The sequence below is a fragment of the Gymnoscopelus braueri genome (genome assembly GCF_963280865.1).
Source record: "Gymnoscopelus braueri genome assembly, contig: SCAFFOLD_136, whole genome shotgun sequence".
Taxonomy (NCBI): Eukaryota; Metazoa; Chordata; class Actinopteri; order Myctophiformes; family Myctophidae; genus Gymnoscopelus; species Gymnoscopelus braueri.
In genome coordinates this window covers 29,406-101,494 of record NW_027660718.1, presented here as the reverse complement: position 1 = coordinate 101,494, position 72,089 = coordinate 29,406, and the positions used below count along the sequence as shown (strand labels likewise).

Below are 72,089 nucleotides of genomic sequence, written 5' to 3'. Positions count from 1 at the left end.
TACTCATGTACTTGAGTAAAAGTACAAAAATATTGGTATCAAAATAAAGTACCAAAACTAGAAAGTAGGCTAGGCTACTCATTATGCAGAATGTCCCATTTCACAAGTTATCACATGTATGACATGAATACAAATATTTGAAAATAGCAGATCTACAGGATCTGTGAGCTTATAGATCTACTATTTTTGAATGGCCGAAAAGTATAGGGCTGAAGTGGTTAATGTGGTTTTGTGATAATAATCTATATCTACAAAGTAGTAACTGAAGTTTTCAAATAATTGTAGCGGAGTAAAAGTAGGCTTACAATATTTGCCTCTGAGATGTAGTGGAGTAGAAGTAAAAGTAGCTTACTGAAAATTGGAAATATTCCTGTAAAGTAAAAATACCTCAACATTGTACTTAAGTACAGTACTTGAGTAAATGTACTTGGTTACTTAACACCACTGTGTGTTGCTGTCTGTTACAGGCTGAAATAAATATGTTCATTTGCAGCGCAAAAATATGCATTTTTGTTCATTTGTTTGAACCTCATAAAGCTATTTATATTGTCTTTGTTTGCATATTTTATTTGTGGCGGCTGGAGGGTTTGTTATAATAGAAATTTACCTTCCACGCGGTTAATGACGTGATACAGACTTCAACTGGATAGACCAATCGACAGAGGTGTAAAGTACATTTACTCAAGGACCGCCTGCCACTCCAAGCCGCTCCGGTCTGACGGTCTGACACAAATACATCCAGAAGTGCGCAGCACGTCCCCGATCAAGACTTCATTCAAATGTCTCCGTAATCCACACAAGTATGTTTAGAAATTCCTTGTGACTGTTAAGTTATGCCACCAGCCGATACACGATAATACCATTTGAAACGCGTATGACAGATTTTGGCTGAATTAACCACACTCGCTTTGCAACTCGAGCCCCTCTCTCTCGCAGTGGTGTAAAGTAACTAAGTACATTTACTCCAGTACTGTACTTAAGTACAATTTTGAGGTAATTTTACTTTACTGGAGTATTTCCAATTGTCAATACTTTTACTTCTACTCCACTACATCTCAGGGGAAAATATTGTACGTTTACCCTAGTTACTACTTTGACCTTAAACTGAAACTGTGTTTATCAACCTACTAAAAGATGATGTCATATTATTGTAACCCTGTGCTGGCCAGGTGCCTGGTACAGAAAGATATGGTCAGAGAACAGGCTCTTTTCTCTATAATGATGTACCAAGCTCTCTCTCCCTAGCCTGGTAAACCCTCCCTCCGGAAATCTAATTTGTAAATGAGATTTTCCGGAGGGAGGGGCTTTACCAGGCTACTCTCTCCCTCCCCTGAGGGGAGTGACTTTTTACTGACCGTATGTAAACTGTTGCTTTACTCTGTATGTCTCAGAATGCATTCTCTGAATAAACCAATTTATTGAATTCCGTATTCTCTTCTCATATTTGGTTAATATATCATTGAAGCTATCAATCTGTCAATCCTTTCCATGTCCGGGCCGGGTGAGCTTCCCGCGTTGAGTCAAATGAAGCCGCAGGCTTCACTCCTGTATGTCACGGTAACTTTAACTGAGTATTTCAGACTAAAGATTTTGATCAGGGTCCGCGACCAAATACATATTCATTTGGGGGTCCTTGACATGAAAAAGTTTTAAAACCACTGCAATAAGGGACAAATAAAATAATGTTGAACCTTGGGGTATTGAAGTCAAAATCTGCATAAATCTTACACAATCATGAGGTGATTAATCACAATTCTTAGTTATATATAAAAAATATAAATAATGAACAGATGAGCTTTTCAAAGAGAATGAAACAAGTTGAAGTTTATTGTCATAACCATGTACTGTACATCATTAGCAGTCATGACATTCTTGTCCAACTCAACTTGACATAGTAATACAAATATGAGCATAGTGAGTGATTGCATCAAAACAATATTTAATCAATCAATCATGACATTTTCTACAAGTAAGAAGACGTCCAAAACCAAGACTCTCCCACATGAATGAGGAGAATCAGAGCATCTTTATATCATATATGATGGAGTTCATATGACAGAGTTTAAAAAAAAAAAAAGCCAGATAATAAATGTCTTATTGACTCTATGCATGATTTTTTTTCTTCTACATTTTTATCCCACAAATGTTGTAACCCATTATTTCACCCAGTGCCAATGCCTAAGTTGTAATCCTGGGCGCTACTCTCACTCTGCCAGCCTGAACATGCTTCCTTCAATGCATGAGGAGTGAGCAGGCCGCTTCTTATCACCTGACAGGGGGGAGTTTCCCGGGTAGGACGTAGCGTGTGGAAGGAACACGTTATTCCAACCAGTTTCTTTCCCCTCCATCAGGCACCCCGGCTGACCAGGGGGAGGCAGTATAGAGACCAGGATTACTGCATGTTTTGTGAGTGTGGGTGTTCCTCTAAGACACAGGATGCTACTGTACCTCCTCTCTCTGACACACACTCACTGAGGAGTCAGACCCCCACACTTTGAACCCAGCATAGAGAGTATCAGTGAATGTGGACTGGAAGGTGTGCAGGTGAGTCGGTGTGTCAGAGGATACTGTATAGAAGGACACAGTGCCAGCAGGCGAGTCAACATACACTGCTACTCTACCAGAACAAGAGGAGGGACTGACTGGGAGGTCAATGAACTCCGTATTGTGCCACACAATGTGCGGGTCATCACCATTACATGACAGAGACCAGGACTTGTCATTGTATCCCATCTCACTGTCATCACCCTGTCTGTTGATTCCTTTGTATGTGACTGCTATCTCAACCTGTCCACTCCACTCTACCTCCCAGTAACAGCATGCAGTCAGACTCTCTCTACACATCACCTGTAAATAGTCTTTAAATCTGTCAGGGTTATCAGGATACTTCTGATCCTCTCTCACATGTGTCACCTTTCGGTTGTTCTCAGACAGAGAGAGCTCTCTGTGTGCTGTGTCTGGATCCAGTGTGAGTTCACACACATCTGATGAGAGAACAAGACAGTAAAACATCATTCACTAAATATCATTCACTGAGTGACTCACACACACACACACACACACACACACACACACACACACACACACACACACACACACACACACACACACACACACACACACACACACACACACACACACACACACACCCCCCCCCCCCACCCAGAGGGAGAGAGTGTTGTAATCCAGACAGGAATCATCCTCATTATCATCGTCCTCAACCAAAAAGATGTTGTTGTGAGCTTGTAGATCGGCTATTTATTTCCCCTTTTATATAGTTGATCCACACGTTCACAGTACCCGTTTCACTAACACTACTTTAAATATGAAATAAGCTATGCAGCGCCGCCATTTTGCTTTCATGGTCAATATTGGAGGTCATGGTGCTGTATAATAATCACCTCAGCTTGACCCAGCTGAGGTGGTCATATTTAGCAATTAGGGGTTAAGAACCCCACTCATGGACACCTCTACCCGGAATGGAACCCTTGGCCTTCGGACTCACAGGATGCCACACTTCTAATTGAGCTAGAGCTCTGGCCACCCTTCTGATGTCTGTTGATTAGCATAAACTCTTGCCTTCTGTCATGAACCAAGCCCCTGTTTCAATAACACTACTCGGATCACAAACCATTTACAAATAGAGAAATGTGATGTCTCACCTCTTTGTGGATCCTTCAAGATGCCAGCACCATCCTGTTGAACACAGTCATATTATTTCATTTCAACAACATGCAAAGTATGGTATTGTACAGTATGAGCTCTATTGCACAACATTATGTCTATGTCATTATGCGTGTAGGGGCCCGCACCCGGCACATGTGACACTCGTGCTCCTGGCCATCCGCTTCCACCTAGGGGCTTGTCACCATCCTTATAGCTGATGATTAGTAGTTGTTCAAATTATTGCGAGAACATATAAACAAATTTACCATTGGGGCTTTGTAAACAAAACAGGTCCGCCTGGCGTAAAGCTCCTGGGGCTGGACCTCCAGGTGGTCGATTGTGGGCATGAGCGCCAGGCCCTTGGGCGTGCGCCAAAGGAGGGTCACACCACACAGGTCGATCAGCGAGCCGTCCACCAGTTCCTGAGACTCACTCTCCACCTGGACGGAGAACATAAGATTTGGTTGATGTTTTTGTAGACGAGAATGCATCGTCGCTGCCTGGCAGAAACCCATTTCTCATTTTTTCAGCTATTTAATAATTAATAATTATAATTCTTTTGATGAATCAGTGCTATTGAACACCCTTCATGTCTCAACCCTAACCCATTTCCTGAAATGTTTTCATTTTGTTGTTAACTGGTTTCTGCCCGACAGCAGAGATATATGATGAACATATATTTGTTCATAATTTGTCAAAAGGATCAAACTAAACAGAAGAAGCTTGAGAGCTTATTTCCATATCGTGGTACTTTGAGTGCTTGTGCAAATGTGTTTGGGGGAGGGCAAATACATACATAGAAATAAAAATACATAAATCAATCAATAATATATACATTCATACAATTTCTACGATACAACTAAAATGGCAAAACCCAACATGGGCTACATGGGTTACAACTCAATAAATTCATGGTTAGGCCTAGCTGATAATGACCCCATGAACCCCAGCATTCATATTGGATTTGGTGTAGAGGGAAAAAGGGAGGGGAGAAAGTATAGACCCGTGGAGGAATTCAATATAGGATATAAATTAAATCAACATGCAAATATAAAATGTACCTACAGAGAATGTAATAAGGGTCTCTTGGACCCCCTGACCTAACCCCCTGACCCCCACACAAACAGAAATATGAAATATATGCAAAATATTTACACTACTCTACACCAAAAAGATTATTTTCATGCCAATAAATCTGTTGAAATGTCCCTTTCCGATGTCTTCTAAAGTGTCGTGCACATTATAATAATGATTATAATTATTATTATTATAATTGTAATTATTATTATAATTATAATTATAATTATTACCCTTATCATCATTAATGTTAATATTAATGAGTTAAAAACATCCATCTCTATCGTACAAAACCAGCAGGAATACCAGTCACATTACACACAATTACACACAATTACACACGTTACACACATGTGACAGGCTCTGATCAAATGTGACGCGATTAAGAAAAGCGTTTATATATCTATATATATAATAATATACAAAGGGAGACATGCAGGTGCACTAAATCGTCGTTTGTGTGACTCTCTGATTTCCGTAGCATATTTTACACTTTGATTTCACACAAAATGTGCACTGCCAACTATTATCTAGATTTATTTAGTTTTGATCATGTGTCTGTGCATGTGTACTGTTTGTTGTGAACATGTACTGTATGTATCCTCCTATAATTCGACAAAGCTCTGTGCAGTGAGCCCAAAATCTGTTCTGCCCGGTTCTCCTCAGTGGCTGAAGCAACTGATCTGAATTTGCACACAGCCATTCACCATTACCACGTGCACGGAACAGCGAAGCCCGTTTTTCGCTTGCCCCAAATTTCAGCTGTTTATTAGCATTTTTTCTGTTCGCTGGCTCCTGGGTTGCCAATTCATGTGCGCATATTCCCCCACGGGTATGGTTTAGTACTGTATAATCCTCACCATCTTCCCCTGTTGCTGAGCCGAGGAGGGCTCCCGGGGGATGAAGACGTTGCCGCACACCGAGATCTCCCTCCACAGGCCGGGCTTCATGGAGCCCTGAGTGAAGCCATGGAGCGGGTGCCTCACCAGCACGCCGTTGGTGGTCAGTCCGTCCATCTGTCCATCGGGCGTCTTCCATTTAACTGCCTTCTCCTGCAGGGGGAGGAAGGTGGTGAAAGAATCCAATTTTCTTTTTACTTAAAGGAGAATTTTGGACTAAGATTTTCTTTCTCTTCTTTTCTATGATGTTATGATATCTTAGGATGAATGGTACAGTAGAAATTTTTCATAACTCCATCCTGGGTCCGCCACAGCTTAAAACGTGCGCGGATAGGCCTTGCGTTAGATCACATATATATATATTTTTTTAGATCTGACGTTCATAGTGACAGAACACAATGCAACAAAAAAACAAACAAAAAAAAACCTAAATCTCGCTAGACGAGAATGAAATCTCGAGATTTCAATCTCGTCTAGCGAGACTTCTGTTTTTTTTTTTTTTTTTTTTTGACTGTTCTGTCACTATGAACGTCAGATCTAAAAAAAAATATTTGATCTAACGCAAGGCCTATCCGCGCACGTTTTAAGCTGTGGCGGACCCAGGATGGAGTTATGAAAAATTTCTACTGTACCATTCATCCTAAGATATCATAACATCATAGAAAAGGAAAGAAAAACTTAGTCCAAAATTCTCCTTTAAGTAAAAGCAGCAATATACTCAATACAAGTACAATACTGTATACAAGTTACAAAATACTATGTTACAAGTAAAAGTCCAGTATTTAAAACGTTTTCAAAAGTAGCAAATCTAAAAGCTCACAACACATCGCATTGCAACGCGCTGTGATTGCCTATTTCCCAGGTATTAATTTTGAATGCATATGTTCATAATGGATTCATCACACACAGACACAATTGTGTATGAGACATTTCATCTGACATTTCATAACCTACACCCAGGAAGATGTTCTTGGAGTAGTCGAAGCCGCCGGCGTTGATGCGCGCGGCATAGGGCGGGCTCCTCTGGCAGATGATGCGGCAGGCGAAGCGCGAGATGGTGTCCTGAACCGACTGGCCGTCGGGCACTGTTTCCGTCACCACAAAGTCAATGGGACTCTGCGTGAAACGCCCGATCTGTTATAGACAAACACACAAGGGGTTGCACATTATTTGCTTGTTTACATACACAGTATTAACCACTTTCACCCTAGTGTCCCTATTTTGGGCGTGTCATTATAGTTAAAGGGATAGTTCACCCAAAAATAACTTTGTTTCTATCGATTAGTCACCCCATGGATTGAATTCATGGATGTTTTTTGTTTTTTTTTGGTCGCATTCCTAAGACCAATAATTTGATGACCAGCGGACCGGTAGGCAGTGGTGTCCCCTACTGGAACCGCTGCCGGTTATCAAATTATTGGCTTAGGAATGCGACCAAAATTAAAAAATATCCATGAGTTCAAGTCTCCATGGGGTGACTAATCGATGGGGAAAAACTATCCCTTTAATCATTATAGGATATAGCTGAATGGGTAGAGAGGCCACCTGGGAAACAAAGGTGCCAGGTTTGATTCCTGGCAAGACACTTAACCCCCCTTATATCCTCCAATCAGGAGAGAAGAGCATTCATCAGCAGTTCCAATTATGTCTGCTAATTTTCTGGTGAAAATATATGTTGTTTTTACTAAAGAGTTAGAGAGTCAGGGTTCTTACTGAACAAACACTCTATAACTATCAGAATATATCATGCATGTTCACAGCAGAGCATGTTAATTTGAATGATCAATCAATCGATTGTGTTCCACCTTGAATCAGTGGATATATTTATTGTTATATTTATTGGTTATATTATCGATACAATCTTAGTGGCAATTATTTGGGGGCCCACTTGCAATATCCTCACAGCCAACAGGTTGTGAATCGCTGGTTTATATAGTGCAAAACATAATGTATGCATAATGGATCCTACAGACCTGAAACATGTCCGTATTGCTGTCAGGAGTGTACTCCATCACGACCATGGAGGCTTGGGAGAGTTTGAAGCATATGCTGTGCAGGTTCATGGTGCTGATGGAAGCCTATGGAACACAGAGAAGTTCACTGTTAGAAACATCCACTTCTGGACAAAGGACTCAACCTCAGTGCTTGAGTCAGAGCATAGATTCTCCTCAAATATTACTCAACTACAAGCAGGCTAAGTTGTTCTGTCAAATTTGTACTTGAGTTAAAGTAATGGAACACTTGCTTTTAAAAATTGCTTAAGTATAAAAAAAAAATGAAAAGAAGAACATTGCAATTTAGACTTTTTCCAAACAATTGAAATGTTTTCCATAAATTAAAAAGTCAATATAATAGTGAAAATAGCAGATGTACAAGCTCACAAGTGTGAGCTTGTAGATCAGCTATTTTCAATATATGAAATAGGGCTCTGGTTAATTTATCGTAGGAGTGGAGTGGAGATAAAAGTACAATATTTGTCTTGCAGTGGAGTCAAGTATACTCAAATACAAATAAATACTTGAGTAAGGTACAGGGACAGAAACAAAATACTTAAGTACAGTACTACTCTTGTCAATGTACTTCGGTACTGCTGTCACTGGAGAAACCACATGGTATTTTTGAATGTCACGTGGTACTTTAGCACTTTCCCAGGAGTCCTTGAGGGGGTTCCAGGAATTCCAAATGAACCCTTATGACTCTGAGGGCCATATTGTGTGCGTCATATTTCCAGGTCTTAGGTGGAAATCAAGTAATAACGCCACCATCTTATGCGCAATCGTGCATCGTCGCACTGAACTCAAACACTTAAAGGAGCTAGTTCACCCAAAAAAAATCTATCAATTACACAACCATGAAGCATTGAATTCATGGAAATCTTTTTGATTTTGTCGCATTCCTAAAGACCTCTACACACTGCCCGACATTTGAAATGGTCGGCGAGTGAACAGATCGTTAAGCATTTCACATTGCACGAGTTTCTCTCTTGAAATCGGGCTAAATATATTGTTGGGATTCTCGCACGATTGATTGGTCGGCGACAGGGGTTCACTGATTCCAAGATATTTCGCCATGACGTGATCCCGACCCAATACATACATTTGTTTTTATTCCAAACGTCTCACGAAAACGTGAAAGGCTCCCGTGATATATGCGCGAGACAGGACGCTAATGATTGACATTAAATCATTCTCAATTTCTCTGTATTTCTCTCTCTCTCTCTCTCTCCCTCTCTGAAACGAACGTTTCAAAAGTCAACCAGTGTTGCCGTGTCTGCTTATTATAAGCGAGTTGCTTGTAAAAAATATTGGTGGTTGCGTTTCTTTTTAGCTTATTTCCAAAGTGTAGTTGCTTATTTGGCTTTATTTCTTAATGTTGCTTTTTTTCTTTGAAAATAGTTGCGACACGTTGTGAGCTTGTAGATCGGCTATTTTATTTGTATATAGGTTTAAAGTGCTCATGCAGCCTTGTTTTCATAGACCTGGTTGCTTATTTCTCGCGCAAAACCTGGCAATACTGTTCAGAGATACACACACACACACACACACACACACACACACACACACACACACACACACACACACACACACACACACACACACACACACACACACACACACACAGCTCTCTCTCTCTCTCTGTCTGCAAGCCCCTATTCCTCTATCGTTGAGCAGGCTCGCTCACTCTATCAATTGCTCTGATTGGGTGTAGCACGGCTCTCATCGGATCCGACAAGCCCAAATATCCAACATGGTAGAAAAGTAAAAATTATCGGGAACCGCTCGCCGAGCGCAATTTATCGGGGTGTTTCTTCTCGGAGTACCTTACACACTGCGCGATCAACACCTCGCCGAGGAACGCCCGATCTGAACTGAGATCGGTGGTTTTCTCGGCGATCACCAAAAAATATCCCCGAGAGCCAAATCGGGTCAAATATCGTACAGTGTGTAGAGGCTATAAGCCAATAATTTGATGACCCTTTGAGTCTCCTACCAGAGAGACAACCGGTCATCAAATTATTGGCTTAGGAATGTGACAAAAACAAACAAATCTCCATGAATTCAATGTTTCATAATTGATAGAAAATAAGCAACTTTTTGGGTGAACTACTCCTTTAAGACTTAAGACTCGACAGCATAGTTAAGGCCTGGGGGAGTGTTAATCATGTAAGATCTACTAGCTTGAATGAGCTTGTGAGGCGTTTAATGACCAATAATTATTGTCCTATAACATGGTGTATGATTCTGAAGTAGCCATTTCGCATCTTGATACTAAATACGTATAGTTTTGATGCCAATACCTTTGAACTTTGACTCAAGTTAGAAAGTATGGTTTTGTTACTTTTACTAAAGTCCCAAATCTGAGTACTTCTTCCACCACTGATTGTACCTTATCTGCCTGTGGATTGCGTACAGTGCTTGGTTTCACACCGTTGGCCTTGGGTCTCTGGCACAAAGCAAAGTGGCTTTGCGTCTTGTCCTCGTCCCCGTTGGGCAGGAGGCCATTGTACCTGTGAAGACAAAATGAAACCGTGGTGGGAGCGCTGTGGTTAATAAAGCAAGCTTGTGACACGTTTAGTTTCGGTTCAGATCTTTGGAACGTTCAAAATGTATACAAAATCTTTTGAAAGTAGCCGATTTACAAGCTCATAATTCACACTCAAACTACAATATCGTCACTGTCGGGTGCAAACCTGACATGTCTGAAACACTATTTTCTCAGTAAAACATATCTATAGTTATTATGAAGTCATAAGCACTTGTCAGTAACCAACAGACAAACTTAACCACTTTCAAACATCTTACAAAATAGCTAAAACAGCCGATCAACAAGTTCACAATGCGTCACATTGTGACACCCTGTGAGCTTGTAGATTGGCTATTTTCTTTACTTTTGTGTGACACTTTTGTATGATAACGTAGTAGGGCATTAATGTACAAAAAATAATAAAAATGAAACATGGAAGGTTTCTGCCCGACAGTAATGCATGGAAGTAAGGAGGAGGCCCAATCCCTTTCCAATATGGTTGCTGTGCATAGAGCCTATTCAATGAATATCAACAAATGAATGTTTCATACCCCAGGACACTGAGCTCCCCATATTTGACTGGGACTTTGATAGGGGCCGGTGAGGAGGAGATCTTTTCTTGGTCCTGCGACATCGGTGCTTCCTTCAGTGGGAGGGCGGTGCAGGGCTCTCCGATAGCGAAACACTCCTCTGTCACCTGTTTCAAAGTCTAGTGGTTGTTGCTGTCCTTTTACGCCCCACTTAGCCTGCAGACATCACAAGAAAAACACATGTTAGGTTTCATTCTCCCTTTAACCACTTAAGCCCTCTACTTCAATGTACGGCAAAAATAAGCGATCTTCACGCCCACAACGTTTCAAAACCTGTCTAAATATTTTTAAACATTTTGGAATTTTTTGAAGATAATGAAAATGTTTGAAAATGTCCCTCTACAAATAGGGACGTCACATTTAAAGTGGTTAATACAAGTGTCACTTTTATAACATTCTGATGTACAGTAGGTCGATCTAAAAAAAAACACCTGTAGATAATATTGCAGTTATTGTGGTTGATACTTAAATAATAGCAACAGTTTTTTCAGCAATAATTATTCAGCAATAAGCATTCAGTAATATCTTCACAATATTTTCATATAATTCACCCCCACAAACATAGAACGATTAGAATGAAGTATATAAACCGCAGGCAGACTAAACAAGCAATGCAATGTAGCAGATGCGGACCGATACTTATCTGTTGGTTTCAGTGGAAGTACTCTGATTGTTTAAGTAGCAAAACCACAATGTAGAAATACTCTGTTACAAGTAAAAGTCCTGTTGTCAAAATTGTACTTGGTACAATCTTTCAAAAGTAGCAGATCTACAAGCCCACAATGCGTCACATCAGTTGTAGTGAGCTTGAAGATCTGTAATAATAAATCTAAATCTACAAAGTCACTTTTAAATAAAGTTTTCAAATAAATGAGTAAAAAGTACAATATTGCCAAACCGGCATGACACACAAGAGACATGTCGATTGTGTGAGCTATTATAGCCTATAGACACACTAGCAACAATGTTTAGTTTGTATTTCAGACAAAAAAATCACAAGCAAAGCCTACAGTGATGCTCCACATTTACTCTAAGAAAATAATCACTTAAATGACAAAAGGAAAAACCCAAGACAATTCCACTTACTTGGCTTATCTTGAGTAGGATATCCAACAGCGGCTGGGTAGAAGAAACTAACAGCTTCTCAAAAGTACGTTTTGTAGTAACTATAACAGCTCATCCGTTCCTCAAGCCTCAATGTATGAACTGAGGTTCATGACATGCTATTTAGCCTACTGCTCTCTCTTTCTCTCTGATTCAATCAGTTGCAGTTCTCTGACAATCAGCTTGATCAAAGGGTTATCTCTGTCTCTCAATTCAAATCAATTCAATGGGTCTTCATTGACACAAGTACCAAAGTACAGGGTGCACGGCTCAGGCAGATAAAGTTCATAGAAAGGAATGCCAGCACTCACTTAAGTCCATTTAGGCTCTTATTTATTTAGGTCATAGCTCCCCAGCAACAGCGTCAAACCGGACGTTTCGGCCCAGAGGCCTTCTTCAGCGTATAATGACATCACACTGTTTTTGTGTCACTTATAAAGGGACCTTGGTGCAACGCACAGAGCGGTCCGGGTAACAACAAAATAAGACAGTCATTTTTTAACACAAAGGGTCACCATAAAACAGAAAATACATATATAGAAAAAAAGAAAGAAAGAAAAATAATTATTACCTAGAACACATTTTTTTAGCAGTAAAGCGGCAGTTTTACAACCTTAGTCTGTGCAAGTCCCTCAGTACTCCTTCATAAAGACAAACTCAGATTTCATTCAAGACTTGCACATTTATAAAAAATGTAAAACACATTTTTTAAATACCGAAGTATACACAGTGTCACTTGAAAAAGAGGCATTAATCATTCATTGTCACATCATCAATTCATTGCTCTACAAAATAAACTCATTTCACTCTCAAGTGGTATGCTCTGTCTGTTTTACACACAATAAATACTATAAGAAACAACCTAATAAAAGTTCTTCATTTAGACCTTTAGGGTGTTCTGTTTGGAGAGAGTGTATCCACCATGCCTCTCGTTGCAATAGAAGTTTTTCACGATCCCCACCTCTTTTTCTATGTATGTATTTTCTGTTTTATGGTGACCCTTTGTGTTAAAAAATGACTGTCTTATTTTGTTGTTACCCGGACCACCCGGTTTGACGCTGTTGCTGGGGAGCTATGACCTAAATAAATAAGAGCCTAAATGGACTTAAGTGAGTGCTGGCATTCCTTTCTATGAACTTTATCTGCCTGAGCCGTGCACCCTGTACTTTGGTACTTCGAAAACTCGTCTCATGAGTGCTTGCTTCCTTCCTTTTCAAGTTACCCTGTCTACGGAGCGACGCACCTCCCCCAGTACACAGCATCATGTCATACCAGGAAATCGACAAACTCACCGAAGCGAGGGCTTCCACCTTCGCTTTCTCCGACTCAGATTCGGAGAACATCCTATTTCCACTCGATGAGACCCATCTCGTCGTGGATTCAGCCGCATCGGCGTCCAGGCGCCTTGAACAACTCTTACAAAAGGAGACCCGGATGAAACTGCATGGTTCCACGTTATCGCAATACTGGCGAAACAAACGAATCCCGAGGGGTCTCAGGATCAACAAAGAGCCGACGCTGGGAAGACAAAGCGACACCCTCTGCAAAAAGTGGTGTGAGGTACTAAACAAATGCTCATTAGACCTAATGCTACTGCTAATCGAGTTTTCCAATGATGAACTTTTAAAGACTCGCTCTGAATTAACTGAACTAAGAAGTAATATGAAAGGAATGTTGAGCATGCAACAGTTAAAAGAAATTGACGAACAGTGCAAGACAATGATTGAGACATACGAGCAAGAGATTGCCGAGATAAAACTGTATAAATACCGCAGAGATACCCTAGACTACAAAAAATATTTGGTCTATCTGTGGCTGTCGGGGGTGAAAACGCCGCGCTACACGCAGCAGAGAGAAGACTATGGATCTTCGAGTGATCAATCTGCCGACGAGATGTCGACTGACAACCAGAGACGGCCTTACACCAACAGGAGCCAGCCAGCACCTGTCCCTTTTCGAGGGGCACCCCAAAGGTGGATCCAAACCAGATCATGGACCGCCGGAAAAGACACCGGCCAACCCGTAGAGGGGGAAAAAGACAACGTCCAAGGCAGAGGAGCCCTGAGAGGAGGCAGGGTGGGAACGTGATCAACTTGTCGAATAGAACTTTGACCGAGCATGAGACCGCCATCCTTTCTAAAGGTTTGTCCTTCGTTCCATTCAAAAAAGCTGACTCGTTTCAAACGAGAGTAGAACTCTTTAAATTTTTCAGGTTTGTCAAGTTGAAAGCTTTCTTTGCTAAAGAGGCTCCGAATACGACACATGGACTACAAATTAACCGAGTGCAAGAACCTGTTCGTTCTGAAAATATACGAACTCTGAGACCGAAAAGTACTTTTATCCCTCCGACTTTTAATCACTCTGTAGCCACTTTTTGCAGACTTGTTGAACAAAATGTTTTTTCTGTTTTTCATGCTAACAAACAGTCGAAGGTTAACTCTAATGTAACTCCTCAAGAGACGCTGGCTTTGGCTAATTTAGCTAAAGATGAGACAATTGTTATACGTAATGCTGACAAAGGTGGTGCGATAGTGTTGTTGAATAAAACGTCTTACAGAGCTGAAATTACAAGACAGTTGAGTAATAGTGACTTTTATACACCTTTAAGCAGTGACCCTACTGCAAAGTTTGCACAAGAAATAGAGTTTTTTCTTAAGAGGGCACTGGACGACCAATTCATCTCAAAAAATGAATATGACTTCATGTTTCAAATACATTCTGTGCGACCTATTTTTTACTCTCTTCCTAAAATACATAAGAGTTTGGTTGAACCGATTCCGGGCCGTCCTATAGTAGCAGGAACTCAGTCTTTGACTGAACCTATGTCCAAATATATAGATCTACATATTAAACAGTTGGTAGCCAAGCTTCCTTCTTTTGTTAAAGATACTACAGACTTTCTAAACAAATTAGATTCGGTTCAGAACACTCTTAACTCAGATCTCCTGTGTACTATGGATGTGGCTAGCCTGTACACTAATGTCCCTCATAAAGAAGGGCTCGAGGCCCTGACTTATTTTTTGAACCAGAGAGAGGCTAAAACTCCCCCTACTGATTTTCTCACTGATCTGACTCGACTTGTGTTAAACAAAAATTATTTCAAATTTGAGAACTCTTATTATTTACAGTGTCAAGGGGTGAGCATGGGAAGTCCCTGCTCCCCAAATTATGCCAATTTATTTATGGGAAAATTTGAGGGTGACTTTGTGTACAATAACAATCCTTTTTCTCCTTGGTTAAGATGTTGGTTTAGATATATTGATGACGTTTTTTTTCATTTTTTCTGGGTCAGTGGAACAGTTGGAGGAGTTTAAGGTTTATATTAATTCTAGAATGCCATCGATATCCTTCACTTTAGAGTCTAGTAGAGAATCTGTGTCATTCTTGGATGTATTAGTACAGAGAGAGGGAGATAAGATTTCTACTTGTGTCTACAGAAAACAAACTGATAGAAACAATTATTTACATTTTTCTAGCTATCACCCGTCAGGGTTAAAGATAAGCTTACCTTACAGTCAACTATTGAGGACGAAAAGAATCTGTAGTACTGACAGTGCTTTCGAAAGACAAGCTAAGGACTTGTACGATCGTTTCAAAACTAAAGGTTATAGTGATAAAGTGCTGAGTGTTAATGTACAGAGAGCTCGAGAGAAAGAGAGGTCTAGCTTGTTAACTCCAAAACCTGCTCGTGCAGGGGAGTCAAAGATAGTTTTGTCCACTACCTATTCCCCTTTGTGCATTGATATTAAGAATTCTGTGAAAAAATACTGGTAGCCTATGTGTTATCGAGTGATCCTAATGTGGGTCATGTTTTCAAGGAGCCCCCCATCTTTGCACACAAACGTGTCAAAAATGTGAGGGACTCTTTAGTGAGGGCAGACTGTTACGTTCCACCACAGCATTTTATGTCAGATTTGCCTACGGGCAACTTTCAGTGTTACAACTGTGTTCATTGCAATGCAATGATCAGAGGGAATCATGTATTGCATCCACATTCAGGAAAAAAGATTGATGTTAAAAGCATCATCACCTGTAAAACTAAGTTTGTGGTCTATCTGCTAAAATGCCCTTGTGGCCTTTGTTATGTGGGTAAAACCAAAAGAGAACTTAAAGTTAGAATTTCAGAACATAAAAGTAATATTAGAAACAAGGATGAAAAATCACCTGTTGCTAGACATTTTAATGCGGTGGGACATGAAGTCTGTGCTTTAAGGTTTCAGGGTATTGAGGCAATATTGCCCTTAAAAAGAGGTGGGGATCGTGAAAAACTTCTATTGCAACGAGAGGCATGGTGGATACACTCTCTCCAAACAGAACACCCTAAAGGTCTAAATGAAGAACTTTTATTAGGTTGTGAGCTTGTAGATCTGCTATTTTCAAATAATTGTAGTGGAGTAAAAAGTACAATATTTGCCTCTTAGATGTAGTGGAGTAGAAGTAAAAGTACTGAAAATTGGAAATACTCCAGTAAAGTAAAAGTAGGCTACCTCAAAATTGTACTTAAGTACAGTACTTGAGTAAATGTACTTAGTTACTTTACACCACTGGTTCCTGAGATATCGTGTTCACAAGGCTGGGACAGACGGATGGATGGTCAGATGGACAATCAGGAAACATAATGCCTCTGACCACAGCTGTCACTGACAGGGACGTAAAAAAAAATCAAGTGAGCTCTGGAGGTAGAGTCAAACAGGAGTCAAACAGGGGCGTCAATTGGGTATGGCAAGGTATATGGTGCCATACCATGGCTGCAGGAAGAAAAAAAAATCATGAATAGTAGCCTAATGCGTAAGACCATTATGTTTGTATTGTGTTATAGGTATAATGCATAGTTTTCTATGCATTTTGGGGGGTTTGACACCCAAAACAAATTTCGCTAAGCCGGGCGCCCAGGATAGGTGTCCCTTATTTTAATCTCTGGGAGTTGCCAACCCTCACCTTGCCATACCTTAACTTTTGCTGAACTGACGCCACTGGAGTCAAAAGAGAATCGCTGCCTTGAAACGCTGCCTTGAATCGCTGCCTTGTTCAAAGGCAGAATTGCTGCCTTTGAACATGCTAATCCAATCAAACAAAAACAATCCTTTGTTTTAAAGAGTAGAGTCAGGCAGTCCTCTTAAAATCAGCCCACAGCAAACAAAAACACTTTGTTTTTTATGTTGAATAGGATACCTTTAACCCCAACACAGAGATGTGTCATAGTCTTGCAGAACAACAATACAGCTGGCAACACTTCAAACAACGATGACATAATAATCATATAAGTATTCAGAGCACAAACGCTCAGTTCAAGATTGTATTGCATGTAGCCTATTATAATGTATTACTGATGAATTGAGTACAATGGACCACAACGGAAACAAGCCCCCGGGCCTTCTGTGTTATCCTTTTAGCATAACCTTTGACTGTGCTACCTGTACTGTTAATAATCATGTTAATACTCAATATATAGTATTCAATCAATCAATCAATCAATCAATCAATCAATCAATCAAAGAGATTGTTATACAGTGGTTTGACCATGGACCCCCATCTGGAAATATTTTGTGCCTGGGACCCCCATACAAGGTTTGTAAATGTTTAAAAAACACTATTCCAACCCGGGGTTGGCAACCCCCCTAAAGACCCCTGGGGGGTCCCTGGCAACTTTGAGAACCACTGCAGCTGTAGTCAACATGCACAATTAACAAACAGACGTTTTTGTCCACACTTCCCCATTTCAAACTAAGAAACGATGTGAGCCTCTTTGCCAAAAAATAGCCGGTCTACAAGCTCTCAACGCCTCGCAGCGCGAGGCGTTGAGAGCTTGTAGATCTGCTATTTTTGGCTAAAATTCTCCTCAGAAAAGGGGATGCTAGGGTTCAAGTGGTTAAGGTAAAAAAAAAAGAAATATCACACAAAGATTTGGCGGACCCCCTGTAGTAGCTCTGAGGACCCCCTAGGGGTCCCGGACCCCCTGTTGAAGACCCCTGCTCTAGTACATTTGAAGTTTCAGGTTATGGAAGTGGAAAAGAGCCTCTTTGTTTACCTGTCACACAACTTGGTACCTTTCCAAGGTTATTAGATTTGACACAGTAGGTCGTATAATAATTATATCAATTAAGTCTAATTGACCGAGGGAGGGGACATGGAGAGAACAAACAAGAACGTTTGCTCGGTGCGACAAGCCTCCTTCCTCAAGAACAAATATTGTACAAATATTGTAGACATTGTTTACAGAGTGTGCGGAACGTGTTCTCATATCCTGGATGTGGTCTTTTTCAGGATATTGTATCTTATCGGTTGGAAACCTCGTGTGTCCGAAACTGTTACTTTTCGGGATTCAGAAACAGCGAAAGTAGCAGATCTATACAAGCTGGAAACGTGTCGCTTCGCGCTGCGTTTCCAGCGTGTAGATCTGCTGCTTTTGATGCTTTTTGTGTGACCCTTTAGTGATCAAGTATAGGGCATGAATTTATGAAAAAACACAAAAACTTTAAATATGGAGATAAGAGGTTTCTGCCCGACAGCAACGATATGCTCTTTCTATGTACCTTTATTAAGTTACTACAAGCTCTTTCTATATGTACCTTTATTGACCAGTACTTATATGCCATCAACAGATACAGTAGTATACTGTGTTGTAAAAATACAAAGCATACACTGTTACTGTACCATGTTGCCAAAGACAAAGCCTTGTGTATCCTCACTTCAAGCTCCTAAGACTCGTCTCTCCTCCATCCAGGATATTGATTATCTTCTTAGCTATTATTCAATCGATTACTTTTCCATTTAATATAATAACCGAGAAGAGGTTTTTTAAAGATATTTATTTATGTGTATATATATATGTATATACACATCGTGTTCTAATCTAATTGATTATTTTATTAAAGGAACTGGTTGTAATAACGTGTTCCTTCCACGCGCTACGTCCAACCGGGGAAACTCCCCCCTGTCGGGTGATAAGAAGGCTTGTTAGCTCTCATGCATTGAAGGAGACATGAGCTCGGCTCTGACTGGGCTCTCCCTAGGATGGCAGAGGGAGAGTAGCGCCCAGGATCACTTAGGCAATTGGCACTGGGTGGAAAAAAATGGGGTTGCAAAATCGTGGGATAAAAATGTCTAAAAGATGATTTCATTAAAAGCAATTGTTTTTTTTTTTTACTCGATGTTCAGAAAGTCCAGTGTCAAGTGGCCTCAACATTATGGGCATGTTACGTCTGTGACGTAACGTGACGTAACGTAAACCTACGAATGGAGGGAAGAAATGTCACGGATGTCACATTCTTGCGCCCGTTAACATTACGAACCCAATGTCCAACCACCTCTACCCACATGGTAATTGCAGGCCCATAGGATAATCGATTCAGTCGATTACTTCAATGACAAACTGTGACTGCACATGTCAGCAAATCTCCTGGCATCCCATATAGAAAGGGTCTTATTCGAGGTTTCCACCCAGAAATACGCCACACAACACCTTTAGCACAACAAGAAGACCATTCCAAACCATGTCTGTCAGGGTGGCTGTGGTAACGGGCAGTAACAAAGGGATAGGCCTGGCCATAGTCAGAGCCCTCTGTCAGCAGTTCCAAGGACATGTTTATGTCACTGCCAGAGACGGTGGACGGGGCCGGGCGGCAGTCGAGTCTCTGGCCTCAGAGGGACTCAAACCAATGTTTCACCAGCTGGACATCAATGACCCGAACAGCATTGCCGCCGCGGCTAATTACTTCACGGAAAAATACGGCGGCGTGGACGTCCTCGTCAACAACGCCGGGATAGCGTTTAAAGTCGCGGACACCGCTCCGTTCGACGTCCAGGCCGAGGTGACTCTGAAGACCAACTTCTTTGCCACCCGAGACGTGTTGACTCACTTCATGCCTCTCGTCAAACCTGGAGGTCGCGTGGTGAACGTCTCCAGCCTCCAGGGCTCTCTCGCCCTGAATCGGTGTAGCCCCGCCCTCCAGGAGCGCTTCCGCAGCGAGGACCTGGCGGAGGACGAGCTGGTGGGACTGATGCGCCGGTTCGTCGGCCTGACCAAGGCGGGCGAGCACAAGGCCGGAGGCTGGCCTCAGACCGCGTATGGAGTGTCTAAGGCCGGGCTAACGGCTCTGTCGGTGGTCCTGGCCCGTCGGCTGTCTGAGGAGAGACCGGACGACCGGATACTCTTGAACGCCTGTTGTCCGGGCTGGGTGCGAACGGACATGGCCGGTCCTAAAGCTCCAAAGTCACCAGACGAGGGCGCTGTGACTCCGGTCTACCTGGCCCTTCTGCCCCCGGGAGCCACACAGCCTCATGGGAAATTTGTCTCTGACAAAAAAGTACAACCATGGTGATAGGATAGAGAGGGATGAGCATGTACACGAACATGTTTTACCTTTAGCATGGATGAACCAAAATGTTATTCCATTCAAAGAAACACAATTGGGCTAGACTCTCTAGAGTATAATACATGAAACAGACTTTTACTGTCTTATGTTATGACGATCCATACATGACAAAAATGCAGCGTTGCCACCAAGTGCAATTGTATGTTCTGCCTGGCTTTACCTTTAATAACCTGAAATGTTTTTAGTTTTTTCAAAGGGTAAAAGATTTGTATTAAATATGGAACACTGGCAAAACAATTGAAAACCTTGTTGATCAAAAATAAAAACATACAGTATATAAAAGAAAAGGTCTTATTCAGGTCAGAGGTCCTATACCCTGTCTGCAGAGCGTGGCAACACCATGCCACCACCATGCCAACACTTGAAACAAGCACAGCAAGTTGGTCAAGTTTGCCACCTCACCAGTCCTGACTTTGAATCAACAAGCAAGACTTTAAAAGACCAGGGACGGTCCCTGAAAAGCATCATTCACTCACTCTGAACCACCACACTTGAAGTGTTTGAAGAACGTCGTATGGGTTCAGCGGAACACCAGCCGAAATCAACATGAATGTTTATGTGTTTGTACTGGTTCTGCTCGGTTGGTGTGGGTTCGCCTTCAGTCAAGGTCTGTTGTTTTTTTCCCCCATATTATATAATCTTTAATGTGCCATACTGTGTAGGTGCCTGTGTGTGTAGGCTAGGAATATGGTTAAAGTTGTGAGGGCCAAATGTCCCCCACAACAATTAGCCTATAGTAGGATTTGAGAAATAGACATTTTGAGGACAATTTTCCTGCTCCTCGCAAGATAAATTGTAATTTTATGTTAGGAAGATATTCAGGTTGGTATTACATTACATTACAGTCATTTAGCAGATGCTTTTATCCAAAGCGACACCATACATAGCCGATCTACAATTAAGGCACAAGCTCACTACCCAACACATTTGTGAGCAAGTAATTGGCAAGGCAAAACAAAACAAAAAAGCAAAAAGGGTATTCATAAAATCGCCGTCCTAAAAGTGTTGCTGTCCCCAAAAGTATAGTAATCAGTGGTGTAAAGTAACTAAGTATGTACTTGAGTACAATTTTGAGGAATTTTTATATTTGTATTTCCAATTTTCAGTACTTTTTCGACTCCACTACATCTCAGAGGCAAATATTGTACTTTTTAACTTCACTACAATTATTTGAAAAGTTTAGTTACTAGTTACTTTGTAGATTTTGATTATAATTACAAAACATACATTAACCGCTTCAGCCCTATATACATTTTGGTCATTTGAAAATAGCCGATCTACAAGCTCACAATGCGTCGCACTGCGACGCATTGTGAGCTTGTAAATCTGCTACTTTCAAAAGAGTTTTATACATTTGAAAACTTGTGAAATGGGACAGTCATATAGGGGACATAAGGAGTATTTCTACATTGCAGTATTGATACTTTTACTTATGTAAAACATTTTTTCCTCCACTGCGTTTCCACAGAGTGTATAGAGAGCGTGCTGGAGAACATTGACTTCACGGGAGACAATGTGACGTGGGTTTCGTCTCCTGATGTGGAACACTGTCAGCTAATGTGCACCGAGCATCCGTCCTGCCTGTTCTTCTCCTTCATGCATTACTCCTGCTCCCTGAAGTCCACTGCGTCGGGAAAGCCCAGGAGACAGCTTCCGCTAGTGGGTTCCACCTCTGGCTACTCTCTGAAACCCTGTCGTCTACCGCCGGGTAGGAACATGACAACTAACCAGTGCTACGTTCAGCTTATTGAATACGATTCACCAGATCGTTGCTGTGTCGTGAATTAACATCCAACTTGATCGTACTACAGCGTCGCACAAAAGAATCAAAAGAAGCAGATCTGCTACTTTTGCTATATTTGAATTTAAATCCTGAAAAGTAAAGATTTTGGACATTTCCACCCCGACAGAGGCGATATTTGAAATTACCGCTTTGACTGGACCTGTGTGGTCCTTTAAGTCGTGGGTGCAACAGTTATTTGAACTAACCAATTTAATCTATTATTTAAGATAAATATTTTAATAAAATAATCATTTGTGGGGGTGTTCCTTTTCTTTGAACACTTTTAACCTTTCACATAATTTAAAAAATACACTGGGGTCAATGTGTGTGGGGTATATGTGTGAAATTGAAAAATTACCAGATAGGTATATACAGTATACCTCTATAATGGATATGAGCACAGTACAAAGGGAACCATATGGACCCATATGTCCCATTGTTCCAATTATACAATTACTGAAATGCAAGGGTCTATTCGGTTCCTAACAATCAATTATTTAGCCGAGGACCCCCAGGAACCCCCCCCCCCAGACCCAGAGTTGATTCCTCGAGTGTTTCACACATGTAAAAATAAAGTGTCTTTCCAACACAATATGCATCCCATTCCCTTGTCTGTCTGTCTGTCTGTCTGTCTGTCTGTCTGTCTGTCTGTCTGTGTCAGACGCCTGTCTATCTAAGGTGTATCATGACATGGAGTTTCACGGAACAGACTATCGAACGCTGTTCACAGGCGACTATGAGGAGTGTCAGAGAATCTGCAGCCACGACTCGACCTGCCACTTCTTCACCTTCATCACGGAATCCTTCTCCATCCAAACCATCAGGTGAACAAGGGACACCATGTCAGTGAGTTATGAACAAGATTCAAGATTCGAGAAGTTTTCATTTGTCACTGACAAGCAGCGAAATGTTGTTGGGTCACCGCGGATTGTGCTACATACGTATAACGGAAATATATTAAAGCATGCAAGAAAAAAAATGAATAGAATGACACAAATATAAAAAATAATATACAAAAATTACAGTGATGGGCTATATGCTAATACCTAGGGACTTGTTTTAGACAGGCACAGTAACTTAAGCGGGGGGGGGGGGGGCACATATTGCCTTATGTTTTACTTTTTTGTTTTAGTTTTATGGCCATGTCCACATTTAGTGCTCTAACAGCGGCCGTACAAAAAAGAAAGACACCTCTGTGAAGCCTTGGCTATCTTGGGCGTTTACCGTTACGCATCATCACAAACAGTTTGTTGCTTGGATGATGTTTGTCCTTCATAATGCCAAAGTTCCTACTCTCATAAATGTTCCGCAGAGACAGACGAGAGCATCCTTTAACATGCATAAGAACAGGGTTAGTGTTCATTTCTTGTATGGGAGAATGAGACACTGAAGCATTAGAGACAGTTCCAATAAAACCAGTACTTATCTCAGATCCTGTACATGTATTATCTGTAGGGTGTGGGGGGGACACAAAACATGTGAAAATAACAAAATAACATAAAATAAAATAACAGATCTACTATAGCTCACAATTGCAAGGTGTTGTGAACTTGTACATTTTTATCTGTGGAACCGAGTAAAACCAAATTTAATGCCTCAACTCCTACATTCCAAGTGCTTGTCAGGGTGGGGGTGTCCCCAGTTCAAATATGATTATTTTGGGGGGTCGCGGCATGTAAAGGTTGAGAACCACTGCTCTAAGAGATGTGTCTTATTACTGACATAACTGTTTACACTGTGGTTGTAGATATAAGTGTGTTCTGAAGTACAGCTGGGCAGAACCCAGGACTCCTGTTGTAGAAAACGCCTCCGATCTGGTGTCTGGATTCTCCTACAATCTGCTGCAGACACACACGCACCTTGAGACTGGTAGGTACAGAGAGGACTAATAGAAAAAGAGCGGATTTGTACTTATTGTGACATAAATGATATTGAGAATGTGTTCCATTTTATTTTCTTCTGCCCCTTATATCATGAGCTACGTCAAAAAAATATTTAATAGGTATAAAAAGCTACATTTGATATGGTTAAGTGAGACTTGTATGGATTTTTAAACATAAGATATTAATATTTATAATAATAATGATTAGAAAAAGCATGGGACAAACGGACAAAGAAAACATGTGGTGTATATCTATTTTTAGTTTTTGGGAACCAAATATTTTCTTTTTTACTTGTGCAGTTTCTGTTACCAGGAAGTGAATGTGATATTGTTTATTTATGTTTTTGATGTCTTATAATCCCGTAAGTGATGGGTCTTATGACAAGACACGAAAATAAAAATGCATTCATTCATTCATTCATGCATTCACATGACTAAACCGTGTGTGTGTGTGTGTGTGTGTGTGTGTGTGTGTGTGTGTGTGTGTGTGTGTGTGTGTGTGTGTGTGTGTGTGTGTGTGTGTGCGTGTGCGTGCGTGCTGGGAACCACCCATGGTCCTCAACTTGCTACAATGACCTTTGAAGAGGTTACAGGGGTTCCCCAGCTAAATGACTGATAGTTAATCTTCGTAACGTACAAGAAAGTCTGCTTGGATCAGAGTTAAACTGCTATTATCTTTATACCTATACAGTAGATTGACACTAAAGGAATTCTGGGACCAAATGACAGATCATATCAGACCAAATAATGTCTATCAAAAACATCTTATGAGATGGATGGGGTCCTTGACATAAAAAAGGTTATGAATTGCACTACACAAAGTGGGTATTGGCTAGCCTGGGACCAGACAAATCTGCCAGTGCAAAAAAAAAAATTGCCCTCTGCGATTTGGGTCTGACACCGCTCTGTTTTGAATCCATTTCCTGCTCCCGAAGTCTGGGGTTGACCAATCAGGGCCCAGTATTCAAATATGGGAGACTGTAATTGGTAGTTGGTTGTAGGTCTAACCAATTGCGTCCAGAGCCATCGTTTTGATCCCGCCCCCTTGGGAAAAAAACTTCCTCATAGAAGCACCACCAGACTCATATCCACGCAGTGATATAGTCTGGCTACGCGAGGCTAGGTATTGGCTTCACTATATAATTAAGCAATTAAAAGGATCGTGTCGGTCAAAATGCATACTTTCACACAGAACGGTGTGTGTGTGTGTGTGTGTGTGTGTGTGTGTGTGTGTGTGTGTGTGTGTGTGTGTGAGTGTGTGTGTGCGTGCGTGCAGCTTGTAAGGCTAAGATCCTACAAAACATCAACATTCCAGGACACGACATCGAGACGCTGTCTGCTGTCTCAGCTGAACACTGTCTGAGCCTGTGCTCTGCTCATCCACGCTGCACCTACTTCACCTTCTCCAGGTGTGTATGATGTAGGCCTACCACACAGAGTGTGTATGATGTAGGCCTACCACACAGAGTGTGTATGATGTAGGCCTACCACACAGAGTGGAGTGGACACGTTTCATGTTTACCAGAGCCTTCTATTGGAGAGTTACGTCAATGAGGGGGCAGCAACAGCGCCGGTCACGCGGTTCATGTAAACCAGTGTTAATTTTGTTGACTAAGACTAAAAGACTAAAAGACCAAAAGACTAAAATATTTTGATATGTAGTCGACTAAGACTAGACTAAGACTAAACAATTTGAGAAGACTAAAATAGGACTAACATAGGACTGGTGTGTTATTCAAAAGACTACGACTAAATCGGAATTTGCTGTCAAAATTAACTCTGACGTAAACTCAAAATAGTGACAAACGCTCATAGACTCCGTGTGCATTCTGTGAACTTCCGGTTCAGGCAATAGAAGGCTCTGTAGAAGACTGAAGTGAACAGAGGTGATCGCAACTCTCCTTATATGGCTCTGATGTTTATACTATACATTCTACATCACCTGCTCCAGGTGTGTATGATGCCCCATAGGGAGTGGACACATTACATGTGTACTCATCATTTATTCATTTATTCCAGGAGTTACCAAACTATTTCCTTGCCATGGACCCCCAAACAGCCATAGCCTCACGTGTCGCAGCTTGTGGATCGGCTATTTTTGACTTTTTCTCTTGACAATTTTGACAGCAATGACAATGGCCAAAATAATACAATAATACAACATTTTATATATATATATATATATCATTGCTGTCGGGCAGAAACCTCCATATTTTCTAACTTTTTGTGTTTTCTCGTAAATTAACGTCCTACTTGATCACACTACAGCGTCACACAAAAGCATCAAAAGTAGCATATCTACCAGCTCGAAACGCGGCGTGAAACGACACGCTTTGAGCTTGTAGATCGGCTACTTTTGCTACTTTTGAATTTGAATCCTGAAAATTAACAGTTTTGGACGTGTGAGGTATATATATATACTTATATATAACTTTAGTTCTACTTGCTTGTCATGTTTACTCATACAGTGAACACCTCCATTGCTACCTGAAGAACAATGAACACGAAATGGAGACGGATGCTTATCAAGGAGCCATCTCTGGAATGCCTGCACGCTTCTGTCAACCTGACGACGGTATGGACTCTACTGTACACTGTGTAACTGTACTGTACCCCCAGGGGGGTCCCCTAAATTATTAGCTTAATGTGCAACGTTTCCTAAGTTTCAAATATTACTTCAGAAAGAGCCAAACATTGTGAAAATAGCCAATCAATTAATACTAATCCAATTCCAAGTGCTTGTCAGGGTGGGGGTCCACAGTTAAAATATCATTATTTTGGGGGGTCTTGGCCTGAAAGGTTTGGGAACCCTTTCTCTGCTGTACACAGGATACTGTACACAGGAGAAAGGGGCTCTCAGAGTTATGTTTTTATTGTCTCCGCCAGGCCGAAAGGCATGGCGAGAGAGTATGTTTTACCCCTTGTTTTAATTTGTTTTACAATGGTTACATAACACTGAGCACACGTCATCAAAACCCTTCACATGTTTAGAACAACAGCAGCCTGCAGTACGTGGACAAAACTGCGAATTATATATTTGATATGGCTCAAAAACACATTGCTCAAAAACATTCAATGAATGCCGCTTTCAATTCTAGTCTCCCTCAAACTGAACCACCAGCCAAACTGAATGCAGGTACAGTTCACTCTGTAAATGTTTACAGAGTGGCGTCCACTCATGCACAGGACAACTAAGCAGAGCAATTAACACATTATTTTATGATTGTTTAACAATCACGCTTCACGGCAGTCTCGCCCATGTTGATAGTACGACAGTATACTCTATACTCTTTTAAGAATGTGTTGGCTTGGAGATCAGTTCTTCTCGGCAACCAACATGTAATAATAATAATACAACAAGCAATTTATATAGAGATTTTCTAGATACTCTGTTGCTTTACAAAACAAATAAAAACAACTTTATTAAGAAAATAACACTGTCGTATGATGTGCTGTATAAATAAAGCTTAGGCTTAATTGTTTTGTCAAGATGCATGTGGCTACAGAGAATAATGTGAGGAGCTTTGAAAAGCACAAGACAACTAAGCAGGGCAATTAACTAATTATTTTATGATTGTTTAGCAATCATGTTTCACGGCAGTCTCGCCCATGTTGATATTACTGTATGTTCTCCCTTCTGAGGGAAGGTTTTACTCTAATCCTTCACATGCAGCCTTTGCAGGGTGATGTTACATTTTGTGCGACAAAATATGCTTTCTAGCTCTTCTAACACAACATGCAGTGGCGTCGTTACGCGGGGGCTTCGGTGGATATAGCCACCAATGTTTTATCCAAAGCCACCAAAAATAATAATAATATATATATATATATATATATATATATATATATATATATATATATATATATATATATATATATATATATATATATAACCCTAACCTAACCCTACCCCTAACCCTAAAACCGAAATAAAGTAACAAAAAACGGGGGAAAAAGTACCCAAACCCGCCAAAATCCGATCGCGGGGGAGGGGACACATGTCCGTTGCCTGGGGGGCTAAGCCCCCAACCTAGTAGAGACCTAGCGACACCTCTGACAACATGAAAAAAAAAAACAGGCATTCAATCAAAACTGTTACTTTTCAGGATTCAAATAAGAAAGTAGCAGAACACCTTTTGATGCTTTTGTGTGACGCTGTAATAGTATGTTCAGGGCATTCATTTACGAAAAAACACAAACAGTTAAAATATGGAGATCAGAGGTTTCTGCCCGACAGCAACGAGAACGAAATGAGATAAGAATGAAAACAGAGGTCAATAAAATAAAGCTGCAGCACAACAAGGTGCTGTGATGAGGCTGTGAATAGCATACTGTATATATACCTCTGTACAATAGATTCTGGACATGTGTCAATAGAATCTGTGCCTAACTTTAGTCCCAGGTTTTCAGAAGGGTTGACATACCCGTTTTCCTGTTGCGGTTCATTTTCCCATAGCTTCGTTTTGATTGGCTCGGGTTTCCATTTCAAATGAAACCCATGCTGCCGAGATGGAAACATGAACCGGAACAGGGAATCTTCTAAAAAAGACTACATCAGACTCCTGAACAAGGTGTGAACACCGCCTTCTATTTAAGGCACGAACATGATGAGGTGGTTTTTTTTAAAATAATTTTTATCCCTCGATTTTTGTAACCCTTTTTTCACCCGGTGCCAATTTGCTAAGTGATCCTGGGCACTACACTCCCCCCACCAACCTAGGGAGGCCAGGGCCGAGCTCATGCCTCCTTCAATGCATGAGAGCCAACTGACCTTCTTGTCACCTGACAGGGGAGAGTTTCCCTGGTAGGACGTAGCGCGTGGAAGGAACACGTTATTCCAACCAGTTCCCTTCCCCTCCATCAGGCGCCCCGGCTGACCAGGGGGAGGCAGTATAGTGACCAGGATTACTACATGTTTTTGTGAGGGTATTAACTACCCTAGAAGACACGGGGAGAACATGCAAACTCCACACAGAGTAGGCCCTTTTGCCAACCCCACCTAGGGTATGGGCGCTGATGACGCGGAGGAGAAGACACGCCCCCAGCGCCCACAGCGTCCCCGGCAGGAATCGAACCCAGGACCTTTTAGCTGTGAGGCGACAGCGCTACCGACTGCGCCACCGTGCCCGTGATGAGGTGGTTTTTAACCATGTGAACGTTTTTTTTTTTACTTTCCATGCTCAAACTGGTCTTTGAAACGGCACGTTAAGCCTTAAGGAACATTGCACCTACTGCTACTTTAGTTTTTTCACCGGCATATGATGCTAATGTTTTAAAAAAAAACATAATTGTACACACCTGTATATGATGCTAACTTTCTAAACATCATTTCAGTTTCTTAGATTTTTTTTATGGTGTGATGATTATTTTTTATGCAATTGCCTATTGTAGCACTTTGAGATTTTCACAAATGTAAAGTGCATTATAAATAAAGTCCATTATTATTATTATTATTATTATCATCATCTTGTTTTCAGTATACTGTTTGTAGGCTATATATCTCTATTTGTCCTACCAGTTTTCTAGCAATTTTCCCTTTGCTCTCACTTCACCTCTATCCTCTCTCTTCTCTACTGCAAAAAATGATGGAGCATATCTGTAAAACCTGCAAACCTGTGATGTGACAAAATACAACACGTTGTGATTCTTCCTCTTCCAGGCTGGGTGAGGCAGGTCCATGAAGGGGTCCATTTCAGAGGTTCTGACATCCGCTCTGTGGTGCTGAAAGACCCGGAGAGCTGCCAGAAAGCCTGCTCTGATGATCCCAACTGTCAGTTCTACACCTACTTCTACAGTGTCTTCCATGACCCTGTACAACGGTATGCTTTCACAGACACAGTGGTGCAAAGTAACTACGTACATTACTGTGCTTAAAGCTGCACTATGTAACATTCCTCTTCTACCCCAGATATGAACCCAGTTTCTGTGCTGACATTTATACCATTGAGCTAATGGAGCCTTTCTGCTTGTTCAGGGATAAATTGCCTGGCTTTAACACCTATCCTGGCTTAATTTAGCCAGGACTAGGGATGAATCGGTTTCATGAAAGCTGAATTATCTTGCCAAATTAGTTTAGCCAGTTCACCCTGGCTAAGTGTATTCATGACTAGATTTCACGAAAGAGAATTGAAGCAATCCTACCTTAGTTACCATGGCAATTTAGCTGTGAAGTTAGCCAGGTCAAAATGCTTGTCAGATCCTGAGACATGACCTTTGACACGATCTAAATGTCTCAATAGACGAGCAGGGAGACAAAATACAACCACCCCAATTGTAAGAGTATTAAAATCCTCTACGATACAAATTGGACAAAATTAGATTGTATTCATTTAAAAAAAGTTACATAGTGCCGCTTTAAGTACTAAGTTTGAAGTACTCTTACTTTACTTTTCATTGTTTTATGATTTTATGCAATATTGTACTTTTTTACTCCACTACCATTATTTGAAAATAAAAGATATGTTGCAGAGTTAGATTATTATATATAAAAACATTGAATCGTTTTTTTAAAAAGTGCTTTTACTTTATTACTGTAAATATGTTGATGGCTATGCTTTTGTACTTTTACTCAAGTAAAATCTTGAATAAAGGACTTTTACTTGTAACGGACAAAGGGAAAGAGACGACAACATACTGCACACATTATGCACACGCACGCACGCACGCACATGTGCACGCACGCACATGCGCACGCACACACGCACACACGCATTTGTAGGCTATTAGCCTACTATACTTTCTTGAATGCCATTTTGGCATTCAAGACGAGTACAGTAAACACACACACACACACACACACACACACACACACACACACACACACACACACACACACACACACACACACACACACACACACACACACACACACACACACACACACACACACAATTGTACTAATAAATATTGAGTAATTCCTGTTGAGCTGTACATGTTGTTCTGTCATGTGATTTTGTTTTCGTCCAGCAGGTGTCGCTGCTACCTGAAACGTTGCATCTCTTCTCCTGCTCCTTCCAAAGTGACCCAGCTGCATCACGTGCTGTCTGGCTTCAGCCTGCACAGCTGTCTCTTTTGATTGATTGAATACTTTTTTAGTCAGAAATGTAAAACTGCCGGTACAGTTAGGACATAAAGGCTAAAAGGATAACAAAAAATAAAAATTCATTCATCAACATCAACAGCATAAGAAATCTACACAATAATACAACAAATACAAAACACTATAGGCCTATGTACAAAGGAGAGACAGGAAAAACGATCAGGATGCATTATGTCAATTTTATTTATATTTTATCCATTTATAAGAACAGACTTCCAGTCCTCCTTTGACACACACACACACACACACGCGCACACGTCACGCACACACACGCACACGCACACACACACACACACACACACACACACACACACACACACACACACACACACACACACACACACGTGCACGAGGGTGTAGGATTATGTGGTCAGACTTAGTTATTAAAGGTTTGCTGTATGGGTTTAATCAGGCAAAGATGTCAATATTAAATATGTGTTCCTCTTAAATTATTTGCGTGTGATTATATGTGAGATTTGCCTGTGCCAGGGGTTGGATGTGAGAACAATGACAAATGCTGGGTCATAATTTGTTTATATCACTGGCAGGATAACTTTAGGATAACCCTGTTGGTGTCCTAACTGCCATCTTCCACCTTCATCCACATTCAAAGGGAAAATAACATTGACAAGATAACTTTGGCTGGTTACTTAGCATAGTGGTTGCATTTCTATTCGTTTTTAGAAAACAACAAAGACGTCAGTAGTTAGTCCCTTAGTTGTTGAAAGGCTCTACAGCATCATGGCATATGAGACAACTTTGAAAACATCGAACACAAAGAAATAACACATCTTGGATGTCCATGCTTTTGTAGGACTTGTGATTACACTTTACTTCCACTAGATGGAGACACAAGAATGATTAAACCTTTGCACAGCAGGGGCACTTCAGGCTGTGTTTGGAATACTTGTCAACAAAATCCAATTAAATCGTTTTTGTTGTTTTTGTTGGGGGGTATGACTTTTACAAGCCAATATTTGTTCTTAGATTTTTCAACAAAATTCTATAACACAGGGGTGTTCTGTGGCATAATGCATAATATGAAACTGGATATCCTTGAAACATTTATTTGTTTGTTTTTCCTCACCACATATCTGGAACAAACTGCCAGCAACTCTGTTCTTTAAATTACAGCAAAAAAAACGTTACGTTTGTCGCTGCTTTTCATTAAGACTTTTGAATTATTCTTCTGCTCTGTAATTTCAATTAATTTAATTTCTCTCTTCAAAGAATCTTGTTTCTTCTGTTTTATTTTGTACTTCTTTTGTTTTGTATTGTACTCTAATGTCCTCTAATGTGTTTCCGTTGCTTAATGTATTTATGTAAAGCACATTGAATGGCCTGAACATAAACTTGCCTTTCCTGCGTTGGTGAAGCAGAGGGACCTGACCCTGTAGAAGAGGCCCCTCTCTCTCTCTCTCTCACGACGACTAAAGAGCAGAACAGGAAGCAATAAACTTCCTGTCATATTTCACACATTTTGTTTTAGAAAGAACATGAGAGTTAGTGCAGAGTTTCCCAAACGATGGGTCGCGGACCCATTTTTTATGGGTCACGAGTAAATATGCCTTTTTTAACAACAAAAATTATAATCCCCCCCCCCCATTGGGACAAATTTCAGAAAACAAATCAATAAATAAAAAATAAAAAATGTTTTAGAAATTGTGAAAATAGCAGATGTACAAGCTCACAACTGAGCGTATACGTCAGCGTCCCACTAATAGGGCTTTAGGTGGTTCATTCATCATTTATTTTTGCAAGATTGGGTCCAAAATATTTTGGATCTCGAGATAAAAATGTAAACACTGAGATCTCACCGAGACAGAAGAGAATGGAAGGATGATGTAGGCCTACGGTACACGTATATCTGGGTTTAGCCCATCTGTAGTTTGATGATAAATGCAACAAACTTGAAGCCTTCACCCACTTTCTCAAAACTTTAAACAGAACTTTAAATTGCACTCACAAAACCCCAGAGAGTTCAGTCAAAGTCAAACAATCACCCCAAAACCATTTAATCTGTGTTCAAGATGAAACAATGCTTAGAGATTATACACACAGCCAGTCAATATACAAACACTGCAGAGCATGACTAGATAGACACTACAGCAAGAAAACTGAAAACACATTGTTCAGGGCATGCAGTTACAGATTTGTATTTATTATATGTATAGTAGCCTACTATAAATGTGGTCATGTGGTTACATTATTTTATTCTGCTGTTTATGTTATGAGTACGTACTGTACAGATAGAACGCAAATATTACGTGGCGATAAAGTGATGTAATATTTTTTCTTTACAAGGTTGATTATTCTTTTTCAAATAAAAGCATCATCCTGGATGATGCTTCATCCAGCATGAATGCAACATCACCAAATTAATAGTTTGATGTGAAATATTCACGATGCATTTTCATTATTCGTCACACTCCCGGTGGTTACGGACATTAAAACTAGAAACCTGCGAGATTATAGAGATTATAGACACAAGCCATAACAAAGTCAACTGGGTGACCCGTTCCTTTTGTCATAGAGCAAAGCTTCGTGTGCATGAGAAAGCATTGTCACAAAACCAACTGGTTGTCTGGAGCCTTTTTGTATTGGGCGGCCCAAGGGTCACCCAGAACCCTCAAATGGTGTGGTGGACTCCACATGGGTGATGAGTTTCTGGACCCAGTCCCCAGTTGGGTCAGCACAGATCTTGCGGCCGTTCACCATTGTGAACCTAGAACAGACGGAGATAGAGAGAACAGTTTCATCATTGAGGTGTTTCATTTGGTCAACTAGAAAAGTGTGCTCCTCGGAGTGCAGATCTCTGCCAGGCCCGGGTTGTTTCGATCAACAGATCTTCATCAGGAACTTTACCTGACTATTTTAATTTTATATATAATGATATAATTTTTTAGTCTGATGTCATGACGATATTTTTTTTTGTTGGGGTCTGATATCACGCTGTCACAGTCAGCATGACATACACTATATTTGGTTTAGCTGCAGTGTAAAATCTATATAATTATGTCTGAGTCATAATTTTAATATAGGATGAAGATCTGTTGATCAAAACGTTGAGAATGCTATGAAACACAGCAGAGCATTTCTAACCAGTGTGCAGACTTTATTTCTAAATCATCTACAAACTGTGCAAAACAACCCCATTGCTATGATACACTCACAAAATATATACGGTCACTGTTGTGAGTTATTTGCTTATATTTATTTGTGTGTGTGTGTGTGTGTGTGTGTGTGTGTGTGTGTGTGTGTGTGTGTGTGTGTGTGTGTGTGTGTGTGTGTGTGTGTGTGTGTGTGTGTGTGTGTGTGTGTGAGAGACATATTGGCTATTTGTCAATGCACTTTTAACAGTTGAGGAGCCTGGGAGCATAATTTTCCTTATTTACTGTAGCTTTAATGAAAATAAATCAATAATAATAATCCATGGCCAATATAATCCATCTGCATCATTTTTAATCCATATCTCTAAAAGCCCCCTATCATCTACATTAACTCGTAGCTGAGTTTGACAGTGTTTGACATCTTGGTATCTTGACTCTTGTGTGTAAACAGTGCTCTGAGTGTGAGTCTTTGTTAACTGCACCTTTACAATGTGTTCAATATATAAATATAGGTAGAATATAATAGTCAGAAAAGCTTAACACTCACACAACGCCATCCTTAACACAGTGAACGTGCGTGCGCTGGAATGTCACCACGTTGTTCTTAGGCAGGCGATGGGGGTAATACTGGAAGCAGCACTCAGCTGGACCAGCAGCGTTGTCTGGAAGAGAGAAACAGAGTGAGACAGAGACACAGAGACAGGCAGGTTTAACAGGCAGTTTTTTGGAATACCAAGAAAAACAAATAACAACAAAAAGATCATCGTATCATCATTAAAACCGGACGAGCCAATAGTCTTACTGTCTAATGCCAGGACATCCAGAGCTGAGAACAGCAGCATGCAGACCACTAGAATAACTGGTACCTTCTTCATCCTCATGGTCATCATTAATATTATGAATGTTATGAATATGGTTGTAGTCTGTCAGTCTGAACTTGTAAAGTTATCTGCTTCACTCTATCTCTGACGGTCTCTCTCTTCTATTGGCCCTCATTTGCGTAGATGGGTGGAAACGTGCGTGTGTGTGTGTGTGCACGCGCGTGTGTGTGTGTGTGTGTGTGTGTGTGTGTGTGTGTGTGTGTGGGTGTGTGTGTGTGTGTGTGTGTGTGTGTGTGTGTGTGTGTGTGTGTGTGTGTGTGTGTGTGTGTGTGTGTGTGTGTGTGGTTGTGTTCGTGTGTGTGAAGGAAACAAACTGTGGTCAATGTTCATATCAAGAACGGAAGGCTCAGAGGTCTAGATGTTAGTACCCACGTCATAACATTGTGTGTGCTTTCAGCGCCGAGCTGATGCATAGACGTGCACTTTATCAAATATCTACTTATAGCTATTACTACACATGCTGCTTGCACAATGCACATGCTGTAATGTTTCAATGCTATATAGTCATTCTTATGTGTATCGTTATATTTGATTAATTATTGGAATATAATAGGAAATAAGTGTGCAGCATTTTATGCCGTGCACGTTCGTGCACGAGCCCTGCAACACAAGCAGAAATGAAAGCAGAGAGACTGCAACACCTATTACTTGTACGCATGTGCGCGTGCATGGGACGGAGATGCCCTCTGTAAAAGCACATTGGGCTCTAATGTGCTTTGAGCGCATTGGTGCCCTGATTACACTAATGTGCCCCAAGCACTAATGTGTTTGGGTAGCCTATTGGTAGCCTATATGTTTAGCTCTCAAGCTATACTCGAACTCCTCAAAAGGCCTTTAAATCAAAACCATTCAACATAAAGTCTGTCTTTTCCCCCCTCCCTCATAATATTTTCTTTGCTTTCATTTTCTGTTTGTTTGCACAACCACAGGTTGGATCTTTAGAGCCCCAAAGAGTGAATTGAAAATATTAAACACCTTTAAATTAACGGAATACTTAAATGTTAGAGTGCCAAAAGGCTAGATAATATTGTTAAAGCATGTTAAAATAGCAGTTGCCCTCAGCTACTTGCTCCATCTACTGCCACAGTATTTCAATTTTGTTTCTAGTCTTAGCAAAAATAGACCAATGCAATCACCTTCTAATAATGATGGTGGCCATGTCGTCGTCTTCTTGTTGTTGTTGTTGTTTTGTTATATTTTTGGCTTTTTGTGCCTTCCAGAGGCTGTTTATAAGGTGTTTCTGGCCTTGCTGAGACGACTTGTGATTGATTGTCTTTGCCTGAACATAATGTTATATGTGTGATAGAGTTATAAAGCAGATCTAAAGTGTGTGTGTGTGTGTGTGTGTGTGTGTGTGTGTGTGTGTGTGTGTGTGTGTGTGTGTGTGTGTGTGTGTGTGTGTGTGTGTGTGTGTGTGTGTGTGTGTGTGTGTGTGTGTGTGTGTGAATGCCATAGGAGGATGCACAATCCTGAAGTCTCTCACTTTGCTGTCATAGTCAGTGAACTCCAACGGCCAGCAGATGGCGTCTTTGCTCTTGGGGTTGAGTTAAATGTCATTAGATGGAAACACTCCTTCTTCATAGACTTACAGTGGGAGCAGCCGTGTGGAAACACAATCAGGGGTCATCATTTGGGGTCCCATGAATTGCCACCGACTTTATTTTGTCACGCTCCGCCGCCCCACAGCCCTTGGACCTTGAATGCCCATATGGTGTTGGACTCTTAAGGGCTGTTCTTTAGGCCTGTTTAGGCCGTTGTTCATTATGTTCTGTATTTGTCTTGCATTGTTGTTACTCTGTTGCCTTTTTGTCTTGGTTTTCTGTACTCTTATTATGTATTATCGTTCCAATTGTTTCCTGTCTGTCCCTGTAATTCTGTACCTGCCTTGTCTAACCAGTCTTGTGATTTGTCTGTGGTTCCACCTGTGTCCTCTTAGTCCCCCAGCCTATCCTAGTGTTGATTGTCTGTTGAGTTCACCTGCGTCCTGTTATTCCCCTGTCTATTTAAACCCTGTGTTTACAATGTTTTTTTGCTAGACCATAGACCTGTGACACTTGAGTTTATGTTTAGTCCTTGATGCCTACTGTTACCTGCTTTTGGAAACCTCAATTTATTTAACAAATCCTTTGATTTGAACACTTCTGCCTACCTCTGCTTTTTGGCCCTACCTGCTACTCATTCCTGACATACAGATATTCTGCACCTCTGAGCATTTATTTTTTTCTTCCAGATTTCACATCAGTGCTAAGTGCATCTCAATCCACAGCTGTCCATCTACATGTGACACACATAGACGCATGTTTTCTTCTCTGCAACCATACATACATTCATTAACCACTTTGAACCCGCTGTCAGTGGTGGAAAAAGTACTCACATTTTGTACTTAAGTAAAAGTATCAATACTGCAATATAGAAATACTCTGTTACAAGTAAAAGTCCGGAATTCTAAATGTACTTGAGTGAAAGTACAAAAGTATTGGCATCAAAATGGCTTGTAGATTCTGTTTTCAAATGGCCGAAATGTATATAGGGCTGAAGTGGTTAATGTATGTTTTGTAATAATAATCTACAAAGTAACTAGTAGGCTAACTAAAGTTTTCTAATAATTGTAGTGGAGTAAAAGTACAATATTTGCCTCTGAGATGTAGTGGAGTAGAAGTAAAAGTACAGACAATTGAAAATACTCCAGTAAAGTAAAAGTACCTCAAATTGTACTTTGCCTAAGTACGGTACTTGAGTAAATGTACTTAGTTACTTTACACCACCGGCCCGCTGTCCCTGTTTTTTGGCATGTCGTGGAGAAGCAGCATTGAGGTTTTATGCACCACCATGTCTGGAACAAATTCCCAGAAAACTGCAGGTCTTCTGCCAATATTAGTTCCTCTAAATCACAGCTAAAAACCTTTCTTTTTGCCACTGCCTTTCATTGAGTTTCTTATTTTATTTCATTCTTCTGCACTGTCATTTTAGCTTTATGTAAAAGCACATTGAATTGCCTTGTTGTTGAATTTTTTTAAAGCGAAAATAGCAGTAAAAAACTAAAAATACTTAAATACCAATAGCTTATGTGCAAACGTATATTAAAAATACAGACAAATGTATTAAAAAAAACTAAAATAAATAAAGATATGGTCAAATATACTTTTAGACAAATGGACTCATTGGACATGCAAGATGAGGTTAAAACTGTCCGCTGTTCAATAGTGGGGCCTGTTTCTTATTGCATTGGTTGTAGCACAGTTGCATAAATAAATCAAGCAGCACACACCTCCCCAGTGGTGGAAAAAGTACTCAAATATTGTACTTAAGTAAATGTATGAATGCTGCAATGTAGAAATACTGTTACAAGTAAAAGTCCGGAATTCAAAATTTGCTTGAGTAAAAGTACAAAAGTATTGGCATACAAATTTACTTAAAGTACCAAAAGTAAAAGTAATCACTATGCAGAATGTCCCATTTCACAAGTTTTCCTAAATACAAATATTTTGAAAATAGCAGATCTACAAGCTCATGCGTCGCATCGCAACGCATTGTGAGCTTGTAGATCGGCTATTTTCAAATGGCCAAAATGTATATAGGGCTGAAGTGGTTAATGTGTGTTTTGTAATAATCATCAAAATCTACAAAGTAATCAGTAACTAAAGTTTTCAAGTGATTGTAGTGGAGTAAAAGTACAATATTTGCCTCTGAGATGTAGTGGAGTAGAAGTAAAAGTACTGAAAATTGGAAATACTCCAATAAAGTAAAAAATACCTCAATATTGAAGTACAGTAGGCTACTTGAGTAAATGTACTTAGTTACTTTACACCACTCCACCTCCCCCCTACAAAGGTTAGAAGCCATTTCACCGACGATAACCAGGCAATGAACGTACATTTATTATCCTCATTTTATATTTTATCAAGACATTAAACAAATTCAATAGATCATATTTCCATCATACAAAATGACTTTAATGTGTTATTCATTGCATATGAAGAATAATATAGACCATGGAACAATCCACTGTGACTGTACATTGTTATTTGTACTCAGCTGCTCTTGTAGGTGTAAAAAGTGACAGAAACAGAGCTTGACATATCTACAGTGTGTAAAAGCTTATAAATAGCCATAAAATAAAGCAAATAATTTACTTCTGGGAGCATAATCAAGGTTTTGTTTATATTTGGTCTTTTCTCACACAATTATGCACTACACTACACTACACACACTACTGATTTACTGTTTGTACATTTTATTACGTTTATATAAACTAGACCATACCTGTCGGGGGATATGAGCATCCAACCGCTTGTTTCACCCGGGCCCACTGGCATAAGTGTGAGGGAGAGGATTCTTCTTTAAAAACATAGATATAAATTAAATGAAATCAATTAAAGTAAGTCCCCTCACATCTTTTTGTATTTATGTGTTATATGTTATTCAGCATAGATAGTACTGTAGTAGGGTAGTTGTAGCAAATGCAGATACAGTAAGACTCATGCCCTTTTCTTTTTCTTACATACAGGGACAAACAGTACAATACGAAACAATTCACACCCAACATAACGTTTAACACACAACTAAGGTACAAGGCTGGTTCAGTTTTAACCCATTAAGACCTGGAACTGTGTCATTTTTTGATTTGAGCTAAAAAAGCATTATTTTACACTTTGGGCTATTCAAAAATAGCAGATATACAAGCTCATAGCGCGGCACCGAGTGCCGCGCTACGAGCTTGTAGATCTGCTATTTTTGAAAAATCGTGAAAATGTGTGCAAATCTTTGAATATATTTTTAAAGCGAACATTTTTAACTCAAATCTTTGCTTCTGGGGGTCCCTGGAACAAAATATTTTGATGGGGGTAGGCGGCCAAATACACATCATTTTGGGGGTCCTTGACATGAAAAAGATTGAGCACCACTGATATAGAAACATACGTTTTTCAGAAAACTGTTGGGATTTAGGAGACATGTAGAATCGGCTTCAGATCTCCCTCATGGGTCTTTAGTTACCGTTCATTTCACCACATGGACAAAAGAAAATGATCGTAAAAAAGGAAAAACATTACGTTACGTCAGCAATATCCACCTCACATCTGTATGTAAATTACATCCTGCACATAATTCTACATTTATTCAAACTCTGGCTGGAGAGGGAGTCTGGGAGGTACGGTTGTAGCTCTGAGTCTAATAAAAGAAGAAGAAAAGAGTATGTATATGGGGAAATCTAAATCTTTTGGAAATATTTTCTTTTGATAGGAGTCATACTTGTAATTACATTTTATGTTGATATCTCAAGAAAATAAAAACATGGCACTTCATGTCAAAAGGCCCCTACTTTGATCTGGCAACCTTTTTTAACATAGAGAGGATGAATGCTGCTGACATTAATGACCCATAAAACTGCGACGCGTTGTGAGCTTGTAGATCTGCTATTTTCCGCTATTTTCAAACATTTTAGTACATTTTGATTCCATTACTTTTGTACTTTTACGTTTTAAGTTTTGAATTCCGGACTTTTACTTGTAACAGAGTACTACATTGCAGTATTGATACTTTTACTTAAGTAAAACATTTGAGTACTTTTTCCACCACTGCCTGTATGTGAGAATATAAATTAAAGAAACCTTGAACGAAAAAAAAAAGGCCCCAACTTTAGAACATAGAGGGCTTTTTAGAGCCATTTGACTGCCGATAACCCAGCCATGGAGGGACATGTTACTGTCTACGTGACACACGTGGACGGATGATGTTTAAACCACATGAACTCTCTGTACACACAGACACACAGTCTGGCTTCCATGAAAGGATCACTGAGGTCCTTCGTGTTCGTGTACAGTAAGATTTGTACTTGTTTTTTTCTTTGAGTGGCTAAAGGTCTGTTTGTCTTTTCCTTTCATAATCTTTTGCAAACAGTTATGTTTGCAAAAAAGGGGAAAAAAGTGCTGATCAAAAAAGACCCTACAGCACCATTTCAAGGTTCAAGGAGTTTATTAACACAAACATATAACTGCATTATACTGTAAGCAGTGAAATTATTGAGCTTCAACCTTCATCGACAGTGTAAAATAAACGATCAGAGAAAATATGATAAAAAAAAATTATTAGTACTACTACTAATAATATTATGTAATACAAGAAAGGAATAATCTAAAGCAAAGTATAGCCATACCAATAGTCAACCATCCTGAGAGAGAGACAGATAGACAGAGAGAGAGAGAGAGAGAGAGAGAGAGAGAGAGAGAGAGGGAGAGGGAGAGGGAAGAGGGAGAGGGAGAGGGAGAGGGAGAGAGAGAGAGAGAGAGAGAGAGAGAGAGAGAGAGAGAGAGAGAGAGAGAGAGAGAGAGAGAGAGAGAGAGAGAGAGAGAGAGAGAGAGAGAGAGAGAGAGAGAGAGAGAGAGAGAGAGAGAGAGAGAGAGAGAGAGAGAGACAGACAGACAGACAGACAGACAGACAGACAGACAGACAGACAGACAGACAGACAGACAGACAGACAGACAGACAGACAGACAGACAGACAGACAGACAGACAGACAGACAGACAGACAGACAGACAGACAGACAGACAGACAGACAGACAGACAGACAGACAGACAGCGCCTAACTACTTGGTGCGTAGCATGTAGGTCATGCATGCAAATAGTGCAGAACTGGTTAGAATCAGGGTAACTGTCTAGTGGGATATCTCCAGTTATATCAGTCATGAAAGGAGGAGGAGTTGGAATTTGATTAAAATGACTGGTGTTGTATGTTCTTAATAACTGCTGCTATAGCCTATGTATGGTTTATTGTGGGCTCGCTGATGCTAACACAGTAATGCTGACTTTATATTATTTTCCCCACGGTTTTGAATGTGAGAGCTTAATAGGCCTATTGCATATTATTGTTATGTTTTTTTATTTGATTAAATCTTTAATGCTGCAATAAATACACTCTGTTGTCTTTTTTAAGACAACACATTGGAGGTGTGTCAACTAGGGTGTATTTATTCTGCTTTTATCGTAACCTTAATCTTAAAACTCGGCATGATAATAAATGTGAATAGTGGTTCTCAAACTTGGCTCCAAGGACTGATTCAGGATGTTCACATACGAACAACCATCTGAACAAATTTCGGTCTTTCAAATTTCTCTGTAATCCACAATGTCTGATTGTTAATTCCTTTTCTTCGTTCACTCCATCGGGCCAATTATTTCAAAGCAATGGTGGATCATCAAAGAATATTCATATAATATTCAATAATCAGTCATGTATTACCAGAACAGAATTGCAGGTGATTTGGAATCTGTTACTGTGTGCTTAGACTGCACAACAAGAACAAGAAGTAACGCTTGCCACCAGGTGAGCAATATTTCCAAACACTACAGTAGGCTATAGTTCAAAACACTACTGTATAGTTCCAATTGCCAAACACTACAGTATAGTTCAAAACACTACTGTATAACTGTAAAAAACTAAATCTAACTAAACTAAAACTACTAAAAACTTAACTAAAACAATACCTTTTATAAAAAACAAATAACTTGATGAAACACATGAACTGTGGTGTTTCTGAGCCCTCATTGATGCACCTCTGTCTATCTCATTGGCTCTGGGCAGGGGGGGCTCAAAGTTGAGCTTTGATTGGGGACCCGTAATAACCAAGACTTCTGTAGTGGGAAAAGGTCAGTTTGCTCATTTCACAACATCATTATAGAACCGTTTTTCCTCATATCACCGCCCATGGGCGGGACAGAGCCTGAGCAGTTTAAAAGGAAGCGAGACAGATACAGGATCATTAGCTTCTAGCTCGCTAATCGTTGCAGGTTCATCATGAGGAGCCTGTGTGTGTCCGTAAGCCTGCTGCTTTTAGTAGGGTCCGGCTTATGCCAGTTCCCCCGGCCATGTGCCAACTCAGAGGGGCTGCGGACCAAAGAGTGCTGCCCAGTGTGGGAAGGCGACGGCTCGGTCTGTGGTATTAAATCCGGCCGTGGCAAATGTGCCGACGTGAGGGTATCAGAGTCGCCCGTTTCGAAACAGTACCCTTACAGCGGCAAAGATGACAGAGAGAAATGGCCACTAGGGTTCTTCAACAGGACCTGCAGCTGTTTTGGACGCTTTGGCGGCTTCGACTGCGGAGAGTGCAGATTCGGCTACTATGGCCCTACCTGCTCCACTTACAATAACCACATGCGCAAGAACGTCATGAAGCTGGATGCCGACGAGAAAAAGAAGTTGGTCGACTACTTTGACCTGGCGAAGAACACCGTCAACGCCGACTATGTCATCGCCACAGGAACAAGGGAGGAGATGGGCGTGAACGGCGAGAACCCCATGTTTGCCGACGTCACCACCATCGACCTGTTCGCCTGGATCCATTACTACGTGACCCACCCCACCTTCCTCGAGGGAGGGGAGATATGGGAGAAGATTGACTTTGCCCACATGGCTTCAGCCTTCCCAATCTGGCATCGCGTGGAGCTGCTGTTCTTCGAGAATGAGATGAAGAAGTTGACCAACGATACCGACTTCGCCATCCCCTACTGGGACTGGAGAGGCAAGACCGAATGTGACGTGTGCACCGATGATCTCATGGGCGGACAGGACCCCGAGGACCCCAACCTCATCAGTCCCGCTTCTCCCTTCTCCAAATGGAAGGTAAGACAACTAGCAGTAGTGTACTAATAGTGTACTTTCCATTCTTAATAGAACTACGTGACGTGTTGTGAGCTCGTAGATCTGCTATTTTCAAACATTTTAGTACTTTTACTTTTGGTACCTTAAGTACATTTTGATGCCAATACAACTCTGTATCCTGTAGTGCTTTTCTTTATCTGCTGTATGAGCTCCTAAGCCCTGTATATCTGTGTGTGTGCGTGTGCGTGTGCGTGTGCGTGTGCGTGTGCGTGTGCGTGTGTGTGTGTGTGTGTGTGTGTGTGTGTGTGTGTGTGTGTGTGTGTGTGTGTGTGTACAGGGAGTCTGCACCCTCCCAGAAACCTACATCAAAGATCGGAGGTTGTGCGACGGCAAAAGGGAGGGCCTCCTGCTGCGTAACCCGGGCAACGATGACAAGTACCAGCGGATGCCGTCGGAGGCCGAGGTGGAGCTCATGATGGCGTTCACCAAGTACGACACGGCTCCCTTCAACCGCACCTCTGAGCTGAGCTTCAGGAACATGCTGGAGGGTACGGTCAACCTGTGGGCTGGGGCCCCCCTGTGGGCCGTGAGGGTATTGCAAGTGGGCCCACAAATAGTTGGAAAAACACTAAGATTTGAATTATAATATGACATTCATGTCTTTTTTTAAATGTATTATGTACTTGGTATCATGGTATCTTTTTCTTTAAAGCGAGTTTTCATTGCGATACTGGCAGAAAATAAACTATATAATATATTACGTAAGTTCCATTGAACGCGCTCTCTATCTCTCCCCTTGACATCTCCTCTAACTCTGTTTGTTGCATTCTGCTGCAGGTTTTACCAGTCCAAAGACAGGCAAGGTGGCCGACGGTCAAGGCTACATGCACAACCTCGTGCACAACTTCTTGAACGGCACCATGTCGATCATCGAAGCCACAGCCAACGACCCGTTATTCTTCCTGCACCACGCCTTCATAGACAGGTGCCGTATAGCACACACACACACACACACACACACACACACACACACACACACACACACACACACACACACACACACACACACACACATTTGCACACCACAGCAACATGAATACTTACAGTAAGCACTTACTACATGTGTGTACACACTCACATAAGCATGGCATCTTGAGTATTTCACACAAACACATGGCTCTGCACACATTCACATATACAGTAGCACACGCATTAAACACACTCATGCCCCAACGTGCTGACTCTCTTCCACAAAATTAATTCACTTCACATTGATACACACACGTACACAATATATATACAAACATATACAATATATATACATATATACATTCATAGAAATGCACACACACACACACACACACACACACACACACACACACACACACACACACACACACACACACACACACACACACACACACACACGCGCAATGCTATAGACCATATTCACACGGCGGCCATATTGGAATTTAACATTGAAAGTGCCAACCCGTTGCCGTGGAAACGGGGTGGCACTTCATTGACTTAATAGGAACATGGCCGCCGTGTGAATATGGTTTATTGATATTGCTTTAGGCTCTATGCCCAGCAGCCATATTATCACTTCCTTCACAGGTGTTACCAATGATACTAATGAAGGCTCTGTTCCATTTAGTGTAGCACAGTGGTTCTCAGACTTTTTAATTTCCACGACCACCATAACTCTGAGAGTGTACAAATGGATCCATTTGTACACTCTCAGAGTTACACAACCCCCTCAAGGAACTATGAGGGTCCCTGAACCCCAATTTTAGACCCACTGGTGTTGCAGAATGTTTCCAGTGAGCCAACGTGCACAACATCAGCACCCTGACTCTGTTTGACCAGAAGGGAACGGAGCCTTCATTAGTATCATTGGCAACACCTGTGAATTTCTTCACAATATGGCTGCTGTGCATAGAGCCTATTCTGACAAACTGTCTGTCTTTCTCGCTCTCTCTCTCCGTCTATCCCTCCTCCTCCTGCTCCAGTCTCATGGAACGTTGGCTGAGGAAGCATCTGCCAATCTACGAAGACTACCCCGAGTCCAACGCGCCCATTGGCCACAACTACGGCTACCACATGGTTCCCTTCCTGCCCATCTACAGGAACATCGAGTACTTGCTGTCCAAGAATCTGGGATACGAATACGACTACCTGCAGGACCTCACCGGTCAGTACAACAAAACTAAACAAAACAGTTTAATACCCTGAGATATTGTAGTGATTAACCAACCTATTAAAAAAAAACCTAATAATAAAAATAGTCCATACGTTTTTCCCAACCCAAATTAAATGTACCAAACGTAGTCTATAAAACACACTTTTTGCTACTCCAGAAGTTGAGTCATTATGTTGCAGAAACATTACTCTGTCTTGGACCAATCTGTGACAATGAATGCCTTTTCTAGTGTTTATTATATTACAATGAACAACACTAAAGTTTACGTTTTGTCTCTCTACTTCTCTGTCTATCCACCTGTCCAGCCACTGAGATTGATGTCGCTGTGTGGTCAGACTGGTCGGAATGGTCAGAATGCCTGCTCCCAGGACTGGACATCACGTGCAAACCAATTCCAGGAACTCAGAGTCGCGATCGCCGCTGTATCCGCAACGGGGATGATGGATCCTGTGTGGGAGACACCACCGAAACACGAGCCTGTTACAATATTAAGAACTGTTGTAATTGTAAGACACAGAAACACACACACGCACGCACGCACACACACACACACACACACACACACACACACACACACGCACACGCACACGCACACGCACACACACACACCCTTTTCCCTGTTTACTCATGGCTGTGTGGACATAAACTGCTCAAACTCCATAAAGTTTCTGATTACATCATCACCTACAGAGAGGAAGTGAGAGCCCCGACAGTGACAAAGCCCCTTAATTATGATTTGTATTAATCAATCATTTTATTAATGTTGAGTACGCTCCAAATACAATAATTCCACTGTCTGCAACGATATGGCTGAGCTGTACAGCTATGCAACAGCTCTTATGTGGACATTGACAATAGTTAACTTCACCACTTAAACCCTTAGTTGACCGGATTCCCAAGGGCTCTTTGCTAGGCTCCCTCCTGTTCGCACTTCAGTATCTATACCGAATCTGAAAGCTCACAAAGCATAGCGTATGTAGATCTGCTCTTTGTCTTTTCACCACATGTTAGCCCCACAATAGGGATGCAAGTGTTTCAAGTGGTTAAACTCTATATACGTCATTGGCAGGGGTCCACCAGGGCTCTATACTTGATCCGCTCCTTTTCCCCTCTTGCGTCAAATCTCTTCGCCATGCTACATGCTCACAACGTGTCACGTTGCAACGCGTTGCAAGCTCGTAGTTTGGCAATTTTTTGGCCAAATGTTTGCATATAAGTTTGCTGAATGTTCACCATGTTATGGTATGTCCCACACTAGAATTCATGCGGTTAATAAAGTCATGTTATTCATAGTTGCATCTGTGTGTCTGCAGTGAAAGGTAAATGGGGCTCTTGGTCAGACTGGTCCAAGTGTAGACCTTCATGTGGAAGCCTCAACTCCAAACGATTCAGGGAGAGAGTCTGTGAAGCTGACTACGTAGCATCTGGCTACAGGTAAAGAAACTCACTCACTCACTAACTAACTAAACTGACTCACAATCAACAAAATAGAACTTAACTTGGACTCACTTAATAGCCCTATATCCACTTTTTCTATGTGTTAACCCATTAAGACCTGGAACTGTGTAACTTTTTTATTTGAGCTAAAAAGCATTATTTTACACTTTGGGCTATTCAAAAATCGCAGATATACAAGCTCATAGCGCGGCACCGAGTGCCGCGCTACGAGCTTGTAGATCTACTATTTTTGAAAAATCGTGAAAATGTGTGCAAATCTTTGAATATATATATTTTTAAAGCGAACATTTTTAACTCAAATCCTTGCTTCTGGGGGGTCCCTGGAACAAAATATTTTGATGGGGGTCCGCGGCCAAATACATATAATTTTGGGGGTCCTTGACGTGAAAAGGTTTGAGCACCACTGATATAGAAACATACGTTTTTCAGAATACTGTTGAGATTTAGGAGACATGTAGAATCGGCTTCAGGTCTCAATGGGTTTTAGTAGCCCTATATCCACTTTTTCTATGTGTTAAGGGGACACTGTTTGTTTGTTTGTTTGTGTGTGCGCGTGCTTATGTGTGCGTTTCTGTTTCCAGTGACAGCTTAACTTTCTACGGAAAGCCTGACGTTAACTGTGGCGAGCTCCCAGAGTTCCAAACCAAGAGCCAATCCGAGCCTTGTGATGTTCCCGACTGTCTGGAGGGCCGGCGCTTCGTTTAAGTGGCATGGACGGCCACGTAGGACGTTGGATATTGATGACTATTTTCTGCAACAACAACAACAACGACAAAATTCTCGACAAATGTCCAAAATCACGAAAATAGCAGATCTTTTGAGGCTGTTTTCTGTGATTGTATTGTGATTGGGTGTGTAATTTCCATTGTTGTAGACTTTGGCTAACTTAAAAGGCGTCTATATTGCATTTTTGTATCTTTATATTATGCCTAGGATTAGCCAAGGAAGTCGCATGGTTGATTTGATCCATATTCTGAATGTTTGATAAATAAATAAAGAGCAAAGCAAAGAAAAAGACCTGTCTGACTGTCTGTCTGTCAGTCTGTTTGTACCACCTGAACCCTAGTGTCCCTAATCTTAGGGTGAACATTCGGAGAATAAGAGCTATACAATGAGGTTTTACTTGTTTACATTCATACTCAGCAGTCTTGGAACTACACCTTGATGTGTAGAAGTAATTTCACTTTAAGAGGACACTGCATCTGAATTCCTGTAGCTCAAGCATGAGCCTATAGGTATTTACATTCCTTCCACTGTCTCATTAATTATGAATTGCATCCTTTTCTCAAATACTTTCTTTAACTTTATAACTAGCTAAACCCATCTACTATTTGTTCTTCAGTTGACACTCACTACACTGCATCTCCTGATGGTCCTACACAAAATGATCCAGCAAGCCGTATCACTGAGTTATCACAAATTGAGCCCACATGTTAATAAAAAATAAAGTAAAATATTCTGATGTCGGGGTAGATGTAGAGTGGTGAAATTCATAATTGTATAGTCAAAATGGAATCATGTGTGTTATGGCCCGGCTCTAGGCAACGACGAAACACAGAGGTTAACGCAGAAGAAACTAGAAAAAGTGCTCCTCGGAGCACAAGTCTCCGCCAGGTTAGGTAGGTTATTATGGCCTCCTGGTGGCGCTATAATAGGCCAATGTGAAAAGGGTTCCCATTTGTTCTTAGGCTTTTCACAGCAATCAGACACTGCATTCATGATTTTGTTCCAAAAATGTGGTTTGCTAAATTAGACCTGCTGGTGGCGCTATAACAGGCCAATGTGAAAAGGGGGGCATTTCTTCCTTGGCTTAGTGGGAATGTGCGTACAAAATTTCACGGAAATCGCACGCTGCGTTCATGATTTGAGGAATTTTGTTCAAAACTGACCTATCCTGCAAACTTTGTAAGGCAATGTTAGGCAAGTAGGATGGAATATGAAATATCTGACACATCCATCTTGATCACATGACTATAGAGATACTGTGTACCGATATGCGTGTTTTTTGGACAGAATCTGAAGGAGTAAGAGTAAAAGTCAGCCTCCTGGTGACGCTCTAACGAAACAATCCTGCAAACTTTGGATGCCAATCTTAGCCAATCAGGATGGAATATGGAAAATCGGACAGATCCGTGTTGATCACATGACTATAGAGATACTGTGTACCGATTCGTTTGTTTGGACCAAATCTGTAGAAGTAATATCCAAAAATGTGTTTTGCAAAGGTCGGCCTCTTGGTGGCGCTATGACAGGCTGATCTGAAAAATGTGGAGCAGAGGTTCTGCAGTGGCATCCAGGGAGTGTGTGTGCACATTTTCACAGCGACCGGGCAAACGGTGGCGGAGATTATTTGGTCACAGACAGAAGGACGGACGGACGGACGGACGGACGGACGGACGGACGGACGGACACACGGACGGACGGACGCACGGACACACGGACGGACGGACGGACAGACACACGGACGGACACAGACGGACGGACAGGGGGCAAAACATACTCTCTCGCCATGCCTTTCGGCCTGGCGGAGACAATGAGTGACTTTATTAATCAAGAAAAACAAATTAAACAAGAAAGGCTGTTTCCAACATATTTTGGCATGGCTAACAAACGGCCAACTCAACAAAGGATTACTGTTACAGAAAATAAACTAAACAACATAAATGCTCTTCTGTGGCCGCTCCTATGGCCCAGGGAGGAATGAAGAGACTGGAGTATTGAGTTTCCAGTGTCCCATGAGGCCTTGAGTGAATTATGGACATCATTTCCTGTTGTCATTCAATTCAATTCATTTGAGTGAGCCATCAATAATAATGTGGGAACACAACCTGACAGAATTCATAAAGGGTCACATCACATTAGTCTGCCTACTTACCCTGCAATATCTGTCTCTCCACAAAGCTGATTCAAATTAATAATCAATGGCTCTTGACACTTTCTCTTAGCAGTAGCCAAACTCCTGTCCCGTGTTTCATTCTGACTGGCTGCTGTTGCTGCTGTGACGCCTGAATCTCTGGCTCTGCATGGGGATTACATCGTAAAGTGATTTCAGCGCTTGATAATAACGCATTGATCATTAATCAGCAGTGTGGAGGGAGATCTTGTAGGGCATTGGTTCTCAAAGTGGGGTCCGGGGGACCCCGGACAATCTTTTCAACCCCTTTTATCCATATTTTAAACTTTGGCTATTCAAAAAATAGCAGATATAACAACATTTGAGATGGGGGCCCGCGGCCAAATACATATCATTGTGGGGGTCCTTGACATGAAAAAGTTTGAGAACCAGTGTTGTAGGGTAAGTAGGCAGACTAATATGACCCTTTTTTTATTTCTGTCAGGTTGTGTCCCCACGTTATTGTTTACTGACATGGATCACTCAAATTAATTGAATGACTGACAACAGGAAGTGTTGCCCATAATCCACACACCCCCTCTTCCCCAGTAAACACCCTCGGAAATTTGTGGATTATAGTGCCTACAATTTCACACCCACAATTGAGACAGCACAACTACTCAGAGTAGGGGAGAACGTGTACTGCAGGCCAGCCCATAAAAGCCACTGTAATCAACTTTAGTTTAGCCTACTTTTGAAATAATCCTACATGAACTGGAGACGATATTGATTTGAATGACAATATGTATCCAAATGTATGGGGTGTCTTTGTCAACATATTGTCTTGTTTTCTCAATAGATGATGTGTTTCACATTGAATTTGCCACTTGAATGGGTTACCCATAATGTTAACAGAGCAGAGGGGAGACGGCAGACAGACAAGTAGTCGCATTTCAGTGACATCACTGTCTTTACAAAGCGCCGACTTTGAAGAGGGGAATTGTCAAGTCTACATCCCGACCATCCCGACTGACTTTGTTCATGTCTATATTTTGAACATGTCACAGGCTTATATTAATTACCTAACCTGCCGCGGAGCTCCGACAGTACATGAGAAATTAATACGTGTGGGTTTTATTAACTTGCCTGAATGTAGTTGAAAATAACCCAGCTAAAATGTAATGGCCAAGAGTGACATATCATTTTCAACTACCTAGTGAATTCGCCAGGTTTTTAATCCAAAATAAGACTTGTAAGACGCCGTTTGGAAGAAGAAAGATGTGATAATTTTCCAAAATAATTATCCTATAAAAACGATGAGAGACACACATGTATTCCATTTTTTTTATTTTTTTTTACTTCTTTATTTTATTTCACAGATACAAATGTAATGTACATTTGACCGCAGACCCCCATTTTATGAAGAGTTTTGGTCCAGAATTCCATCACCAAACCAAACATTACAGCAAATCAAACTGTCACTTTATTAGAACACAAATTACGGTATTTTAGGATGCCTCTCATATGGATTGCATTGACAGCTGCAGTACACCGTTCTCCCTTACACCGAGTGGTGTCACTGTCTCAACTGTGGGCATGAAATTGTAGGCGCCCTTGTGTCTCTATCTGTGGGGAGGCAGTAAAAAACACCCAATTACTTAAATTTGTGCACTTATAAATTAAACATTAAAATATAAGTTAGTTGGTAAAGTAAGCTAAAACCAATAATGATCAAACAAAGCCGACTACGTCACCTTTAGGAGGTCTGGTCCTCACAGTTAAAACGTTAAAAGGCAACACATGGGTTCGTATGACAACTTTGGATTAAAGGCAAAAACTTAAAACAGAGGCAACATTTAAAGGTGAGCACATGTACTTTTATTTAAATTAACCCTGACACAGTGGCATCTAAAATTGCCAAAATACAATAATAAAATGCCTACCTAACTGACTAACTAGAAAACACAAGCCATGCACAAAAATAATTAACGCAAAGAATATCAAAACACACCAAATATCACAGCAAATAATAATCACAGAAAAAAAGGAAAATAAAGGAAATAACGTTTTTTTCTGCCCACTGACACGTGCAGCATGCGTCCGCCACCGCCGCATACTGTACACACCCATTCATTTCCCCCTCTCCCCCTCCCCCTCCCCCTCATGGGTGTGGAGGGGCGTGCAGCACAGTCGCATGCTGCACGCGACTGTGTGAGTCCGGCCTTACACAGCAGAGCCATGGCAAAGGCCCCAGGGGCTGTCACATTATGTAAGACTGTTTATTATGCATTGTCATAGTCATTTGTATTGTATCTGCAAATATAGTGCTGCTAGAGAGTGTTAAACAGCATGATAGATGTTTCTAGTGGTTGGTATAAATGGAATAACCATTTTGTAGAAATTACATAACAGCCGGAATATCCATGGTAGATGACATCACAGGCCCACGATGATATTGAGGTATTTTTGTTATTGCGGTATCACGACAACATTGTTACATCCCTAACAGATAGATAGATATGTGGACCTGTTATGCGCTCTAGACCCATTGTTGACCTGTCTGTCCAGTATAAAATGCTGGATGAGTGAGAACTTTCTTAAGCTAAATGAGGATAAAACAGAAGTTCTCATAATTGGCTCCAGTGAGCAGAGAGAATCAATAACAAGTAGACTTGGTAACCTGGCTGTAGAAAGTAACACCACAGTAAAGAACCTGGGGGTGATTATCGATTCTGAATTGAATTTCAATACACACATTAATCATGTCACCAAGATTGCTTTCTTTCATCTTAGAAATATTGCGCGAATTAGAGACTATCTGTCGTTAGACGATGCAAAGACGCTGATCCACGCTTTTGTTTTCTCTCGGCTTGATTACTGCAACGCACTGTACTCTGGCCTGCCAAAGAAAATAACTGACAGATTACAACTTGTTCAAAATGCGGCAGCCAGAATTTTAACTAAAACCAGGATGAGAGAACATATCACTCCAGTTCTTGCTTCACTACACTGGCTCCCGGTTGTTTTTAGGATTGATTTTAAAATTCTTTTAATAGTTTATAAAGCTCTAAATGGTCTGGCACCTACCTACCTCTCTGACTGCCTAGAGAGATATGTTCCAAACCGGGCCCTCAGGTCTTCAAGTGCTGACCTGCTCGAGGTGCCTACAATGACATATAAAAAATACGGTGAAGCAGCATTCTGCTTTTACGGACCGACAGTGTGGAATAAACTCCCATTACACCTAAGACAGGCAGCCTCTGTCGATAGCTTTAAAGCACAGCTCAAGACCTATTACTTCACTCTTGCTTTTAGCTGATTCTTTGGTTGATTTTTAATTCCTCACTGTATTCCCTATTTTAATGTTGTTTTATGCCTTTGCTTTTGCCTTTGCTTTTATTTTATTTTATTTTATTTTTGTTTGCTTTATTGTTAAATTGGTTCTAACTGTAATTGTATTCTTGCTCTGTAAAGCACTTTGAGCTGCATTTCATGTCATGAAAGGTGCTATACAAATAAAGTTTATTATTATTATTATTATTATTATTATTAGAGCAGTATCAGCCAGGTGTTCCTTGATTTTAACTAAGGGTGGGGTGTATTGAAAGAGCAGAAGTGGCATTCATCCAGATGGAGACAGTGCATTTAAGGCAGCAACAGGGATCCCCTTGCAGGGCTGGCGTACCCCAGGAGGACAAGAGTTCAAAGGCATGACTTCTTGAGACTGATCGGCATAACAAAGTATGCCCATATTCTATGCTGGTGTGCTCCTTCTCCTCCTGTTACGCCATCCTAACTCATGGTATTATGTCATTGTACTCATGGTACAATGACATAAAGAACACGGTGAAGCAGCATTCTGCTTCTACGGGCCGACAGCGTGGAATAAACTCCCATTACACCTAAGACAGGCAGCCGTGTGGATAGCTTTAAAGCACAGCTCAAGACCTACTTCTTCTGCTTTTAGTAGATTTTTTGGTTGATTTTTTAAATCTCTGTGTTGTTATTCATGTCCTCACTGTTTTGCCTGATTCACTGCCTTTTGCTATTATTTTCATGTTGTTTTATGCTTTTGCTTTTCTTGTTTTGCTTTTTTGTTAAACTAGCTGTACTTGTAATTGTATTCTTGCTCTGTAAAGCACTTTGAGCTGCATTTCATGTCATGAATGGTGCTATACAAATAAAGTTTATTATTATTATTATTATTATTACCCTTATTATTATTATTATTATTATTATTATTATTATTATTATTATTATTACCCTTATTATTATTATTATTATTATTATTATTATTATTACCCTTATTATTATTATTATTATTATTATTATTATTATTATTATTATTATTATTATTATTATTATTATTATTATTACCCTTATTATATGTTTTATATGCTGGTTGGTTTAGTGTATTTTGGTTTAAAAAAAACTTGTATTTAAATCTGTGTGCAGAAGTAAAAAGAACAAAGAGCCCTTTCTATTCGGTTTATTTTCATGACTCATCCTTGATTAAAATGACCTGGGCACTGTTAAAGAGGACCTTCCCTCGGGAAAAAGGTAGCGTAGTAAAGTATTCAGTGCCATTTAATGACATGTATACACTGTTTTCAGACAGACAGAAAGAAAGGTTTGCACACGTGTATTTTTCTTTGCTTTGCTCTTTATTAAATCTATCAAACATTCAGAACAGGGATCAAATCAACCACGCAACTTCTCCTTGGCTAATTCTAGGTATAAGACCCCCCCCCAAAAGACTCAATATATCACAAAATATACAAAATGTAATACAGACGCCTTTTAAAGTTTAGCCAATCCTACAATCAATACAATCAAATAAAATAGTAAAAAAAAAAACATTGTCATGTCACACGCTGTGAGCTGATTGATCTGCTGCTTTCGTAGCATCATCGATTAGCCCTCAAATCCATCGCCCTATGCATCCGTCTATGCCGTTTATACGAAGCGACGACCCTGCAGACATTCCGGAACCGTACAAGGCAGGGATTCAATCATGGCTTCTCCCTCTGGCAGGACACCGCAGTCGGCACATGGACGTCCATGGAAGGTTATCTTCTCACTGGAAACATAAACACACACACACACAAGCACGCACACACACACAAACATCAGTGGTGGAAAAATAACTCAAATGTAGAAGTACTCTGTTACAAGTAAAAGTCCAGAAGTCAAAATTCACTTGAGTAAAAGTACAAAAGTATTGGTATCAAAATGTACTTAAAGTACCAAAAGTAAAAGTACTAAAATGTTTGAAAATAGCAGATCTACAAGCTCACATCGTGTCACCTCGCGACGCGTTGTGAGCTTGTAGATCGGCTATTTTCAAATAGCCCAGGTATAAAATATGGATAAAGTGGTTAATGTATGTTTTATAGTGTAATAATTTATATCTGCAAAGTAACTAGTAACTCAAGTTTTCAAATACTTGTTGTGGAGTAAAAGTACAATATTTGCCTCTGAGGAGTAGAAGTGAAAGTATAGACAATTGGAAATACTCCAGTACTTAAGTACTCGAGTAAATGTACTTAGTTACTTTACACCACTGCACAACATCCCTTTAACAAAAACAAAAACACGCTATGGACTATTGAGTAATAGGTTTCATCAGTTACTTAGTTACCTGTAGGTTGAGTAGTCAGGGGTACAGATCTTCTCTCTGAATTTCTTTGAGTTGCTGCTGCCACATGCAGGGAAACACTTGGACCACTCGCTCCAGTCGCCCCAGTTACCCTTCACTGCAGACACAAAGATACAACTGTTAATACAATTACTTATTAGCCACACAAAGTCAAGTTTGGGCACGTCATAATAGATCCAGCAAAAATAGGCGAACATTTGTTAAAAAATTGCCAATCTATAAGCTTGCATTATGTGTGTGTGCGCGTCAGTGGTGGAAAAAGTACTCAAATTCTTTACTTAAGTAAAAGTACCAATACTGCAATATAAAAATACTCTGTTACAAGTAAAAGTCCAGAATAAAAAATTTACTTGAGTAAAAGTACAAAAGTATTGGCATCAAAATGTACTTAAAGTACCAAAAGTAAAAGTACTAAATATTTGAAAATAGCAGATCTACAAGCCCACAACGCGTCGCGATGCGACGCGTTGTGAGCTTGTAGATCGGCTATTTTCAAATAGCCTAGGTATAAAATAGGGCTGAAGTGGTTAATGTATGTTTTATAATGCAATCATTTATATCTGCAAAGTAACTAGTAACTAAAGTTTTCAAATAATTGTAGTGGAGTAAAAGTACAATATTTGCCTCTGAGATGTAGTGGAGTAGAAGTAAAAGTACTGAAAATTGGAAATACTCCAGTAAAGTAAAAATACCTAAAAATGTTACTTAAGTACAGTACTTGAGTAAATGTACTTAGTTACTTTACACCACTGGTCATAATAGATCCAGCAAAAATAGGCGAACATTTGCCAAAAAGCTTGCATTATGTGTGTGTGCGCGTGACTTACAATTACAACAATCCCTTATATTGTAACAGGCTCGTTCTTCCTTCGCCGCTCCTACACAGCCTGCCTCAGCCGCAGCGTTGCGAATGCAACGACGGGTGCGGGTCTGAGTTCCTGAAATCTTTTTACATCTGATGTCAATGCCTGGAAGCGAGCAGTCTGACCACGCCGTAAAGTCCGACCACACTGCATCAACCGTGTGGTCATTCACTGGACAGAAAGACAGAGAGACAGGCAGAGAGACAGGTAGAGACAAAACATAGGGTTTAGTGCTATAATACAATAAACACAAGAACATTCTGAGAAATTGCTAAATGTGGTTGACACACTGTACACACTGAGTGTGATATCGTTGCAATGCATTGATTTGATGTCTATTCGAAAAGGCAAATATTGAACACAATTCAAACATGGCTTCTTAACTGCTCATGCTTCAATGCTGAACATAGTTATGTACAGTACAAGAAATATGGTTTAAGTGATTAAGACTACAATATCTCAGGGTATTAAACAGTTTTTTCTTAGACTGACTGGTGAGGTCCTGCAGGTAGTCGTATTCGTAGCCCAGATTCTTGGACAGCAAGTACTCGATGTTCCTGTAGATGGGCATGAAGGGAACCATGTGGTAGCCGTAGTTGTGGCCAATAGGAGCGTTGGACTCTGGGTAGTCCTCGTATGTTGGCAGGTGCTTCCTCAGCCAACGTTCCATAAGACTAGAGGAGGAGAGACAGGCAGACAGACAGACAGACAGACAGACAGACAGAGAGTCACATTTAAATCGTAATGTCTCAAGGAACATCACTGCTAATCAGTGGTGGAAAAAGTACTGAAATTCTTTACTTAAGTAAAAGTACCAATACTGCAATATAAAAATACTCTGTTACAAGTAAAAGTCCAAAATTAAAAATGGACTTGAGTAAAAGTACAAAAGTATTGGCATCAAAATGTACTTAAAGTACCAAAAGTAAAAGTACTAAATATTTGAAAATAGCCGATCTACAAGCTCACAACGCGTCGCGGTGCGACGCGTTGTGAGCTTGTAGATCTGCTATTTTCAAATAGCCTATGTATAAAATAGGGCTAAAGTGGTTAATGTATGTTTCATTATATCATAGCTTATATCTGAAAAGTAACTAGTAACTAAAGTTTTCAAATAATTGTAGTGGAGTAAAAGTACAATATTTGCCTCTGAGATGTAGTGGTAAAAGTAAAAGTATTGGAAATTGGAAATACTCAAGTAAAGTACAAATACCTCAAAATTGTACTTAAGTACAGTACTTAAGTAAATGTACTCAGTTACTTTCCACCACTGCTGCTAATCAAAAGCTAATAAAGGAGACATAGGAGGCGTTGGAGCAGATGGAGACTTAGGAAGAGGGGTAATACTCGAGATACCATGCTTGTGTTGTGTGTGGTTACACATGCAAAAGTATGTGCATTCAGCATGTATGCAGGTTGCTGTGGTGTGCAAATGTGTGTGCTGCGGCAGGTGTGTGTGTGTGTGTGTGCGTGTGCGTGTGCGTGTGCGTGCGTGTGCGTGCGTGTGCGTGTGCGTGTGTGTGTGCTATACTGCACCTGTCAATCATGCAGTGGTGCAGGAAGAATAAGGGGTCGTTGGCCGTGGCTTCGATGATCGACATGCTGCCGTTCAAGAAGTTGTGCACGAGGTTGTGCATGTAGCCTTCACCGCTGACCTTCTTGCCTGTTTGTGGACTGACCCAACCTGTTAAAGAAAAAGATAAGGAGAGAGTGAAAGAGAGAGAGAGATAAATAGAGAGAGAGAGAGAGAGAGAGAGAGAGAGAGAGAGAGAGAGAGAGAGAGAGAGAGAGAGAGAGAGAGGATAAGAATATAGTGTTAAACAAGAGAGATGTGAGAAAAACGGCAGTATGTAGATGGGTATGCACTAGGGGGGTACGACACCTTTTTAAAGTGCTGATACGGTACATTATTGCGGTATTCAAGCGTATTCAAATAAGTTATTCCAACTGTTTTGTATGTAACAACGCTCTGCTTTACATGCACTTTGTAACTGGCTGTTTTCCCTTCATCTGACTGCACTGGCAGTGTTTATGTCCTTTGTACATCCTGTACTTCTGTTTATGTGGCCATAAATAAATATGTTTGTGTGTGTGTGTGTGTGTGTGTGTGTGTGTGTGTGTGTGTGTGTGTGTGTGTGTGCGTGTGTGTGTGTGTGTGTGTGTGTGCGTCGTACCCTCCAGCATGTTCCTGAAGCTCGACTCAGAGGCGCGGCTGAAGGGAGCCGTGTCGTACTTCGTCACCGCCATCATGAGCTCCACCTCGGCCTCGGTTGGCAGACGCTGGTAGTTGGCGTTGCCGCCGGGGTAACGCAGGATCGGCCCCTCCTGTGTGCCATCGCACAACTTGCGCGCCTTGATGTAGTCTTCTGGCATGGTGCAGACTCCCTATGGACACACATGCACACACACACACACACACACACACGCACACACGCGCACACACACGTGCGTTCGTTCGTTTGAGATGAAGGAATAAAAGCGAATTAAGTGAGTTATGTTAGTGGTGTTATTCAGTGGTGTAAAGAATCTAAGCAAGTGTACTCAAGCACTGTACTTACGTACAATTTATGGTACTTTTACTTTACTGGAGTATTTCCAATTTTCAGTACTTTTACTTCTACTCCACTACGTCTCAGAGGCAAATATTGTACTTTTACTCCACTACAATTATTTTAGAACTTTAGTTACTAGTTACTTTGTTGATTATTAATACAAAACATACATTAACCACTTCAGCCCTATTTAAACTTTGGCTATTTTCAAAGGATTTTGCATAATGAGTACTTAATACTTTTGGTACTTTAAGTACATTTTCATACCAATACTTTTGTACTTTTACTTAAGTAAATATAGAATTTCGGACATATACTTGTAACAGAGTACGTCTACATTGCAGTATTGATACTTTTACTTAAGTAAAACATTTGAGTACTTTTTCCACCACCGATGTTTGGTATTATTTATCAAAATGAGTTGAAGAAAATGTATCATTTCTAGCAACACACACACACACACACACACACACACACCGTTGCTAGTACTCTATTGCTAGTTTTCTATACCTTCCATTTGGAGAAGGGAGAAGCGGGACTGATGAGGTTGGGGTTCTCGGGGTCGGAGCCGCCCATCAGGTCATCGGTGCACACGTCACATTCGGTCTTGCCTCTCCAGTCCCAGTAGGGCAGGGTGAAGCTGTTGTCTTTGCTCAACTTCTTGATCTCGTTCTCGAAGAACAGCAGCTCCACGCGATGCCAGATTGGGAAGGCTGAAGCCTGGTGGGCAAAGTCAATGGTGGGGAACACTGTCCCGTCGGGGAGGTAGGTGGGGTGGGTGACGTAGTAATGGATCCAGGAGAACAGGTCGATGGTGGTGACGTCGGCGAACTTGGGGTTCTCGCCGTTCACGCCCATCTCCCCCCTCGTTGCCGTGGGGATGACATAGTCGGCGTTGATGGTGTTCTTCGCCAGGTCAAAGTAGTCGACCAACTTCTTTTTCTCGTCGGCATCCAGCGTCATGACGTTCTTGCGCACGTGGTTCTGGTACTGGGAGCAGGTAGGGCCATAGTAGCCGAACATGCAGTCGCCGCAGTCGAAGCCGCCAAAGCGCCCGAAGCAGTTGCAAGTTCTGTTGAAGAACTCCTTTGGCCATTTCTCTCTGTCATCTTTGCCTTTGTAAGGATACTGTTTCGAATCCGCCGCTTCGGACACCCTCACATCGCCGCACTTGCCACGGCCGGATTTACCGCCACAGGCCGAGCCGTCACCCTCCCACACTGGGCAGCACTCTTTGGTCCGCAGCCCCTCTGAGTTGGCACATGGCCGGGGGAACTGGCATAAGCCGGACCCTACTAAAAGCAGCAGGCTTACGGACACACACAGGCTCCTCATGATGAACCTGCAACGATTAGCGAGCTAGAAGCTAATGATCCTGTATCTGTCTCTCTTCCTTTTAAACTGCTCAGGCTCTGTCCCGCCCCATGGGCGGTGATATGAGGAAAAACGGTTCCATAATGATGTTGTGAAATGAGCAAACTGACCTTTTCCCACTACAGAAGTCTTGGTTATTACGGGTCCCCAATCAAAGCTCAACTTTGAGCCCCCCCCTGCCCAGAGCCAATGAGATAGACAGAGTTGCATCAATGAGGGCTCAGAAATGTGGTTTATCATGTATCAAGTTATTCGTTTTTTTAAAAGGTATTGTTTTAGTTTAGTTTTTTGTTAGTTTTAGAGTTAGGTTTAGGTTTTTTTCACAGTAATGTTTGGAACCATACAGTATAGTGTTTAGAACGATACACTAGTGTTTGTTCTTGTTGTTTAGTCTGAGCACACAGAAACGATTTCAAAGTCTGTTCTGGCAATACATGACTGATTATTGAATATCATTATGAATATTCTTTGTTTACATGATCCGCCACTGCTTTGAAATAATAACAATCAGACATAGTGGATTACAGAGAAATTTGAACGACCGAATGTTGCATGTGATCGTGCATGGAGCTAACTTTGAGAACCACTGCAGTACAGGAGTAGGACCAGGAACATAGGGGCCCTATCTTGCCCACCTTACCCCTTATCGCTATACTTTTTTCACTATTTTGAAAAACATTTTAACTCTCTCAGTGCCAAGAGTTTTTTCATAAAGTACTCCCCCAGTGCCAGCAATTTGCGTTTTTTTTTTATTTTTTAATTTTGTAATTTTACATTCAAATAAATGATCTGATTGGGTGTTTAAACCCATAATACAGTTCTACCAGTAGAGAGCAACAAATCGACACATTGATGACCTCGCTGGCTCACTCGCCCCCTCCCAAACAGGCTCACGTCACATCCGGTCATAACCGGATGTTGACATTTTTGACAATCGTTGATCGGGCTAAATTACAATGCGATACACGACTACGATGACTGATCGTCACCCAGACCAAAGAGAGTAGACGTGGACCTCTCCGTTCGTATTTTATACTGTGTGAAAAACCGTGACTTTCCCTATTCTGGCCGAAAATGACCGCGGGAAATTTTTTTGAACCGGAAACGGAATCTGCGTAATGAAACCGGAACCCAATGAGTCTGAAGGAGTCAGGAAGCGAAAGTGATCATGAAAAATATACAGAATAGCGCGACCACAGTCAAAAGTAAAAACTCGGGATTTCTCGTGCTGGCACGGAGGGTACTCGGGAAAAACTCGGGATATCTCTGGGCGTGGCACTGAGAGAGTTAAAATAGTTCAAATAGCCGATCTACAAGCTCACAACGTGTTGATGTCGATGGGCTAGTTGAACTATTTTACAATATTTTTCAAAATAGTAAAATGTGTCTAATAAGATTAGGCAAAAGGGGTTAAGGCAAGATAGGGCCCATAGTCTATAAAGCCACGTTAAAGACATCATTTAATCAAATAAGAAAACCTAACGATAATATGCAATAGGCCTATTAAGCTCTCACATTCAAAACCGTGGGGAGGATAATATAAAGTGAACATGACTGTGTTAGCATCAGCGAGCCCACAATTAACCATACATAGGCTATAGCAGCAGTTATTAAGAACATACAACACCAGTCATTTTTCATCGAATTGCAACTCCTCTTTCCTGACTGATAACTGGAGAAATCCCACCAGACAGTTTCCCTGATTTGAACCAGTCCTGTAATAAAAGTTATCAAAGGATCTTTGTTTTTCATTTCATGTTTTTATATAGTGTAAAATCAATATTGAAATAATGAAGAGATTAAAGAGATTCATTATCTGGACTAATCCCAAAGTACTGCTCTCTCTCTCTCTCTCTCTCTCTCTCTCTCTCTCTCTCTCTCTCTCTCTCTCTCTCTCTCACTCTCTCTCTTTGTATGGCTATGTTCCTTTATATTCTTGTTTACTTATATTACACAGTATTGGCTCTTTGTATTTTGTTTTATATTATTACTTATATTCCATATTATTATAGTACTGCTACTATTTTACCTTTTTGTCATATTTTCTTTTATTGTTTCTTTAACACTGTTGAAGAAGGTTGAAGTTCAATAATTTCACTGCTTACAGTATAATGCAGTTATAGTTTGTGATAATAAACTCCTTGAACCTTGAAATGGTGCTGTAGAGTCTTTTTGGATCAGCACTTTTTTTTTCTTTTTTGCAAACATAACTGTTTGCAAAAGATTATGAAAGGAAAAGACAAACAGACCTTTAGCCACAAAAAAACAAAACAAGTACAAATCTTACTGTACATGAACACGAAGGACCTCAGTGATCCTTTCATGGAAGCCAGACCGTGTGTCTGTGTGTACAGAGAGTTCATGTGGTTTAAACATCATCCGTCCACGTGTGTCACGTAGACGCTGACATGTACCTCCATGGCTGGGTTATCGGCAGTCAAATGGCTCTAAAAACCATGTTCTAAAGCATACATGGGCAACTGGCGGCCCGGCCACATGCAGCCCCACCTTCACTTAATGCGGCCCGCAGGTTGATATTGGAATACTGATATATTATTGATTTCAGCTGTTTACAATTGCAAACATGACCCGCTTCAATTACTTCAGTCTATATTAGTAGCTTAATGACTAGTATTAAGATTCTATTTTCTTTTTTATGTCTTTTTTTATGTATTAGTATTTAAGTTCATAAGTATAACTAAATGCATCTTAAATTAAATTAAAAAAAATACTTTTTAGGATTCCAATTAAAAAATAGCCAAAAAAAATCTAAATTCCAATTCGAAAATAGCAAAAATAGCAGATCTACAAGCTCAAAAAGCGTCGCACTGCGACGCGTTTTGAGCTTGTAGATCTGCTATTTTTGCTACTTTTGTGTGACATAGAAGAATGGCCCGACAGTATATGCAATGTGGCCCTCTGAAGTGAGCGTGGAAATATAGTGGCCCTCTCCATCATCAAAGCTGCCCACCCCTGTTCTAGAAAGTACTATATACCAAGGTGTTTCAGAAATATGTCAAGCTTTGTTTCTGTCACTTGTAGGCACCTAAAAGAACACCTAAAAGAACAGCTTAGTACAAATAACAATGTACAGGCACAGTTAAGTTGCCTTATGTTTCATGGATTGTTCCATGGTCTATTTTATTCATGTGCAAACAATAACACATTAAAGTCCCTTTGTATTACGGAAAGACTATCTAGTAATTGTATTTAATTTATTGTGTTTGTTAAAATATAAAATGAGGATCATAGATGTACATTTATCATCGGTTGTCGTCGGTAAAAATGCTTCTAACATTTGTAGGGGGAGGAGTGTCCTGCCTTGGAAACACTTGATGTAACTTTATTTATGTAACTGTGCTACATCCAATGCTTTGGAGAAACACTTTGTGAAACTACCCTTTAACTATTTGATGTCATTGTAGGCTCTGACGATGGGGACAATAAGAAACAGGCCCCACTATTGAACAGTGGACAGTTTTAACCTCAACTTGCATGTCCAATGAGTCCATTTGTCTGAAAGTATATTTACCTAGCGAGATTTCAGTACAGACCATATCTTAGATATCTATCATATCTTATCTTTTTATTTTCAACATTTTAATGTACTTTTATTATACGTTTACACATAATAAGCTTATTGTTATTATGGCTTTTTTCACTTGAGATGTTTTGCCTATATACACATATACAGGCCTATTGTATAGCACTTCAATGTGCTTTACATAAAACATTACGCAAATAAACACATTATGACAGCAAAAAATAAAATGTTCAAATACAAATTACAGTGCAGAAGAAAATTTAAAAAATCAATGAAAGGCAGCCGCAAACAAAAATGTTTCAAAGGAACTAATAGCGGCAGCAGACCTGCAGTTTTCTGGGAGTTTGTTCCAGATAATGTGGTGCATAAAACCTCAATGCTGCTTCTCCACAACATGCCCCAAAACAGGGACAGCGGGTTCAAAGTGGTTAATGAATATATGGTTGCGTGTCTACTGTATAACAGATGTGTCACGTGTCACGTCGATGGACGGCCGTGGATTGAGTGAGATGCACTCAGCGCTGATCTGATCATTCAGAAAACATACATCAAATAACTGACTTTGAGGTTAAATGTGAACGCTAGGGGGTTGCAATTCACGGGTGGTGTTATTATGGTGGTGTAGTTCCACACTACAAACCTCATAGCTTTATTGTATGACCTATTTAGGAGCTAGTTAAGACCCAAATGTACCCATCAGGCAGGTAATTGACCCTTTGAAAAATAGAACTATCTCGGCCTGTCACCGGTCTCTGTTTTAGACATTATGATAATCAAAACAAAAATGAATTGAATACAATTTTTATAAAAATGTTCCCTTACCCCCCAAAGTTTTTTTAGAAACTTTTACGGAATCATGGATTGACCAATGGTCAGAAATAATGGACGGAAATAAATGTTCCCTTACCCCCCATAGTTTGTGAGTAACTTTCATAGAATAATGGACTGACCAATGGCCCTGCAGAAACCATCGGCCGGACCCATGCTCCGGAAAGCTGCACACAAACTTTTAGCTATACAGTAACATGTAATACTCAACCGAGGTACAGTTTAACCTGTCTTAATACTATCTCCATCAGTCACTCAAAAATTGCTGTAACAATTTGCTTGATAACAATCAAGTTCTAGCCTACGGATTATTATGTTTAGTCTTTTAGTTCTTTTATTTTATATCAACACGTGGAATTTGCTACCGAATGGATTTTTCATCACAGCATGGAATTTTCATCACAGCATGGAATTTTCATCACTCGGGCATTTCGCTACATGGAATAAAAAATATAGAATTATATAAAAGTTCTTGCCACATGGAAATGTGTCTACACGTGGTGAGTTTATTTTAATCCGAGTTTTACTTAACATGTATCTAGCAAGAGCAGAATAAGTGGACTGGAGACAAATAAATCTGTTTTAACTTAACCTTGTAAAAAGGCCATCATAAATTACCCGTTTCACATTAGTGATTGAGCGCCTTGAAACACTAAATTTTGAATAATTACTTTGATACATTTTAAAACTCAAATGTATTCCTGTTTCAATGTTTGGTCTATCTCACTCACACACAGACACACACGGCCCCTATCGCACCTGCCATCCCCCTTCCCCCTGTCAGCTATTCTGGGGAGAGGAAAGAAAGTGGGGGAACCAGACTGATGAGTGAACTATATAGTTCATGTGTGTGGAAATAGATTACAATACTGACTTACTCAAGTTCTATGACATTATTGTCTCCGCCAGGCCGAAGGCATGGCGAGAGAGTATGTTTTACCCTCCGTCCGTCCGTCCGTCCGTCCGTCCGTCCGTCCGTGTGTCCGTCCGTCCGTCCTGTCTGTGTGTTAGCTGCTAATCTCCGGCACCGTTGGCCCGGTCGCTCCGAAACTGTGCACACACACTCCCTGGATGCCAATTCAGAACCTCTGCCCCAATTTTTTCACATGGGCCTGTTATAGCGCCACCAGGAGGCCGATTTGTGCAAAACCCATTTTTTTACATTACTCCTACAGACTTTATCCAAACGTCATGCAAATCGGTACACAGTATCTCTATAGTCATGTGATCAACACGGATCTGTCCGATTTCCCATATTCCATCCTCATTGCCTATGGTTGGCTTCCAAAGTTTGCACGATTGGTCCGTTTTGAACAAAAAGCCTCAAACTATGCACGCAGCTTTCGATTTCCGTGAAATTTCACACGCACACTCCCACTAGGCCGAGGAAGAAATGCCACCCCTTTCACATTGGCCTGTTATAGCGCCACCAGCAGGTCTAATGTAGCAAAACACATTTTTGGAACAAAATGCCTCAAATCATGAATGCAGTGTAGAATAACAACATGTACACCCGGCAAACTCGGTAGAACAACAGCAACATCTCTTCTTCTCTCTCCTTTTCTTCCTTTACTCTCTCGCTCCCCCTATCGCTAGGCATAGGAACTTTTCAGTCTTACACTACTATCTCCATAGACCATATTCACACGGCGGCCATATTGCCATTAAGTCAATGAAATGCCACCCCAGTTGCAGCAACGCAATGTTAAATTCCAAAATGGCCACCGTGTGAATATAGACTATGGCCGATGATGATATCTAAAGATGTCTGACCAAAGAAATGGAGGGTTCAGGACAGATATTATGGGTCTAAACAATTAGATGTCTCTGCCTGATGGCATGGGTAGGGCTAAAGTCTTGATATATAATAACTAAAGGACCATTTCGCCCATTTTCAACCTCATCTTCATATAATTTAAAATGTATCCTCACTAATGCTCAGATGGTACCATATCTGTCTACTGGCTCTGCGTCTCATTGGTGGGCTGTGGACAGTTCAGAAACCTGCCTCCAATGACTTCAACGGTGGTCATTTCAAACAACATTTTAATTGTTTTAAAATTGATACAAGTACAATGATTTCTATTTCAGTGTGCTAACTTTCCAGGAAGAGGAAAGCTGTAGTTTCCTATAGCTTGGAATCCCTGTCGATGATGTTATTGGACGAAGGTGTCTGAACTGTCCAGCCCACTTCTGAGACGCCAAATCCCAATACTCTGCCTCCTCCAGGCTCCGTCCTACAGCATGGCAGTGTTGTGGATAAATTGGTGACCTTGTGACGTAAATCACTGCTGAGTTAAACCTTGTCGTATTTTAGGCAACGTATTGCAAGACGTCAATGTGTGTTAAGTGAAATCTACAAGATGGTCATATATTTTAGCAGGTCACCAATTTAATTTTAAGCCAAAATTTGAGTATTTGCGATCTGAGTGAGTAAACAGAAATTGTGCCATGCTAAAATTTATAATGAGCATGAGTGAGGACCAATTATACAACGAAGGTTGAAAATTGGTGAAGTGCTCCTTTAAATGTATGATGTTGGGGCTTTAAATAAAAAGATTGAGCTCCACAGACACCTGTTAGGTTGCTCCTAAAATGAGATTTCCACCGTTTTGTAGATCGGCTTTTTTTAAAAAGATTTCACTTACACACACACAGACAGACGGCAGCGTGAGAGACAGAGACACCGCAGAGCACAGTGGTGTTAGATTTCACTTTCGCACGCACACAAAAAGACAGACACAGATGCACTCATTTTCTTTAAATTAGTAGCCACCCTGAAAATGACATGTAAATATCATGTCTTGTTACAGTATTGTTTGTTGACTACATTTGATGCAGTAACGGTCTTTTTTCATGCATTTTATTTTCTTACGTTTAAATTGTCACTTCACTGTCATCTGTGGACCCCCAGAATTATTGTGGGGGTCCCGACCCACAGGTTGAGAACCACTGGTCTAGAACAGTAATCACAGTATTCTCATGATGTGTTTTACTGTATGGCACAATGTCAAAGCTCATTGGCCAAACAGTGGGTGACTGTGACAAAATACTAGGTGGTTAATAACCCTGGCTGCCATCCCTATTTTGTACATTTTCAAAAAGTGGCAAGTTTTTTAAACACATTCCATTTTTTCCCCAGAAATGCTAATCTTTTTCAAGTTATCAAAATTTGTGTAAATAGCCGCTCTACAAGCTAGGAGATCTACAAGCCTGGATATCTGCTATACAGTATGCTATTTGTCATACAAAAAATATATAGAGCTTAAGTGGTTAAAGACAAACATGTCCAATAAAATCATGTCATGAGAGTATTATGAATACATCGGATGGCCACATGAAATGTATTTAATTTAAATGTATTTATACAAGCCAGGGTACTGGAAAAAGCTTACAAAGACAATATAATACAGTCCACAATAAATATTCTAAATCTTCAAAGTTTGTTCTCTTGGCAAAGTCTTAATACTTGTACATAAGGGGTAGTCAGACACAGGTGAACAAAATCACAATTCTCTGCAGATGTATTAAACCAACTAGAAGTTCGGGCCACTACACCCTCACGTCTAGAGTTCGACACCTTTGTTTTTATGATCAATCACAGTGCGTCTTTTCCGGGACTTGTCAGTGCAATGGTTCTCAACCAGTGGTCCGGGAACCACCAGTGGTCCTTGAGGGGGTTCCAGGTGGTACCCAGCTAAATGATGGAGAGTTGATAACCAAATGGACCCTTATAGATCTTTAAATCTTGAGTATAACATTTCACACTGTCAAGAGTCAAATTGTTAAACATCTGCATTACTTACTAAACAAGTACACAATTAGAGAACGTAAACAATTGTTATTTTGACAACATCTTATCGAACGATAACATATTCTACGTTTTGGGTGTGAGAGGCTAAAGCTTATCAAACGGTGTTCCGTGACTCAAATGCTGAATAAATAATGGACCTTGATATGAAAAAGGACCATGTCTCTTATTTGAATTTCACAAATAGAGTGTGGAGTTTGCCAAGTTCCAACTAACTAGATGCTGCGCACAGCTGCTGCCTCTCAAAGGGTTAAGAGCTGGGTTACAAAAAGACCCACCCCCACCTGCCTCTGATTGGCCTACCAAACTTCCGCTTCTATGACGCACACGACAGCCCTGCGGAAGCAGGAAGCGCGCCCGAGATACGAACGCTTCAGAGCCGAATGAGGCGTCTACCTTTATATGTCTATGTCCATAGACCATATTCACACGGCGGCCATATTGCCATTAAGTCAATGAAATGCCACCCCAGTTGCCACAGCAACGCAATGTTAAATTCCAAAATGGCCACCGTGTGAATATGGACTATGGCCGATGATGATATCTAAAGATGTCTGACCAAAGAAATGGAGGGTTCAGGACAGATTTTATGGGTCTAAACAATTAGATGTCTATGGAAGTAAAGGACTCTCTGGGTTTTGTCTCATGCCTGATGGCATGGGTAGGGCTAAAGTCTTGATATATAATAACTAAAGGACCATTTCGCCCATTTTCAACCTCATCTTCATATCATTGAAAATGTATCCTCACTAATGCTCAGATGGTACCATATCTGTCTACTGGCTCTGCGTCTCATTGGTGGGCTGTGGACGGTTCAGAAACCTGCCTCCAATGACTTCAACGGTGGTCATTTCAAACAACATTTTAATTGTTTTAAAATTGATACAAGTACAATGATTTCTATTTCAGTGTGCTAACTTTCCAGGAAGAGGAAAGCTGTAGTTTCCTATAGCTTGGAATCCCCGTCGATGATGTTATTGGACGAAGGTGTCTGAACTGTCCAGCCCACTTCTGAGACGCCAAATCCCAATACTCTGCCTCCTCCAGGCTCCGTCCTACAGCATGGCAGTGTTGCGGATAAATTGGTGACCCATGACGTAAATCACTGCTGAGTTAAACCTTGTCGTATTTTAGGCAACGTATTGCAAGACGTCAATGTGTGTTAAGTGAAATCTACAAGATGGTCATATATTTTAGCAGGTCACCAATTTAATTTTAAGCCAAAATTTGAGTATTTGCGATCTGAGTGAGTTAACAGAAATTGTGCCATGCTAAAATTTATAATGAGCATGAGTGAGGACCAATTATACAACAAAGGTTGAAAATTGGTGAAGTGCTCCTTTAAATGTATGATGTTGGGGCTTTAAAGAAAAAGATTGAGCTCCACAGACACCTGTTAGGTTGCTCCTAAAATGAGATTTCCATCGTTTTGTAGATCGGCTTTTTTAAAAAAGATTTCACTTACACACACACAGACAGACGGCAGCGTGAGAGACAGAGACACCGCAGAGCACAGTGGTGTTAGATTTCACTTTCGCACGCACACAAAAAGACAGACACAGATGCACTCATTTTCTTTAAATTAGTAGCCACCCTGAAAATGACATGTAAATATCATGTCTTGTTACAGTATTGTTTGTTGACTACATTTGATGCAGTAACGGTCTTTTTTCATGCATTTTATTTTCTTACGTTTAAATTGTCACTTCACTGTCATCTGTGGACCCCCAGAATTCTTGTGGGGGTCCCGACCCACAGGTTGAGAACCACTGGTCTAGAACAGTAATCACAGTATTCTCATGATGTGTTTTACTATATGGCACAATGTCACAGCTCATTTGCAAAACAATGGGTGATTGTAACAAAATACTAGGTGGTTAATAACCCTGGCTGCCATCCCTGGCTATTTTGTACATTTTCAAAAAGTGGCAAGTTTTTTAAACATATTCCATTTTTTCCCCAGAAATGCTAATCTTTTTCAAGTTATCAAAATGTGTGTAAATAGCCGCTCTACAAGCTAGGAGATCTACAAGCCTGGATATCTGCTATACAGTATGCAATTTGTCATACAAAAAATATATAGAGCTTAAGTGGTTAAAGACAAACATGTCCAATAAAATTGTCATGAGAGTAGCCTATTATGAATACATCGGATGGCCACATGAAATGTATTTAATTTAAATGTATTTATACAAGCCAGGGTACTGGAAAAAGCTTACGAAGACTATAATACAGTCCACAATAAATATTCTAAATCTTCAAAGTTTGTTCTCTTGGCAAAGTCTTAATACTTGTACATAAGGGGTAGTCAGACACAGGTGAACAAAATCACAATTCTCTGCAGATGTATTAAACCAACTAGAAGTTCGGGCCACTACACCTTCACGTCTAGAGTTCGACACCTTTGTTTTTATGCCGAAAATTGTGGTGAACTCGCCGTACGCCCATTATTTGGTCTACACCACTTTGATAAATGAAATTTTGAGGTATTTTTTACTTTATCTTACTTTAATCTTCAATGCTTTTACTTCTACTCCACTACATCTCGGACGCAAATATGGTACTTTTATTCCACTACAAGTATTTGAAAACTATTTTACTTTGTAGATTGTGAAATTGGACATTCTGCATAATGAGTAATTTATACTTTTGGTACTTTAAGTACATTTTGATACCAATACCTTTGTACTTTTACTCAAGGACATTTTTTATTCTGGACTTTTACTTTTATTTCTACATTGCAGTATTGATACTTTTACTTAAGTAAAACATGTGAGTCCTTTTTCCACCACTGGTATGCGGTAATGTTTAGAGCTACGTTTGAATTGGCGCTGTGCACAGCAGTGGAACAGACCCTTCATTAGTATCATTGGTAACACCTGTGAAGGAAGTAAGGAAGAGGCCCAAATTCTTTCCAATATGGCTGCTGTGCATGGAGCCTATTGAACGTGTCTCAGTGTGTGGTGTTGAACATACACATTTGGGTGATGATAACAGGTGTTGTCGGTTAGAGCCTGACAGATAAATAGTCCTTAGTGCACCTTTCCAAAGTGCTCTTTGTCAGGTAAATGTCATGTTTACTTTTCATTTATGCGAACTGAATTTAGGTAGAGCTATACATCATGTGCTGTTTGAATCTATTTCCACCCCTTTGTTGTAGGCTAGAATTTCATATTGTTTCAGAAGTCTACTCAAATGATAAAAGTCAGTCTTGAAATAGCCCCGATACATGACTGTCATATATTATGACGGGCATGGATCAACTTCAACATAGTGTTTGTTTGCACTTTCTCACTTTTTGGACATCTACATCACGTTCAGATGTCAAATCTAAAGTGCTTACACCATGACCACGAATGTTACAATTATGTTCAGG

The 72,089-nt window shown here is 40.6% G+C and overlaps 6 protein-coding genes across 6 annotated transcripts; 3 read left to right on the top strand and 3 right to left on the bottom strand.

Annotated features, from left to right (window-relative positions):
• Positions 1–2,439: 2,439 nt before the first annotated feature.
• On the bottom strand, positions 2,440–10,800 carry LOC308081275 (E3 ubiquitin-protein ligase pellino homolog 1-like; the record flags this gene model as incomplete). Its single annotated transcript, XM_080457661.1, has 8 exons — positions 2,440–2,801; positions 3,663–3,696; positions 3,933–4,106; positions 5,604–5,795; positions 6,597–6,776; positions 7,616–7,720; positions 10,029–10,149; positions 10,718–10,800. The coding sequence occupies 8 exons, from the start codon at positions 10,798–10,800 to the stop codon at positions 2,440–2,442; spliced, it is 1,251 nt and encodes a 416-aa protein (XP_080313787.1).
• An 8,553-nt stretch (positions 10,801–19,353) lies between these two features.
• On the top strand, positions 19,354–20,181 carry LOC308081280 (carbonyl reductase [NADPH] 1-like; the record flags this gene model as incomplete). The annotated part of the gene is made up of 1 exon (XM_080457664.1): positions 19,354–20,181. The coding sequence occupies one exon, from the start codon at positions 19,354–19,356 to the stop codon at positions 20,179–20,181; it is 828 nt and encodes a 275-aa protein (XP_080313790.1).
• Positions 20,182–20,710: 529 nt separating this feature from the next.
• On the top strand, positions 20,711–31,250 carry LOC308081277 (coagulation factor XI-like). Its single transcript, XM_080457662.1, has 8 exons — positions 20,711–20,842; positions 21,704–21,943; positions 22,680–22,842; positions 23,766–23,887; positions 25,177–25,309; positions 26,369–26,475; positions 29,560–29,719; positions 30,870–31,250. The coding sequence occupies exons 1-8, from the start codon at positions 20,782–20,784 to the stop codon at positions 30,973–30,975; spliced, it is 1,092 nt and encodes a 363-aa protein (XP_080313788.1). The 5' UTR covers positions 20,711–20,781; the 3' UTR covers positions 30,976–31,250.
• A 1,743-nt stretch (positions 31,251–32,993) lies between these two features.
• On the bottom strand, positions 32,994–35,112 carry LOC308081283 (C-C motif chemokine 3-like). Its single transcript, XM_080457667.1, has 3 exons — positions 34,912–35,112; positions 34,657–34,771; positions 32,994–33,724 (listed from the first exon to the last, which is right to left on the bottom strand). Exons 1-3 carry the CDS (start codon positions 34,997–34,999, stop codon positions 33,616–33,618), a joined length of 312 nt encoding a protein of 103 aa, XP_080313793.1. The 5' UTR covers positions 35,000–35,112; the 3' UTR covers positions 32,994–33,615.
• A 7,672-nt stretch (positions 35,113–42,784) lies between these two features.
• Positions 42,785–47,954, top strand: LOC308081274 (tyrosinase-like; the record flags this gene model as incomplete). Its single annotated transcript, XM_080457660.1, has 7 exons — positions 42,785–43,609; positions 43,926–44,136; positions 44,426–44,573; positions 45,601–45,782; positions 46,097–46,291; positions 47,105–47,225; positions 47,831–47,954. The coding sequence occupies 7 exons, from the start codon at positions 42,785–42,787 to the stop codon at positions 47,952–47,954; spliced, it is 1,806 nt and encodes a 601-aa protein (XP_080313786.1).
• Positions 47,955–59,660: 11,706 nt separating this feature from the next.
• Positions 59,661–60,491, bottom strand: LOC308081273 (tyrosinase-like; the record flags this gene model as incomplete). The annotated part of the gene is made up of 1 exon (XM_080457659.1): positions 59,661–60,491. The coding sequence occupies one exon, from the start codon at positions 60,489–60,491 to the stop codon at positions 59,661–59,663; it is 831 nt and encodes a 276-aa protein (XP_080313785.1).
• Between the last annotated feature and the right edge of the window lie 11,598 nt (positions 60,492–72,089).

What these genes read in the sequence shown, in the direction of transcription:
- LOC308081277 (XM_080457662.1), top strand. Translation starts at nt 20,782, where the DNA reads ATGAATGTTTATGTGTTTGTACTGGTTCTGCTCGGTTGGTGTGGGTTC. An exon ending in ACCCTGTCGTCTACCGCCGG is followed by an intron (nt 21,944 to 22,679) that starts GTAGGAACATGA and finishes TGTCTGTGTCAG; the next exon opens with ACGCCTGTCTATCTAAGGTG. An exon ending in TTCTCCATCCAAACCATCAG is followed by an intron (nt 22,843 to 23,765) that starts GTGAACAAGGGA and finishes CTGTGGTTGTAG; the next exon opens with ATATAAGTGTGTTCTGAAGT.
- LOC308081283 (XM_080457667.1), bottom strand. Translation starts at nt 34,999, where the DNA reads ATGATGACCATGAGGATGAAGAAGGTACCAGTTATTCTAGTGGTCTGC. An exon ending in GGATGTCCTGGCATTAGACA is followed by an intron (nt 34,772 to 34,911) that starts GTAAGACTATTG and finishes TCTCTCTTCCAG; the next exon opens with ACAACGCTGCTGGTCCAGCT. An exon ending in TGTGTTAAGGATGGCGTTGT is followed by an intron (nt 33,725 to 34,656) that starts GTGAGTGTTAAG and finishes CGTCTGTTCTAG; the next exon opens with GTTCACAATGGTGAACGGCC.